Source organism: Nicotiana sylvestris, chromosome 5 (assembly GCF_000393655.2).
Source record: "Nicotiana sylvestris chromosome 5, ASM39365v2, whole genome shotgun sequence".
Classification (NCBI taxonomy): domain Eukaryota; kingdom Viridiplantae; phylum Streptophyta; class Magnoliopsida; order Solanales; family Solanaceae; genus Nicotiana; species Nicotiana sylvestris.
This window is the reverse complement of record NC_091061.1, coordinates 78948861-79020949: the sequence shown is the minus strand read 5'-3', so window position 1 is coordinate 79020949 and position 72089 is coordinate 78948861. Positions and strand designations below refer to the sequence as shown.

Sequence of the window (72089 nt, the reverse complement as noted above, 5' to 3'; positions counted from 1 at the left end):
AATGATATCGGGCCCGTATTTTGGTTCCGGCGCCCGGTACGAGTCTTATATATGTTTTGAATCACTCCTATAAAGTTTGGTCAAAAACGGACGTCGTTTGACGTGATCCGGACCCAAATTGGAAAAATTGATGTTTAAAAGGAAATCTGAGAAATTTCACGGATCTTGAGGCTCAATTCGATGTTCATGATGTTATATTGGTGATGTGATCACACGAATATGTTATATTTGCGCGGTTTGCGGTGGGTGCTGCGCGGCCGCGGTCCGCGCGGGGAATAGATCTGCAGGCCTTCAGGAAGCTTGTACAGCTGCGGTCCTTCTTGAGGAGTCCGCGGTGGGAACTTCAGAGGGGTATAAATACACGTGAATTTCAGTTATTTTACACTTTTCAAAACCCCAAAACATAATAGGCGATTTTCCAAACAACGTTTCTTCTCCGAAACGATTGGTAAGTGATTTCTAACTTATTTTCTTCACTTCTTAACATTCTTTTAACATGATTTCAACTTCAAATCAAAGATTTTCATGGGGAAATTGGGTGATATAGGTAGAACCTATGTTTTTCTAAAATTAGGGATTTGGACCTCAATTTGAGGTCCGATTTCAAAACAAACCATATATTTGAATTTATGGGGGAATGGGTAAACGGGTTTTGGTCCGAACCTCGGGTTGCGACCACGTGGGCCCGGGGGTGAATTTTGACTTTTGGGTAAAACTTTGGAAAACTCATTTTCATGCATTGGGGTTGATTCATTTAGCATTTATTAATGTGAATAAGTAACTTATGACTAGATTCGAGCAGATTGATGGTGGAATCAAGAGGTAAAGCTATAATTGAGACTTGAGTGGTGTTCAAGGCATCGAGGTAAGTGTTTGGTTTAACCCTAGCTTGAGGGATTAGGAGTGTCATATTTGCTACTTGCTTCTTGTTGAGTACGACGTATAGGCATGGTGACGAGTATCTATACGTTGGTGTCAAGCATGACCGTGGGTCTTAACTTGAAAGTTGTTGTGTTTTTGAATGACACCTTGTATACTTTAATTAATGATCCTCTATGATTAAGTATTTCCATTAATTGAACTGAGTACTAGCAAAGTGAGATTGGTTACAGCTGATTCTCCCTTGCCAGAATGACTACTTCGATATCCTTGTTCCCTTGCCGGGAAGTTATTATATTACTTATGTTCCCTTGCCGGGATTTCTTGTGATTGTGTGATGAAATGGGAGCGGGTGGTATGCCTACCACACGATTGATGAAATGGGAGCGGGTGGTACGCCTACCACAAGATTGATGAAATGGGAGCGGGTAGTACGCCTACCACAAGATTTATGAAATAGGAGCGGGTGGTACGCCTACCACAAGATTGATGAAATGGGAGTGTGTGGTACGCCTACCACAAGATATTATGAAATGGGAGGGGGTGGTACACCTACCACAAGATATCATGAAATGGGAGCGGGTGGTACGCCTACCACGAGATATGAGAAATGGGATCGGGTTGCACGCCTGCAACAAGAGGAGACTGAAAGTGAAAGTTGCCTTTATTTTCTTCATTTGTGATAGAAGTTATAGTGCTAGCTTCCTTATTATTCCCTGTTATTTCTTTTAATTGATATCCCCGAAGCATGTTCCCCTTCCCCAGCTTTAAGTGCTTATTACTTGTTTACTTTTCTGCCATATATTAAATAACTGTACAGGTTTATCTAGAGTCTGGTCCTAGCCTCGTCACTACTTGCCGGGGTTAGGCCAGGCACTTACCGGCACATGGGGCCGGTTGTGCTGATACTACGCTCTGTGCTCTTTTGCACAGATCCAAGTTTTGGACAGCAGCAGTAGCACGGGAGCCAACCTTCAGTCCAGTGAGACACTGAGGTAGCCTTGTAGGCGTTCGCAGGCCCGGCGTCTCCTCTATCTTTTATTTCTATCTGTTATCTCATATATTCGAGACAAACAATTTATATTTTCTTTCAAACCGTTGTATTTAGCACTCTTAGAAGTTCGTGAGTAATGTGACACCAGTTCTTGGGTAGAGGCATATGTTGATTCTAGCATTATTATTCAGTTTTCTTTAAACTTAAGTCTTCCGCCTATTTATTTAATTCCGTTGCTTTCATGCTATTGCTGATAATTGTTAAAAGAAGTAATTGTTAATGAAGTAAGCAGTTAAGGACTGTCTTGCCTAGCTCTCATTAGTAGGCGCCATCATGACTCCCGAGGGTGGGAAATTTGGGTCGTGACAAGTTGGTATCAGAGCTCTAGGTTACATAGGTCTCACAACTCACGGACAAGATCAGTAGAGTCTGAGGGATCGGTACGGAGACGTCTGTATTTATCCTCAGAGGCTACCGAGTTAGGAAAACTTCACTTTTGTTCTTTCTTGTCGTGCGGATTTGTTCCTCAAATGCTAATTGAACTTCTACTCTGTTCTTCGCAGATGGCGAGAACACGCGCTTCCTCATCTACTGCTCAGTAGCCCGAGCCCCCTACAACAGCTCCCACTAGGGACAGAGGGCGAGGCCGAGGCCGTGCTAGAGGCCGAGGTAGGGGCAGAGCTCAGCCCCGAGCAGCGGCACCAGTGGCAGAGCCTCAAGTTGATTTTGAGGAGGAGGATCCAGCCCCAACAGTTCCGGTGGGCCTAGATCAGGTCCCAGAGGGATTTATCGCTACCCCAGTTCTTCAAGACGCTCTGGTTCGATTGGAGGGCCTTATGGAGAGTGTCACCCGAGCAGGTTTGCTTCCAGTAGCACCAGCCACTTCTTAGGCTAGAGGAGGGGCTCAGACTCCTGCTACTCGCACTCCGGAGTAGGTAGCTCCCCAGATTCAGGTTCCAGCGGTTCAGCCAGTGGTGGCAGTTTAGCCGGGTGTAGTGGCTCAGAACGGCGATGGAGCGGCTATGTTCGCCAATGCTTTGTGGAGACTGGACAGATTCACCAAGCTATTCACTACTACTTTCAGCGGAGCTCCTTCTGAGGATCCCCAGGAATTCCTATACAGCTACCACGAGGTTCTCAGGAACATGGGCATTGTTGAGACCAATGGGGTTGATTTTGCTGTATTTCGCTTATCTGGATCTGCCAAGACTTGGTGGAGGGATTATTGCTTAGCGAGACTAGTCGGATCGCCATCTTTGACATGGGAGCAGTTTTCAGTGTTGTTTCTGGAGAAGTTTCTCCCCGTGACACAGAGAGAAGCCTATTAGAGGCAGTTTGAGCGCCTTCAGTAGGGTTCCATGATGGTCATTCAGTATGAAACCAGGTTCATCGATCTAGCTCGCCATGCTCTTGTCATACTTCCCACCGAGAGAGAGAGAGAGAGGGTGAGGAGGTTTATTGATGGTCTTATTCAGCCGATTCGTCTTTATATGGCCAAGGAGGCCGGGAGTGAGATTATATTTCAGGAAGCGGACAATGTGGCCCGCTGAGTTGAGATGGTTCTGTCACAGGGAGGTGGTCATGGGTCGGATAAGAGGCCCCGTCATTTAGGTAGATTCAGTGGTACCTCGTCTGGAGGTAGAGATTCATATGGTAGAGGCCATCCTCCTAGGCCCTTTCAGTCAGCTCTTCAGGTCTCCCATGGTACTTCAGGTGGTCGTAGTTCTCAGACGCACTATTCTGATCAGCAGCCTTACAGTACACCATCAGCACCTATCAGTGCACCGCCGCTTCAGAGTTTCCAGGGTCGTCATCCCCAGCAACCGAGGGCTTGTTTTACTTGTGGCGACACGAGGCACATTTCTAGGTATTGCCCTCGAGCTTTGAGTAGTTCTCTGAATCAGGGTTCTCGTGCTATGGTACAGGCACCAGATATTCCACAGCCTACCCAGCCAGCTAGAGGCGGGGGCAGAGGTGTTAAAGGTGGAGGTAGAGGTCCTAGAGGTGGAGCTCAAGCCGCCAGAGGTGGAGGCCAACCAGCAGCAGGCCGTCCTAGAGAGGCAGTTCAGGGTGGTGGGGCCCATCCCCGATGTTATGCACTTCTAGCCAGGCCCGAGGCTGAGTCTTCAGATGCAGTCATTACGGGTACTATACTGGTTTGTGATAGAGTTGCTTCAGTACTATTTGATCCAGGGTCTACGTATTCGTACGTGTCATCTTATTTTGCCCCGTACCTGGTCATGCCTAGTGATTCATTGAGTATTCCTGTTTATGTGTCTACACCGGTGGGTGATTCTATTATGGTCGACTGAGTTCATCATTCTTGTATTGTAGTGTTTGGGGGTCTTGAGACCCGTGTTGATTTGTTGCTTTTAGACATGGTCGACTTCGATGTTATATTGGGAATGGATTGGTTATCCCCGTACCATGCTATCTTGGATTGCCATGCCAAGACTATGACTTTAGCTTTACCGGGTATGCCTCGTTTAGAGTGGAGAGGGACCCCTGGTCATTCTACCTGTAGTGTTATCTCTTATGTGAAGGCTCGGCGTATGGTCGAGAAGGGGTGTTTGGCCTATTTGGCTTATGTTCGTGATTCTAGTGTGGAGGTCCCTTATATTGATTTTGTACCCATTGTTCGGGAGTTTCCTGAGGTTTTTCCTTCAGACCTGCCGGGTATGCCGCCCGACAGGGATATCGACTTTTGCATTGATTTTACTCCGGGCACCCAGCCCATTTCTATCCCGCCGTATCGTATGGCCCCGCCGGAGTTGAAAGAGTTAAAGGAACAGTTGCAGGATTTGCTTGAGAAGGGTTTCATTAGACCCAACGTTTCGCCTTGGGGTGCGCCGGTTTTGTTTGTAAAAAAAAGGATGGGTCGATGAGAATGTGCATTGATTACCAACAATTGAACAAGGTTACGATCAAGAATAAGTATCCACTGCCGAGGATTGATGATTTGTTCGATCAGTTTCAGGGTGCCAAGGTATTTTCAAAGATTGACTTGAGATCTGGCTACCATCAGTTGAGGATTAGGGCATCCGACGTCCCTAAAATAGCTTTCCGCACTCGGTACGGGCATTATGAGTTCTTGGTTATGTCATTCGGGTTGACCAATGCCCCAGCAGTGTTTATGGAGTTGATGAACCGAGTGTTCAGGCCTTATTTGGACTTGTTCGTGATAGTCTTTATTGATGATATTCTGATATATTCCCGCAGCCAAGAGGAGCACAAGCAGCACCTCAAAGTGGTTCTTCAAACTCTGAAGGATAGTCAGTTATATGATAAGTTCTCGAAGTGTGAGTTCTGGTTGAGTTCAGTGGCATTCCTGGGTCACGTTGTATCAGTAGAGGGTATTCAGGTTGATCCAAAGAAGATTGAGGCAGTCAAGAACTGGCCTAGACCAGCATCAGCTACAAGATTCAGAGTTTCTTGGGATTGGCAGGCTACTATCGTCGGTTCATGGAGGGGTTCTCATCTGTTGTAGCCCCAATGACCAGGTTAACCCAGAAGGGTGCCCAGTTCAGATGGTCAGACGAGTGTGAGACGAGCTTTCATAGGCTCAAGACAGCCCTAACTACGGCGCCAATGTTAGTTTTGCCCACAGGTTCAGGGTCTTACACCGTTTATTGTGATGCATATCGCATTGGACTTGGTGCAGTGTTGATGCATGATGGAAAGGTCATTGCCTATGCTTCGAGGCAGTTGAAGGTTCATGAGAAGAACTATCCAGTGCATGATTTGGAGTTGACAGCCATTGTCCACGCATTGAAGATTTGAAGGCACTATCTATATGGAGTGGCATGTGAGGTGTTCACGGATCATATGAGTCTTCAATATTTGTTCAAGCAAAAGGAGTTGAATTTGAGTCAGAGGAGGTGGTTGGAGTTGTTGAAAGATTATGACATCACTATCCTATATCACCCGAGGAAGGCCAACGTGGTGGCCGATGCTTTGAGTAGAAAGTCAGTCAGTATGGGTAGTCTTGCTTATATTCCAATCGGTGAAAGGCCGCTTGCTTTGGATGTTCAGGCTTTGGCCAATCGATCTGTGAGGTTGGATATTTCTGAGCCTAGTCAAGTTTTAGCTTGCACGGTCGCTCGTTCTTCGTTATTGGAGCGTATCCGTGATCGGCAGTTTGATGATCCCCATTTGTGTGTCCTTAGAGACACGGTGTAGTGTGGGGGTGACAAGCAGGTTACCTTAGGTGATGATGGAGTTCTGAGATTGCAGGGTCGAGTTTGTGTGCCTAATGTGGATGGGTTTCGATAGTTTATTTTAGAGGAGGCACATAGTTCCCGATACTTATCCATCTGGGCGCCGCGAAAATGTATCAGGATTTGCGGCAGCATTATTGGTGGCGTAAAATGAAGAAGGATATCGTTGCCTATGTGGCTCAGTGTTTGAATTGTCAGCAGGTTAAGTATGAGCATCAAAGTCCTGGTGGTTTATTTCAGAGGATTGAGCTTCCCGAGTGGAAGTGAGAGAGAATCACTATGGATTTCGTTACCGGACTTCCGTTGACCCGGAAGAAGTTCGATGTAGTTAGGGTCATTATTGATAGGCTGACCAAGTCAGCGCATTTCATTCCTGTGGCAGTCTCCTATTCGTCCGAGAGGTTAGCTGAGATATATATCCGGGAGATTGTTCGTCTTCATGGTGTGCCGATATCTATCATTTCGGACCGAGGTACGCAGTTCACCTCGCGTTTCTGGAGAGCAGTTCAGCGAGGGTTAAGCACCCAAGTTGAGTTGAGTATAGCATTTCATCCTCAGACGGATGGACAGCCCGAGTGGACTATTCAGATATTGGAGGATATGCTCCGAGCTTATGTTATTGACTTTGGAGGTTCGTGGGATCAGTTCTTGCCTTTAGCAAAGTTTGCCTACAACAATAGCTACCAGTCGAGTATCCAGATAGCTCCTTATGAGTCTTTATATGGTAGGCAGTGTCGATCTCCGGTTGGATGGTTTGAGCCGGGATAGGCTCGATTGTTGGGTACAAATTTGGTTCAGTAGGCCTTGGACAAGGTCAGGATCATTCAAGATAGGCTTTGTACAGCTCAGTCCAGGCAAAAGAGCTATGCAGATCGTAAGATTCAAGATGTGACTTTTATGGTTGGTGAGCGGGTATTGCTCCGAGTGTCGCCTATGAAGGGCGTGATGAGATTTGGGAAGAAGGGCAAGCTTAGCCCTTGGTTCATTGGTCCATTTGAGATCCTTGATCGAGTAGGAGAGGTGGCTTATAAACTTGCATTGCCACCTAGATTATCAGCCGTGCATCCAGTGTTTCATGTGTCCATGCTTCGGAAATATCACGGCGATTCATCCCACGTGTTAGATTTCAGCACTGTCCAGTTGGACAAGGATTTGTCGTATGAGGAGGAGCCGGTGACTATTCTAGACCGACAAGTTCTCCAGCTGAGGTCAAAGAGTTTTCCTTCGGTTCGTGTTCAGTTGAGAGGTCAGCCCCCTGAGGCATCGACCTGGGAGTCCGAGTTCGATATGCGGGACCGGTATCCTCATCTTTTCCCCAACTCAGGTACTTCCTTCTTCTGTCCGTTCGAGGACGAATGATTGTTTTAGAGGTGGAGAATGTGATGAACCAAAGGGGGTTATCACCTGTTTCTAATTGAAATCTATCTCCGAGGCCCTGAAAATATCATTTAGAGTCGCCTCGATTTGTGTGCGCAGTCCGGGCGCATAGCCGAAAAGCTTAAACGTGAAATCTTGTGAAAATTTCTAAGTTTTTACCTCGAAATGAATAAGTTTGACTCCGGTCAATATTTTGGATAAACGGAACTGGAACCGTGATTTGACGGTCCCGGAGGGTCCGTAGGAAAATGTGGGACATGGGCGTATGCCCGGAATCGAATTCCGAGGTCCCTAGCCCGAGTTATGAATTTTTAAGTGAAATTGTTCTCTGAAAATGTTTAAAGAAAATGGAAATGAAATCTGATTAGAAAGTAATGGTATCGGGCCCGTATTTTGGTTCCAGCGGCCGGTACGAGTCTTATATATGTTTTGAATCGCTCCTGTAAAGTTTGGTCAAAAAACGGACGTCGTTTGACGTGATCCGGACCCAAATTGGAAAAATTGATGTTTAAAAGGAAATCTGAGAAATTTCACGGATCTTGAGGCTCAATTCGATGTTCATGATGTTATATTGGTGATGTGATCACACGAATATGTTCGTAGGGTGTTTTTGAGGTAGTGTGCATGCTTGGTTTAGAGTTTCGAGGGCTCGGGTGAGTTTCTAGTAGGTTCCGGGATGCCTTAAGCTTTAAAAGATCAGATGTTGCAGGTTCAGGAATTTTGATAGGTCTCTGAACCCTTTTGCGCGGCCCGCGAGGAAACGCGTGCGGCCGCGAAGGGGCCAGCGCGGCCGCGGTCGCCTTTGCGCGGTCCGCGGTGGGTGCTGCGCGGCCGCAGTCGGCTTTGCACGGTCTGCGCGGGGCATAAATCCGCAGGCCTTCAGGAAGCCTGTGCGGACGCCGTCCTTCTTGCGCGGTCCATGGTGGGAACTTCAAAAGGGTATAAATACACGTGAATTTCAGTTATTTTACACTTTTCAAAACACCAAAACATAAGAGGCGATTTTCCAAACAACTTTTCTTCTTCGAAACGATTGGTAAGTGATTTCTAACTTATTTTCTTCACTTCTTAACATTCTTTTAACATGATTTCAACTTCAAATCAAAGATTTTCATAGGGAAATTGGGTGATGTGGGTAGAACCTAGGTTTTTCTAAAATTAGGGATTTGGACTTTAATTTGAGGTCCGATTTCAAAATAAACCATATATTTGAATTTGTGGGGGAATGGGTAATCGGGTTTTGGTCCGAACCTCGGGTTGCGACCACGTGGGCCCGGGGTGAATTTTGACTTTTGGGTAAAACTTTGGAAAACTCATTTTCATGCATTGGAGTTGATTCATTTAGCATTTATTAATGTGAATAAGTAATTTATGACTAGATTCGAGCGGATTGGTGGTGAAATCAAGAGGTAAAGCTATAACTGAGACTTGAGTGGTGTTCAAGGAATCGAGGTAAGTGTTTGGTTTAACCCTAGCTTGAGGGACTAGGAGTTGAGTCATATTTGCTACTTGCTTCTTGTTGAGTACGACGTATAGGCATGGTGACGAGTATCTATACGTTGGTGTCAAGCATGACCGTGGGTCTTAACTTGAAAGTTGTTGTGTTTTTGAATGACACCTTGTATACTTTAATTAATGATCCTCTATGATTAAGTATTTTCATTAATTGAACTGAGTACTAGCAAAGTGAAATTGGTTATAGCTGATTCTCCCTTACCGGGATGACCACTTCGATATCCTTGTTCCCTTGCCGGGAAGTTATTATATTACTTATGTTCCCTTGCCGGGATTTCTTATGATTGTGTGATGAAATGGGAGCGAGTGGTACGCCTACCACAAGATATGATGAAATGAGAGCGGGTGGTACGCCTACCACAAGATATTATGAAATGGGAGCGGGTGGTACGCCTACCACAAGATTGATGAAATGAGAGCGGGTGGTACGCCTACCACAAGATTGATGAAATGAGAGCGGGTGGTACGCCTACCACAAGATTGATGAAATGGGAGCGGGTGGTACGCCTACCACAAGATTGATGAAATGGGAGCGTGTGGTACGCCTACCACAAGATATTATGAAATGGGAGCGGGTGGTACGCCTACCACAAGATATCATGAAATGGGAGAAGGTGGTACGCCTACCACGAGATAGAATGAAATGGGAGCGAGTGGTACGCCTACCACGAGATATGAGAAATGGGATCGGGTTGCATGCCTGCAACAAGAGGAGACTAAAAGTGAAAGTTGCCTTTATTTTCTTCATTTGTGATAGAAGTTATAGTGCTAGCTTCCTTATTATTCCCTGTTATTTCTTTTAACTTCTATCCCCGAAGCATGTTTCCCTTCCCCAGCTTTAACTGCTTATTACTTGTTTACTTTTCCGCCATATATTATATAACTGTACAGGTTTATCTGGAGTCTGGTCCTAGCCTCGTCACTACCTCGCCGGGGTTAGGCCAGACACTTACCAGCACATGGGGCCGGTTGTGCTGATACTACGCTCTGTGCTCTTTTGCACAGATCCAGGTTTTGGATAGCAGCAGTAGCGTGGGAGTCAGCCTTCAGTCCAGTGAGACACGGAGGTAGCCTTGCAGGCGTTCGTAGGCCCGACGTCTCCTCTATCTTTTATTTCCGTCTGTTATCTCATATATTCGAGACAAACAATTTATATTTTCTTTCAAACGGTTGTATTTAGCACTCTTAGAAGTTCGTGAGTAATGTGACACCAGTTCTTGGGTAGAGGCATATGTTGATTCTCGCATTATCGTTCAGTTTTCTTTAAACTTAAGTCTTCCGCCTATTTATTTAATTCCGTTGCTTTCATGCTATTGCTGATAATTGTTAAAAGAAGTAATTGTTAATGAAGTAAGCAGTTAAGGATTGACTTGCCTAGCTCTCATTAGTAGGCTCCATCACGACTCCCGAGGGTGGGAAATCCGGGTCGTGACAGTTATATTAGGAGTCTATTATGTTAATCGATTCACTTCCCGTTTAAAAGCAGTGTAATCCCTTGTTTCACGCTGTGAATACAGTCGAATATAATAATTTGTCCAGCTGTAATCTCATATTTCATGCCATGAATACAGTCGAATATACTCGAATACAACAACTGATTAGCTGGACTTCCCTGATTCACGCCTATTTTTGCTATTGTATTCATGAATACAGTAGCTTAAATACATCTTATAACAACAGAAAACGTATCTACAATCCGTAATATAGCAAAAGATATCTATAGATAGCTAATTGCCACTAAAACATAGTGCTTTATGAAAATTTCTCTATTTTTAACTTATAAGCATGTGGCTTATAAGTACTTTTAACTTTACCAAACACGTAGATAAGTCGAAGAGTGCTTATAAGCTAGTTTGACCGGCTTATAAGCTTAGCCAAACACCCTCTAAGTCACTCTTCTGCTATAAATAGGAGGGTTTTATCCCGTTGTAGTTTTTCTTAAAACCAATAAAATTCTCTCTTTCCTTTTTTTGCAATATTCTTCTTTTCTTTTATCATTTTATTTCAATTTTGGATTAGTTCTAAAATATACAAGATGTTATAGGCTTTACTAGAGTAGAATGTATTATTATATGTATAATAAGGATTGCGTTGAACGGTAACTACTCTTTTTATCTGTAACTAGAGATACCCCTATGCGTTATCGAATATTATGTGAAGAAAAAAAAGGCGTAGTGACATGTAAGGAGGAGTGGAATTTTATGATATTTTGGCAATTCTAATGGGTATCTTACAATTTTCGCCTTTAGTTTTTAAAAGTGACTAGTTTCTCGGCACGTGCGTTGCACTTGTATACCGAGTCATATTGTATACAATTTTATAAAATAATATCAATATTATCAAAATAAAGATTTCAGTACATAATTATATACATGGACAAATAAAGTGCAAGTTTCTGTAAACGATTAATGTTGATCGTTGTATGATGACTTGTTTGTTGTAGTCAAGATGATTGGATATCACATAAATCTATGAAGAAGAAAAATTAAATTTTAATTAAGTACATGTATTTTTCTTACTTATTTTGATTTTATAAGGTACATACATATAATGAAGCGTTTCTCAACTGATATTTCCTTATAGATGATATTCCTGATGTAATTTTTTTCATGTTTAAGATTCTTGTTGGTTGATATTAATATCTCTCTTGAAAGTGCAACGTAAAATTGGGCATGTAAAGAAATATGTAAATCCCCAAGTAAGTCATTTAGAGATTTTAAATTCTTAGATAAGTTACCTAGGAATTATAAATTTATTTGTAAATTACTTGCGAATTTTTTCACAATTTTTTTTAATTAAATAGTGTCAACAAAACAAATTTACCTAAACTTTTTATGGGAAAAAGTCTACAAGTAATTTTCAAAACATCATGTAAATCCTTAGGAAACAATAGGCCAAAGGTTATGGTAATGTGATTTCATATGATAATTCCACAAGAATATGTCGATGAAAATCCACAAGTATATCCACAAGAATACTTTTATGCAGGAAATCCCATGAAAACTTCATTGAAAAATTCTCGTAAAATCTTTGGGCAAAAGTTCTTAGGGAAGTTCCAAATAAATTTCTCGATGAACTTGGAATTTTATTCTAACTCCCCAAAAAATTAAATAATTTTTCCGGAAGCAAAAATAATAATGTCTAGTTTATTTTTGTAGGTAAATTCCCATATAAAAATTGATGACACTCAAGACATTTTTCATGAAAACTCGCGTGTAATTTGTACATTTTTATATGCTAATTTATTTTATTTAATCATAAATTTTATTCCACACAACTTCATTGTCCTAAAGTGTTCATGCTATATTTTTTCTAGATACCATTCCATATAAATATAAAATAAGAATTATAACAGAGAAAAACAATAAAATTTATTACATCAGTATATAATAATGTATAGTTCGTACATGAAAAAATTAAAAATCTCAAATGCGAATCTCAATTAATATAATCAACTGTCTTAAACCTGGTCAAAGTCAGTTTCATTCACATTATCAGAGTCACCATTAGTTTAATTATCAGAAGGTTAATTATCGTTATGGATAAAATTAGTGCATTCACATGTTTCATTAGTTCTTTTAAACCTCCTATTTGTGTTACCAATTTCTTTCTTACGTCACCCAATCTTTTTATTATATCTTTATTTGGGTGTTGTTTTTCTTGTTATTTCAGTATATAGTTCAAAATTTGAAAGCACAACCTTGATCCCATCAACTTTTTTCATTGTTGTCATTGTTGATTGCTCATGTACTTTTAAAAAAATCAATCTAAGGATTCCACGATTTACAACCCTTCCTTTTTTCTTTTGACAAACTTATTGCATACAAATAGAATATAAAGGTCTTCATCGATTTAAGATATATGATATAGTTACCATATCAGTCTAAGAACATTCTATATTATAAAGTAATGGAACCAAAACACAATTTAGCATTTTCTTCACCCTTCTTTGACTTTCCTTTAAGGATTTGTGTCAAGCTTTTATGTGGAATTTATTCAATATCGGTCATATAAAGTGTTCCACATTTAATAAACAAACAAGCGTAAGATCACTTGATATAATACCAAAACACTGATAAGATGTTAAAACTAACCTTGTGGCTTCTCCAACAAAAGTTCATCATCATCATTCATGTTTGAACACCAAATATCTTATATAGGATAAATTACTTTTGCTTTTTCTGCAAACATGGAATTCTCGAATTAGAAATCATGTTCCACACACTTCGAGAATTTAAAATTATTTAAACCACAACTAAGAAAATTGGTCCATGTTTGCCACCTTCTGCAATAGAAACTTGACTCAATAGTGTAACAAAAATCTCCTCAATCTCCCACCTAAAAGAGAGCAAAATAAAAAATTGATACATAAAAAGAGAAAATATCTTCTGATTGGAAACTTTCCTTATACAATAGTTATTAATCCTTTGACTTAGCATCCTAAAAAAGTAAAAAATAAAAAGTATCGAACCAAGATATATTAGCAGTTACCATAATATAACAATGGTACTCCATAGTTTGTATTTTTAATGTAAGTAGTATAATTATTTAAAAAATTAACAAAGCTAATATAAATCTTAGAAAAGTAACAATAATTGTATAAATGCTAATGCCAATAATATTTTATCTTAGTTTTTATTCATGAACTTTAAAGATAAAAAGGCTGAGAAAGTGATCACCACCGTTAACATAGAGTTAATATGCATGTTTAACTTGGGAGATATAAGAACGGATTGCAGGGCCAATTTTGTACATCAAAGATTATGTATACTTTTATGCACTTATACTTGTGGCATTTGTGTTAGAAGAAGAAGTTAGTTACGATTTTGAATGAACACAACTTTTCCGAAAAGGCACATCATATAGTTTTCTTCTCTTCCAACCTATTTAATAAATATTAATTATTAGATAATATTTATAAAATTAAAATTAGGGTATTTAAGTTATTTAAAAAGATATTTTGATAATTTAAATTTTTGGTTCTGGGGTTCTCATTTTTAATAATATATAATATAATAATACATATATGATTTTTAGTTACTAAAGCCAACGGTTGAATAAACTTAAAAAACAAAATTAGTTACTTATTAAAAAGACATACTCCTGACATCTTAAAAATGATACTTCAAATCAAATTAGTTTTCTTCTTGTTAACAAATACTATTGTTAACAAACATATAATTAAATATATTTATTTAAGGATTTTTATAAGTAGGGTATTTATGGTTAAAAAAACATACCTGTTTAGCTCTCAAGACGAAAAGGAAGAATATTGGAGAAAAGTACGGACAAAGGAGGAAAAAAGTGCATAGTCCCTACTGCATTAAAAGGTATTTAAAGATAACCATGTACATAAAATGTAACACTGATAAGTTATAATTAAAAAAAAATATTATTTTTTTATGTACGTTGTCAATACATAGTACAAAAATCTTAGTTAAAATTGGATCGGAAGGAAAGATAAGATTCCAAATGTAAGTTTTCTCATTAAAATTTTTGAAAAGAAAAATGAACCAAAATTTCATCAATTAATGTAATTACCGAGTTTGATGACAATTGACGAAGACCCAATATCAAATAAGGTCCAGGACTTGAGGGGTGTCACATGGAAAGAGAAACAGAGTCAGGCATGTGGGTAGGAAAAGGCCGAGTCTTGTGCTACATGACATGCATACCTAAGCCAACGGTAGCAACGGTTGAAAACTATAGAAAATAGGAACGGTTGGTCACATTAGCAATATACAATCTGAAGGGTAACACCTCTTCAAATAAATTTGTTATTTTTAATTATTTATTTAAATAAGTAAAGAATTTAGATTAATAAGAGGGATAATTTGGTAATTTAACTTTTTAGTTGTGGGCTTAATATATATAGTATAGATAAACATCATACGGATTAGCCACACACATTTTCCATATCAAGCAATCAACCAAGAAATGGCAATTCCTAGCGTCTGCTTGTGTACCAAACTCCCTCCAAATCCAAATAAACTTCAGAGTCCTAACCCGTTCCCACTAACCCATCAATCTTCTTCTTTCTCTCCACAGGTAAATATTCCCAATTGATTCAATGTCCTCACTCCAGTAAAACTTAGCCAATTGTGCTTGAATTTCTTTTAAAAGGTAAAGTAAGTCAATTGTGCTCGAATTTATCACAGGTTTCTCTGAATTCAGTTGAGAGTTCGAGAAATGCTTTGGCCTCTTTTGGTGAATCAATATCAAGAGCAAGCTTTCTAGCTCTTCTCTCTGCTTCACTCTTCTTGGCCTCGGATCCTGCTTTAGCGTTTAAGGTATTCAACCCATTTTATTTGGTTTGTTCCAAGCTCAAAATGAATTGGTGGGTTTTCTTGTTTCTCATATGGGTTTGACGCATAATCAAGGGTGGAGGTCCTTACGGTGCTGGAGTGACAAGGGGCCAAGATCTTTCAGGGAAGAATTTTAGTGGCAAAACTTTGATCAAACAAGACTTTAAAACGGTAATAATGTGGTTTTATTCACACTACTTTCTTTTTGCTCTTGTACCATTTCATATGATTTATTGATTAACGCGTGAATTTTAAAGGTTATCTTGATATTTACTAGTTGCTGTTTGATTGTACGACTAAGAATGCATATGTTGTTTACGTGAGTTTGTCGCAGTCAATACTCAGGCAAGCTAATTTTAAAGGTGCAAATTTAGTTGGAGCTAGCTTCTTTGATGCCGATTTAACAGGCAAGTTCATCATTCTTTACATTCCATTTCCTGGTTTAGTAACGGACAAATATGCAGTTGGTAATGTAAGTAATAATTTGATCTGCGGTTTTTTTGATATTGCTCATCAAAAGAGTAATCCATCTGATGTAATAAGCACTAGTACCCATTTAACACACTGATTCTTCCCACTAACCTCGACGATAGAGAATCAAATGGAAAACGATAACCACCATCGAATGGAACTCCAGCTAAGAAGATTCTGGAAATGGTGAAATGTTAGAAGAAACACAAGGGGGGGGGGGATATAAGAATCCCCTTTAGGGAGAAGCAGAAAGAGTCATAAAAACATATAAATTGAGGTAGCAGAGCAAGACTTGCAGAAACTTTTCCTTAAACGAGAATTCTAGAGGATGATCCTTTTTAAAAAGAAAATCTGCAATTTCTATGCAATTGTGAAATGTATCATTACCATCATCCCATTCATCTTCTTATTTTAAACAACACTTTTTTCAGGACCATATAGGAAATAAAGAAAGTAATCCTTGTACTAATTTGAATCTTTATTATGAAATCCAGGCTTCATTCAGTGCATCCATGTTCCTGATTATATAATTCACTTTATATTCTGTAACAGCATGAATCACTGTCTTAAACAGTGATGCTATATGAAATGAAAGGAAGGATGTTATATAAGTTCAAATTTCTCGTAAAAGGCTGGTCATGACTTGGTGTTGGTGCTTCCTGAAACTTAAGGCTCTTGATTTTTCACCTAAATATCGTTATTTCAGTAAAATGTTATGTTAACGTTATTGTTTATCCATTATGTAATATTCCCTTTATATGGCCAGGGGCTGATCTTTCAGATGCTGATCTTAGAGGGGCTGACTTCTCCTTAGCAAATGTGACAAAGGTGAGCGGCTCATTTATTGATTCCATGATCAATATGTTAGTGTTGTCCCTTTGGCTTTGGTGGAGAGAAAAATAGCTGCATCAACACAGACCTAGGATAGGTGTCCTTGTAACTGCTTGCCACTTTGCAGACTTAGGTAGACGGGGAAATTAATAGATTGTTAGTCCTACTTGATTTGGATGATTTTTATGTTGAAGACTTTAGGTTCCCGGAATGGCAGGCTTAGCACTGCACAGAATGCCCTGTTAGTGAGAAGTGATTCGTCATTTTAAGAAAGTACTTTTGAACTACTGGCACATCTTCTACTTCGACAAGGCGTGCAAAAGGAAAAAAGCAGGAAATTACACCCAATGACTAGGGATGGCATTGGGCAGGGTGGAGTGGGTTTAGACATATGCGGGGCGGTGCGGGGCTGGGCGGGTTGAAATAAACAAATTTAAATTTTGTGCGGGTGCGGGTTAGAGCTTAAATATTTCACAAAATTATAACCTTTAGTGATGTCTTCGGTCTACTTTTGAGATATTAAGTTTCAGTGTTCCTGTCATAGTATGTTTGTTTGCATTAGAAAGGTTTTCTGGATAACATAATAAACAATCCTAAATTTATTAGCCTAATTCGTAATTTTTTTAATAAGTAATTCGTAGCAAAAAATTTACACAGATTATCAGTGCCTTATTACATGATGTGCTGAATCTAATCTATAATGGAGTACGGAAGCCACTCAAGTTTTTATATAGGAATTAGTTTCATGTTTACTTACTACTTTTATATAATTTTACTACAAAATATTTTTTAAATGCATTTAATTTCTAAATAACCTTACTATTATTTTTAGACTTTGTGTACTTTTAATCCTATGCAATATATTGGAGAAACTAAGCAAAGCAGTTACATCCACGTAAATTCTTAATTGACATGAAAACTTTTAGCCAAAAAAATTAAAAGGAAATAAAATTAACCAAAAAATAAAAAGAACTGAAGTGGGGCGGGGCGGATGGATGCGGTTGGAAATGCCATGCGGTGCGGGGCGGGTTGAAATTTTGTGGGTTTATAAAGACCATACCGCACCTCACCGCTTGCCATCCCTACCAATGACCTTGAAAATGGATGGTCTTGATTTTTTGACCACGGTTTGCCCCATGGGCAAACCTTTAAGATCAAAACTTAAAAGTGTTGCCCGTAAGGCAAGCAATGGTCAAAACTTGTTAAACCATGGGGCAAGTGCGGTCAAAAAATCAAGAGTGGCACCGAAGTGTCCTATTTTTGTGGATCACACAAGGAAAAGGAGTAAGGGCTTAGGAAGGTGACGCAACATATCTTTTCAGCCCTTAGACCGGTTCTCTCTCATTCATGCCTTCCTTCAAGGCCTATTTTTTTGGATATCTTTGTTTCCTTCTTTCCCGGAGCATCCTTTTTCCTTTGATTGATGGAACTTCTATCTTAAATCCCTTGACCTAATCTCTCCTTGACTGACCTGACTGACTGCAGCCTGGTGTTCCCAATCTTCTTTGAGGGTGTCAAACCAACAGTAAGCCTTTCTCACCATTCCTAATTTCCAAGGCAAAGGCAAAGGATCTCATTCTTTAACGCTCCACGTGGCTCACAACCCAGCACAAAGAAATCTCTTATATAGGTGGACGAAAATGTGGATCTACCAACAGATTCTGTTCCATTTGTAGTCTTGATCCTACACTCAATGAAAGTCGTAGCCCTGTCTGACCCCTCAATCTTTCTTTCCGGATTGATACAGACAGTTTTGCCACCTAATCCAGATAAAATAAAAGGTTTTGTCAGTCAAAGCCAATGGGAAAACCTGGTCAAGAGAGGGTCTCTTTGCAATTAGTGCATCTGGCACTTTGTACTTTATGCTCCAAATCTGAATTCTGACATGCTTATCTCTGTATTGTAATCTCTGATGAAGACTTATCTCTGATTAGTGGAAAAATCACAATCATGGAATTGTTGAATGCATAGCCTACATGTGTGTTAGATAAATCTTACTGACCACTGGCTTTCTTAATTCATATGATAAAGCCCAGTGCTTAACATCAGATATGTCAATATTTACTGTTAATCTTAGGTGATTAATCAGACCAGGGGTGGAACTAGGGGATGGAACGTTCGCTGAAAAATTACACTGTTTATATATGGTTCAATCTTTTTTTATTTGTATATATTTGATGTTGAATCCCCTTGACTTCTTTGCCTGTTTACTTCTTTTATTTTTTGTCTCCTCTTAGTGAAAATTCCGCCTCCGTCACTGAATTAGACCTCTCTCTAGTTTAGTGAAACTAAATGAACCGCCCTGGTGTCTAATGAAACTGAATTGACATATCCTCTAGTTCAAAAAATAGATAAACCTTGTTCATGTTTGTGCACTGCTGGAATTGCTGCTGTTGTTGTGACTACCTACCTCTATGGTGCAGGTGAATTTAAGCAATGCTAACCTGGAAGGAGCACTTACAACTGGCAATACATCTTTCAAGGGGTCCAATATAGAAGGGGCAGGTAAGAGGAAACAGCAAGACTATTCATTTGGTTTTCTTCTATACTGAAGTACACCAAGATGCCCTGGGTGGTAGTTATTGCACAAGAACGCAGTCAGGCAACTATCTAAAAAACACAAAAAATTATGCATAATAGGAAAGAGTAGAAGAATACACTGGTTTATTAAAATCGGAGAGCTGCTGCTGTATTTTTTGAAATAAATCAATTTGTCAAAATGAATAATATTTGGAACCTAAATGAGTAGCTTAAAGAAGATAAGTGTATTTTTTGAATAATGCATGTAATTACTTAGTAAATGACTAGAGATTTCTTGGTTCCTTCATACATTGAATTGGGTGCTTCGCTGATCTTTTTTGTTGTTTGGATTTACCAATTACCACGTGTTGTTGTCTAAGCCAGTAGTTTTTAACCATTGTAAGAGGAAACAGCAAAAGACTATTCATTTGGTTTTCTTCTATACTGAAGTACACCAAGATGCCCTGGGTGGTAGTTATTGCACAAGAACGCAGTCAGGCAACAATCTAAAAAACACAAAAAATTATGCATAATAGGAAAGAGTAGAAGAATACACTGGTTTATTAAAATCGGAGAGCTGCTGCTGTATTTGGCAAAGTTTGGAGAAATATTTACGGAATTGGACTAGCTAAGAAGATATAGCGGAAAAAAAACTGCACAGTAATGTGTCAGTTTGGGTGTGGCGATTTCTCTCTGTTCCACCTTCAACATGAAAATTTTCTCAGTATCTTATTCATCTTCTGAACTTTAAGTACCCATTCAATGAATTTTTACCGTGAATTTGAACACTGCCATGCAAGCTGAAGAAAGTTGCTGATTCTTATCCTTAGCATTGAGTTGATTCTTTCCCAAAAGAAAGAAAAAGGTAAACTTTGTCTTCTATGGTTGAAGAATATATTCTTCAAATAAAACCAATCTGCCAGCTGTTTTATTTGACGTGCCAATGCGGATGTGTTTAACCTAAAAATGAATTTTAAGGTCAAAGCAATTAAATAAATATTTTGGTTACTAACAATCGATTTAATTCACTTTTCCAAATATGAACGATAAGAAAAAGGAACAGATATAAAAATAGTACAAATTGAAAGACGAAAAGTAATAAAAATCTTATTGATGAATGTAGCCCTTCTGCTGAATGAACACAAAGATGCATTTTTAACAATAGAGCTTTTTGAGCAATATAATTGAGAGAAAGTAATTGAGTATTTCTCGATGATGATACAAGATATGGAAAAGTGGTGTAAATAGTACTTTCTTTCATAACTTTTGGCCTTGTTTAGCTCTTGTCTGTTAATGTCATTTATCACATTAATTGTTTGTTATGTGATTGATTAGTAGCGGTTGAGGTAGTGATGACAAATCCCGTGTAATCAGGGAATGATTGTTTCTTTTCATACTCGTAGCAGTGAACGACCCCTAGGGTATTGCACACATCTTCTCTACACATCATTCTTATTTGTCGTAATAACTTCAATGACATCTGTCATCACATAATAAGTTCACGTGGCACGTCTATTTTCACTAATACAAGTATTCCCCCCCCCCCCCCCCCGTGGTCAACTGAATATTCGGGTAGTTGAGAGCTTATGTATGGTAGGAATGTTTTGCCGCCTCTTCCCGAGATTATCATTATGTGTTGCAGAAGTGAAGAGACGTGCGCTTCTTCCATTTAATGCTCGAGACATGTGTCTTGTTACGATTGGTTCTGAAGTTTGCAGCGGTTTTCTAGGCACATACGGCTCTGTCAATTTGATATGACAGTCCTATGATGACGGTTTATGATGACATATCTTTCCCATATAAATACGGAACCGCAAACCCTCATAATCTTCCATCTACTTTCTTTCGTCTTTGTCTTTTTCTTAAAATCCTTCTTTGCTCTTCATTCTTGCCTTCAACTTCCTTTCTTCATATCTTCCATGGCTTCTAAATCATCTGCTTCTACCGCTCTTATTGCTTCTCCTCGTCGCACTATTATAGTCGACGATCTTCCCTCCACAATAGCTTCGGTTAGGACTAGAATTAAAGCTTCAGTACCGTAAACAAGTGAGAAAGGAGTTTCTACCGTACTTGTTTTTGTCGTGATTTTATATGCTCATAACACTCTCGGTAACACTTATGGCCATTTGCCTTTAGCTGCTTCCAAGCGCTTCTTCAAAGTGTTTATAATTATTTTGTTTGTCGACTCCGTTTGTCCGCTGGCTCCGGAATGATATGGTGATGGAGTTATTCTCTTGATGTTCCAACTTTCAAAAAATTCAGTTGTTTTTTATCCTACAAACCGTGGATCGTTGTCACACGTGATTTCCTTAGGTATTTCAAATCGGTAAATTATTTTGCTCCAAATGAAGTCTATGACCTCTTTTTCTCCTACTTGTTTAAAGGCACATGCGTCCACCCGATTAGAAAATAGTCAGTCAAAATCAACAAGAACCTTACCTTTCCTAGCGCTTGCGCCAATGGACCTACGATATTCATCCTCCATTTCGTAAACGGCCACGGAGCGAGTACAAAATGCAATGGCCCCGCTGGTTGATGTACTTGATTCGCGTATCGTTGGCACTTATCACATCTTTCTACAAAACTTTCCGCCTCTTCCTCCGTTCATGTCCAATAATATTAGACTCTGATCAGTGTTTTTATCATTGATTTAACCCCTACGTGATTACCACGACGTTGTTCGTGCATTTCTCGCATAACACATTCAGTTTGACAAGACCAAGACATTTAGCCAAAGGACCACTAAACATTTTTCGATATCAGTTCCCTTCCACTAAACAATAGCGAGCAGCTTGTGTTCGTAACCTTGGAGATTGTTTCTTATCCCCACGTAATATCCCATGCTGCAAGTAATTTACAAATTTATTTCGCCAATCCTTTGTAAAACTAGTAAAATTTCCTTGCTTTTTGTTTGATCGAGCGTTGAATGGAATATATGCACCACTATTGCATTTTCAGAGTTGGTTATATCTTCTACAGATCCAAGGTTTGTTAATGTATCTGCTTCTGCATTTTCCTCCCTTGGAATTTGAATAGCTTTCCATTCTCAGAAATGATGTAATCACTCCCGTACCTTTTCTAGGTACCGTGCATCCGTGCCTCTTGCGCTACATAATTCCTTTGCATTTGGTTTACCACCAGCTAAGTCACTTTTAATTTCGAGCGGCTCGATTCCCATATCTCTTGCGAGTTCCAAACCTGTAACCACTGCTTCATACTCGGCTCTATTATTAGTAATAAGGTAACATCTTATCGCTTATCTAAGATTTCTCCGGTAGGTGCAAGTAAGACAATACACAAACCTGCTCCCTTTATGTTAGAGGATCCATCCGTGTATAAGATCCAAGTCCCCAGATTGGACTCCGGAAGTGACACTCTTTTTTAGCTTCGGGAATTAGGTTCGAGCTAAAATCTGCTAGTACATGTGACTTTATGGAAGTACGTGGTTGATAAATAGTATCATATTCGCTAAGTTCTATGCCTATTTAGCTAATCTTCCTTATAACTCATGCTTATGTAAAATATTGTGCAATGGAAAAGTCGGTATAACATAGATTGGGTGACATTGAAAATAGGGTCGTAATTGTCCTGATGCCATTATTAATGCCAAGGCTAATTTTTCTAGGTGCAAATATCTTGTCTCAACTTCTAATAATGCTCTATTAACATAATAGATAGGGAATTGCGTGTCTTTTTCTTTTCTAACCAAAATTGCACTCATTGAAACTTCATATACGGCAAGGTAAACAAGCAACTTTTCCCCCTCTTTCGGCTTTGAGAGCGAAGGTGGTTTTGATAGATAAACTTTTAAATCCTTCAATGCTTGTTGACATTCATCTGTCCCCCAAACTTGTTTTGCTTTTTCAGCAATAAGAAAAACCTAAAGTATCTCTTAGAGGACTAGATATAAATCTTCCCAAAGCTGTTATTCTTCATGTTAGACTTTGTACTTCTTTTTTGCTTGTAACTACATCCCGAATTTCTTCAAAAACTTTGATTTGAGCTGGATTTACTTCGAACCCCTATTAGAAACAAGAAAACCTAGAACTTTACCTGATGCGACACCAAATACACATTTCTCTAGGTTCAACTTCATGTTGTATCGTCGAAGAATTGCAAATGCTTCTTTCTAATGCTCGAGATGATATTCTGCTTGTGTTGATTTTACCAGCATGTCATCAATGTATACCTCCATAGTTTTCCTTAAATGTTCTTGGAACATTTTGGTTACCAATCTTTGATATGCAACTCCAGCGTTTTTAATAGTAAGACCCCCTGTCCGAATGAAGGAAGTTTTTTCCTCGTCTTCGAGATACATTTTAATTTGATTATATCCAGAATAAGCATCTAAAAAAACTCAAACCGACAGTAGAGTCAATTAATTGATCAATATATGGCAAAGAAAAGGAATCTTTAGTACATACTTTGTTCAAATCAGTATAATTTACAACCATTTACCATTCTTTTTTTGGTACGACAACAGTATTTGCTAGCCAATCAGGATATTTAACTTCGCATATAGACCCGATTTTTAATAACTTACTTACTACTTCTTTTATCACCTGATTCTTGAAGGCGCCTTGTTTCCTCTTCTTTTGCTTTATCGGATGGTGTAATGGGTTCTCATTAATTTTGTGAGTCATTACTGTTGACAATAAATTGCATCGAGAAAATAAAATCAAGACCAAAAAATATTGCAACAATCGTAGTATTTGATTTCAAGTGATTTGAGTGTTATAATCTATATGATTCCTTTAATTCTACTTTTCCAATATAAATTCAAGGGCCTTTGAGGTTGATCTTGAATTTGAATTTGATTTATCCGTCGCGAACGCTTTGATTGTTGCCACAAATTTTATCACGAACAAGTAATCTTGATCTTGAACGCCTTGTATTTGGTTTGATTTCGTTCTTGATCTTGAATACTTGATTTTTGTTGAAGTGCTTCAATGCTTGAACACTTGCAATTTGCAGAGAATTGTGGCCTTTGATCTACGAGCTCCCTTGTGTCTGCTTGTTATAACTTCTGGTTACTTTTCTGAGTTATGAAGATCCCTATTTATAGTTGTAGGAGGGAAGAGTTGTGATGAGAACAAACTCTTTCCGACCAATCAGATTGAATAGTGACAAGGCCGTATTTGATTGGCAAGAACATGTCACTTGCACATGTGGCGCGGTTTCATTGGCCTTTTAATGTGACTTGACATTCCTTGTCATTTTGACACGTGGCACCAAACTGAGCCTCTGGGAAGATGGCATCTTGGGCTTAACCAGAGGCGGACCCACCTTGTGGGTTAAGGGGTCACGGGACCCCACTAGCCTCGGCAAAAATCCCGTATATATATGTTATATATACGTACATATATATATGGGACCTCTTAAATATTTTGCTTGTGCCCCCAAATACAAAATGTTGTACGGGAGAAGTGGTGTTGTGCGCTAAAGTTCCCTGCTTAGCTTGATGGACGTGCGATCGAAACGAACTTCCGCTTTTCTCCTCCTCTCTATTTTAGTTCTTACCTTTTCTTCTATTTTATATTTTAATTCTTTGAATACAAGGTAATTTATACTTAGCAAATTACTTTATTTTTTACTTTTATATTTTTTTGGAATTTAATTGTAGTTTAGCACTAACACATAATAGTCTACTTAATTAATTTTTCTTTTTCAAATTCCTCCCTTAAAATTAAAACCCTCAAATTGATTATTAACATGCCCTTAATATTGATTTCTTTAGTAAGTTTTTGATAATTTAAAGTTTGAACGCCATTTTGATCACTAAGCCCTTCTTTAATTAAAACTAGAAATTTTAAAGTGTGAGACATGCTTAATCAAATACCTTCCCTTTTTATAGCACCCATTTTGCGAAGAAATCTTTCTGTTAGGTGCTTTCTTTTTCTTTAGAACTTTATTTTGTTTATATTTGGATGATAAGTCATCATAATCATTAAGTTTTAAAAGAGTTTCACGTCGAATTTTATCGTTAGTAATTAGCATACAGTGATGCCCCCACTGTACTCAAATACTGAGTCCGCCTCTAGGCTTAAAGAAGTGTCCTCATCATCTGTAGCCCAACTAAATGAGCTAGCCCAATGGATTAAGAATTATTTATTTAATCCATATATATTGGACTTATATAATTGATCCAATTATATTACCCCATAACTTTTATATAGATCCAAAATGTATTTAATTTAAGATTAAATCCAAATTTCTTATGGATTTACAACAACAACGAACCTAGTATGTTCTCATAAATGGGATCTGGGGAGGCTAATGTGTACGCAGACCTTACCCCTACCTTATAGAGATAGGGAGGTTGTTTCCGATAGACCCTCGGCTCAAGGCACAATGGAGATAAGGCAACGAGTAGCAAACAATAGTAACAACAATACATTAAGGTAACGTGCACGAATGACACAACATGTAATAGTAAAGAATCATGAATAAGATAACACAAAAATAGTCCTAGTACTACCGGTAAACCTAGGATTTCTTATGGATTTAAATCTAATAAAATTGTGATTGCCTAAACCTCCGGTGGGATATCTGTCATATCTGAATGCGACCAAGCAAAGAAATCAGAGTTAGCTCGTAAAAATTCAATTAACTTACGTTTTATCTTCAGGTTGAGATTTGTTCCAATGTAGACTTTTCTCTCGAGGCCAGTGATTGAATAAGATAACAGCTTCGAGCTCCTCCGATGTTATTTTAATTGTGTCATTCTCTTCTGGTTTCTTGATCACATCCATCCTCCTATCTATATCTACTTCACTTCTCGTGTCTGATATCGTGGCTGCTGAGGGCTCAGTTGTCTCCTTAGCTTAGTGCTGTAATTGCTATTTTACCTTGTCAGTATTGGTTAAGCTGCTAGCAATAGCCACCGAATTTGTTTCTCTGGTTGCTCGTTGATCTCCCCTAATCTGTTGACTTCCCCATTGTGATGAAAATTTAATAACTTGATGCAACGTTCAAAGTCCGCATCCATCTCATGAATTCTAAAATTATGTTATAGACCATGTCGGCTTCCACCACTTGAAAACTAGTGTCCTTTACCGCTCTTGTTGCGAAAGTGTTAGAAAATTTGAGAAAGCAAGATAACACAAAAGAACACTCAACACTCACAAAGAAGAAAGCGGAGGAAATGATGATTTCTATTCAACTTGACTTGCTCCAAATGGCTAAGAATACATGACTATTTATAGGAGAAATCTTTCATGTATCTAGCCTACGCTACATGTAAACATAATAGCTAAGTCCATACCTCACATCTTTCAAGGTACATGGATGACGCTACTAGACATTGTATCTTCCAAAGTACATCAATGTATTCATACTCTAATACATGTACTAGATTAATATTCTAGTTCATGAACTAATGTAAACAAATGGAAACAAGTTTATATTGTTCACATTTCAACATCCCCCTTAAACTTGTTTCATCACTCCAAGAGCCATCCTTAGCTTTTGAAAGAGCTCAATCTTCAGCGGCTTGGTGAAAATATCCGCAATTTTCACTACTTTGGTAATTACACTTGAATTGTCGAATGAGGATAGAGATCGGGCCTTTGGTATGATTCGATCCACTACTTGCATTGCTTCGACCACTCATAGCAGGATGGTCTATATTGAGCTACCTGGATCAATCAAAATTCGATTTACATTAGTGTCATGAACAAGTAAGGAAATTACCAATGCATCATTGTGTGGTATGAACAAGCCATCTGCATTCTCGTTGTCAAATGTTATGCTTTCTCCCGTTGGGACTTGCGAAATACATTTCTCAGATCCATGGTTGTGCTCTTGTGTTCGACACCGAGGCTAATAGGTACGGTAAATTTGTGTACCACCCTGAGGTATTGCATACTTCTTCTGTACACGTGATTCTTCTTTGTCGTAATAACTTCAACGACATTTGTCATCATAGAATAGGTCCACGCGGTGAGTCTATTTTCCGGCTAATACAGGATGCTCCCTGTTACTGATAGTCTGATAGTGTATTTTGGATACAGAACCCTTTTGTTGGTTATTCACTTTCTATATATTCTTAAAAGGAATGAATAACAAAGTTGAATGTAGAGCTGATGAAAATGGTCAGTACCGAACCTTTGCTTGCATGCTTGGTGTAGATGAAAATTAATTTGTAGAACGTTTTGAAGGAATACAATGACAAAGATATCGTGTGCACTGTTAAATTTGCTGTAAACATCCTATGGGATTACTATTTATTGGTTATTCATACTGATTCCTTGATCTTCCTCGTATATATTCAGACTTCACGGATGTTCCTTTAAGAGACGATCAACGGGAATACCTTTGCAAGATTGCTGACGGGTAAAGGTTCCTTTCAAAGTCTATATGTTTACAGTATCTCGGTCCAGTTCCATACTTACCATATACACAAAACATTATTCGTCTGCAGGGTGAATCCAGTAACTGGTAATGCAACACGAGACACATTGTTCTGCAAATAGCCTGCAGATTTCAGAATCTAGTAGTGTAAGCTGTTAATCATTCATGGATTAATTACTCCCTATTTATTCCTATATATGATTCTGGCTTTTGAACCTCATGGTTCCACATAAAACATCAAAGTTACCTCTTATCGGGTATTCTCCTCTTCCAGCATTGCCTCGATTATGAATGTGGTAACTGGTATTTACATATCAAATTGTTGCATTAGTAGTTTGACATCTTTAACCACCTAATTTACCTCCGCACTTCTGGTTGTGATTAATAAATAAGTACTTTAACACAGTTGAGATAAAAAAAATTGAAACCTACTTTCAGTTTTCCTCGCCAAATATAGTATGCTGAGTACTAGTTCCAATGGCCTGATATATTACTTTATCCAATTATCTCGGCATCTCATACATTATTAACTCATCAGAACTTCGATTAGCATCATTATGTTTTCATTATTTGACTAATGTAGGATTCCTCCCCATTTCTATCTACAGACTGGTTCTTCCAACTCAAAGGAAATGTCTCTTTTGACTTTTTGCAGAGATTAAAAAATGGTTCGTATTTGTTCATAAGATGATTTTTTTTTGATAAAGAAACAAAATATAACGGGCGAAGTGCACTAGTAGCCACTTCTAAGTACTTTTAAGTCTGCTATTTAAATATATTCACAATTTACAACGTATTTAAAGATTAGTCAATTCACCCAAACTTTAGGACTAAATATCCTTAATTTTGTATTCTAAATTTTTGAACTGCTAATTTAAAATTTAAGACTTAGTATTGTCAAGAGCGAATTGATTAATCTTTAAATACATTGTAAATTGTGGATATATTTAAATAGTATGCGTAGAAGTGGGGAGAAATTCAAAAATAGCCAGATTTACAACTGGCCGTTCAAAAATAGCGCAGTTTCAAAAGTAATCGAAATTTAGCCACTTTTCATGTAAAGATAAATCTGAGCGAAAATACTATTCAAAACCCGAAAAATACGTTAGTATATTATGCTGGAGTTCCAGCATAAGTATACTTGAACTCCAGCATATTATACTGGAGTTCCAGGATAAGTGTGCTGGAACTCCAGCATAATATGATGGAGTTCCAGCATAAGTACACTAGAACTCCAGCATAATATACTGGAGTTCCAGCAAGTATAACGGTCCAGCATAATATACACCGGTGCTCCAGTCTCCAGTATATTATACTGGAGGCAACAAAGTATATACTGGAGTCAGCAAAGTATACCGGTCCAGCATAATATACTGGAGCCAGCAAAGTATACCGGTCCAGCATAATATGCTGGAGTTCATACACATGTGCATCGAACTCCAGTATATTATGCTGAACCGGTCTCTGTTGCAGCAAAATAATGGCTATTTTTCATTGACTTGGTAAACGCTGGCTATTTTGAATGACCAGTCCGAAAATTGGCTATACCGTGCTATTTTTACGTAGAAGTGGTTACCTGGTGTCATTTCTAGAGATATAACGGAGATGATTACAAAGTTCATATGTCCCTGTCCAAGAGACAGTCTGGGCTTTACTAAATTATCTCCTAGGGAGAAGGGTAAAATTCATAAATAGCCGGTTTTAGATACTGTAATTGAAAAATAATCATATGTTCAAAAATCGTCGAAAACTAGCTACCTTTTAACACGAAAACAAAATTTAGATAAAAATGGCCTCAACTTAAAAAAGCATGCCCCAACATAGAAAAGTGCGGAGACTTACAATTCCAGGTAATTATTTTTGGAGTTCAAGCTTCTATAAATTAAATTCTTGGACACTATAGGCGTGTTTGGTACGAAGGAAAACATTTTTCGAAAAATATTTTCTAATTTTCTCATGTTTGGTTGGCTTAAATATTTTAGAAAACATTTTCCTCATCAACTCATTTTCCTCCAATTGGAGGAAAATATTTTCCCTATCAAGAGAAGGGAAAACATTTTCCAAAACTCCTTCTCAACCTTTCCACCCTATTCAGTATTCCCCATTCCTAAAAAAAAATTTTATTCACCAACCAAATAAGGGAAAATAAGTGATAAAACTATTGATTTTCCATGAAAATATTTTCATTCATACCAAACACACCCTATAATGGGGGTCAAGCTTCCCAAAATCAGCACAATATACCGAATATCGGGTGAACTCCAGCAGATTGTGCAGATATTCCGTGAAAAAGTAGCAGAACTGGCACGAGACTTGAATTAAAAATAAGAAAAAAATGAAGGCTAAAATAATTGAAAGGAAATAATGACTATCAGTTAAGTGGTCGGCTAGTTAAGGGGTTGGGTCAATCGGAGTAGCAGGCCAGGCTGAGAAAAATGAATATTGCAAATTACTATTAATGGTGCCCAGGCTCCAGCTTCGACCTCACCACAAATCATGAAATCGAAATCAAAACCAAGTTAGTCTAACCCACTGTGCTCGATCTCGTTGGCTTTAGATCTAGATGGAAACTCAAACACCGGCGACCTTCCATTAAATCCGGTGACTCTTTCTCGTTTTATGTATTGTTTTTGGGGCTTTTGATATTATAAAAATCTAGATTTAAAAGATGGTTTGCTTGCTAATTGAATTCCGGCGACTCTGAATTTTTCGGCCACTACTGCGACCGGTGAAGTTTTCCGGCTAAATCATTTTGGGCCAAAAATCATTTCTCCAATGAACCTGTGATTGTGCTTGTGGGTCAGATGTATAATTCGGTGGCTAGCCAAGAATGGAGGGACTGTTCTCCGAACTAGAAACAGCGTGATTCATCGGCTTCTTTTCAATGCAACCCATATCAAAACAACCCAAATCCATTCTCCAGAAAAACTAAGTTAATGGAAATAGAATCCTTACTATGCTTGTAGAAGTAAAAAGAAAATAATTGATCAAATGGCCTCTAGAATTTGCACTATTATCAAGCGCTGAAATCTGTGGAGCAGAGAAATTAGGGCGTTTCTTGAATATGAATTGATCTGAAGAAAGAGGGAGTGAAGAAATTGTTGGGGTGTGAATTGTGCTTCTGGTAAGATGTATAATTAGGTGGCTAGCCGTTATAATTGATTTTGGGCTATAAAATACATACTGCAATTTGTGGCTAGCAGCTGATATTAGTTTCTAGCTGATGGTCATAAATAAAGTTTGCTCAAAATTACTACTCACTGCTCGCAATTTCACAATATAACTTGTAACAAAATATAATAAATATCCTAACAAATAAAATTAGATCTGCGGCGCGCCCCTCCTTAACCGCCTAGCCTGAAAAATTGCACTCGTTCCTTTTCTTCACCATAACTCCACATTTTCCCTTGTTCATCATTTTTCTTAATCTTTTCCCCATTTATCTCCTACACCACAGTTCTACCTCTTTTATGTCCTCCACTATTTTTTCCAATCCATTTTCACCGTAGCTCCACCACCTTGACTCACCATCTCTACCTTTCTCTTCATCATCACAAAACCAATAGCCTCCTTTATTTCTCATCCTCCACTATTTTTTCCAATCCATTTTCACCGTAGCTCCACCACCTTGACTCACCATCTCTACCTTTCTCTTCATCATCACAAAACCAATAGCCTCCTTTATTTCTCATCCGCTCACAAATTCATCAATCTTCAACAATTAGTGAAACACCACAGTTTATAAACATCTACCAGTAAACCTTCATCCAACCACCATTAAAAACTCCACAATAACCCAAAAAGAAAAATCACTATTCAATATTACATTTTAAACTTACTATATATACTTTATTTCTCCCACCATCATTGTATATACTATGTATATTTATTGTTTATTTAGTGTATGCTCACAAAGTATGCACTAGATGTACCGGAATATACATTTACACTCCAACTGCCTCTCCATTCACCACAAAACACTTGAAGCTCTGACCTCAACGTCTATCAATGAACATCATTAAATCACCAACACCATAATACAATGTATAAGCATTGTATATACACATAAACCGTGCACATACACATATTATACACTATATAATGGTATATATAATATTTATATACTTTATAACATGTATAAACAGTTATACACTATATAACAGTTTAGTGTATATATAATATTTACGTACTTTATAACAATGTATATACAATTCTTATACACAACTAAAACACAAGCACCAACCATCATTAGACCCTTAAATCACCACCAATATCTACTTCAAGTTTTTTTTAACCAGCAAACACTATTAGAAACCCAAAAAAAAGCAACTACATGTAACACAAAAAAGTAGTTGTAATGACCCGACCGGTCGTTTTGAGCATTGGCATTTCGTTCGGTTGTTTGAAGTTTTGACTACCTTCATTTGATGTATTATGATTTGCGTGTATGGTCGGTTTTGGTCTCGAGTTGTTCGCAATTGATTTGGTGGAATGATTCTTAAATAGGAAGCTTTAAGTTGGAAGAGTTGACCAAGTTTGATTTTGTTTATTTAACCTCGGATCGGAGTTTTGATGGTTCCCTTAGGCCCGGAAGGTGATTTTGAACTTGGTATTATGCCCAAATTTGCATTTGGATGTTTCTAGAATATTTTGGCACTAGTTGGCGAAAATTGGCAACTTAAAGGTTTGGAATGTTCATAAGTTTGACTGGGAGTTAACTTTGATGATATCGGGTACAAATTATTGTTTCGATAGTTGTACTAGGTTTATTATGTCATTTGGAACTTGTATACAAAATTTGAGGTCATTTTGAGTTGAATTGATGTGGTTCGGCACGAGTTTTGAAGGTTGAAAGTTCAAAGGTTCATTGAGTTTGATTTGAGGTACGATTCGTGGTTTCGATGTTATTATGTGTGATTTGAGGCCTAGAATAGGTCTGTGTTATATTTTGAGACTTGTTGGTATGTTTGGACGGGGTCCCGAGGGGCTCTGATGTGTTTTGGATGAGTTTCAGAGTATTTTGATCATGATGGGCAGTTCTGGTGCTGGTTCTTCGCACCTGCAAAAGATTTAGCTACAGGTGTGGACTTTCTTATGCGAGGGAGTGATCGTTTATACGAAGAGGAGGCGTCTAGGGGAGTTCCGCTTTTGCGGAGGTTTTGGCGCAGATAAGGGTGCACTTCTGCAAAATATGGGACACACCTACGGAGCTGCAAATGCGGCTATAATTTCGCAGATGCGAGAAATGGTTAGAGTCAGTTTGTTCGCAGATGCGAGAATGGGATCGTATGTGCGACATTTTCTCTGCAGATGCGGATTGCCTGGCAGCTTATATTATATATCGAGGTTTTGGTTCATTTTATCACAACTTGAGATCTGGAGCTCGGATTTGGGCGATTTCAGAGAGAATTTTCACCACATGGTGTGGGGTAAGTTTTTTTTTACTCGGATTTGATTGTATTATATGAGTTCTTCTTTGTTTTGGCATTTGATTGATGAATTAAAAAGAGAAATTAGGGGTCTTTGGATGAACTTTTTCTAAAGTGAATATTTGAGATTTGAACGTCATTTCGGAGACGAATTTGAATGAAATTTGTATGGTGGGACTCGTATTTGAATGGGTTGTCGGAATTATGAGTTTTGTCGGGTTCCGAGGTGCGGGCCCGGGTTGACTTTGAGTATTTCGTTAAAGATTTGACTTTTATCGTTTGGGTTTAATTCCTATGATATTATTTGATGATTTTGAGTTACTTTTGGCTAGTTTTGAGCCGTTCGGAGGTCAATTCGCGCGGGATGACATTTTTATAGTATTGATTTGGCTTGCTTGAGGTAAGTATCTTACCTAAACTTGGTTGAGGCTCTAGTTACCTGGATTATTTGTGATAGCTGCGTGCCATGGGTGGCGCACATGTGCGGGATTGAGCCCATATGCTAGGCTGAGCCTATGTGCATGCACCGGGGTATTTGTTCATTCTCGGGGTAATGCTTAAGTTATGATATGCCTTGAATTGATTGCCAAGCTTCATGTTGTGATGTTTCTCATACCTGTACCTTGTTGTGAGCCATTTGAGACATATTTGAGGTTACATAGAGGTTAATCTCGTGATTAAACCTGATAGTTGCTATTTTGTGATGTATTTACCTGATTTGAGCTATGATATCACACCTGCACATGCACACACCTAGTATGTCACTTATAACAGTCCAAGAGTATGAAATTTGATGTTCTTTGATCATGTACATGTATTCTTGCATTCTGCTTTATGTGTGATATAGATTGGACTGGTAGTCCGTGATCAGGCAGGGCGGATTATTTTATTGAGCCTTTGACCATGGTGGGTAAGTTGCGTGAGTTCTCCGTACAACACATGAGTTGTCCGTGTGGTTGATATTATTAGCACGTGAGTTGTTCGTGCGGATCTAGATATTGATATTATTGGCACGTGAGTTGTCCAAGCGATTGATATTATTAGCATATTAGTTGTCCGTGCAGTGTGTGGATATGGATTCATCCCCCTAGGGTCACCCTCTCATGTGCCTTCTTGATGTGTGTAAGCACGTGATTTTTGCCCAATATGAGAATTACTCCTAAAAAAATTCAAAAATAAAATGATTTTCCTTGGTGTGCAATTTTATGGTATTTTTGTGTAACTATTTGTATGTTTGTATGTGCATGTTTATTTGCTAAATTAATAAAAAATACAAAAATATGTCGCATATTGCATGTAGGATTTAATTCTATAATTTGTTAGTAATTAAGTTTGTTTACAAAAAATAAAAATTACAAAAATAGGCATCGTTTGCATTTTTAGCATTTAATGTCCAAATATACAATTTTATGCTTAATTATTACTTAATTGTGCGTTAATTGTTATTGGGAGTTAATTTGCGCTTTTATAACTTAATTTAGTTCTTAATAATAAGTTAAGTATTTTTATAATTTAGTTTTAGAGAAATAAAAGAAGAAAAGAGAGCGAAAATATAAAGAAAGTCGGAATTGGGCCTCTTCTTCGATTTCAAGCCACAGGCCCAAAAAATGGCCCAATCTTCCCAAACGACCCAGTCCATTTCGAACTGGGTCGACCCAGTCCATAACCCAACATCCTATTATCTTACATTTTACAAAAACAAAACAACAAAAAAGAAGAAAAAACCCTAAAAACTAAGAAGTCATCCGCCCCCCCCCCCTCCTATCTTCTTCTTCTTCCTCAAGCTTCTCCAAGCTCCATCAATGGCTTCCTTCCTTCCCCTCACGCCACACACACTCACTCACAACACACGCGCACAGCTCCTTCACCATCATCTTCATCCTCACGCGAGGTAGATCCCAATAAAAGCCAACGAATAGCTCGTCGTCATTGCCGCTCCATCGCCATCGCCATCGTTGCCATGGCAGCTCCATCGCGACCTGCTTCAGTTGCGTTGCTGCTGCCTTCATCGACCTCGTCCCAAGCTTCATCAACAACTTTATGACGAGCAGCTGCCCCCCCCCCCCCCGACGTTGCTGCAGCTACTATTTCATCGTCCAAACGGACCCAGCTACTTCTTCTTCATGTTCGTCGTCGCTGTGTCGCCGCCGCTGCTGCTCCGTTTTGCTGCTGCTTACGTTTCAGCTTCTGCCCCATAGTCCATCGTCGCGTCCAGCTGCTACGAGCAGCCATGGCTTCTCCAAATAATGTTGATGCATCACGTGTCGCAGTTTGTTTCAGCTTCGTCCAGCTGCTGATTTTGGTTCGTTGTCCGTCGACCTCACCTACTGCTTCATAGAGCTTCTTCTTCCTCACTCGACGCATTGCTGCTGCTGCTCGTCGCAGCAGTTGCTTAGGCTTCACGTTGCTTCATCTTCTTCGAATCGTCAAAGTTCGAAGGTCTTTCGTTGAGTCGAAGCCCGGACACATTTGTTTACAATCGTTGCTCGTCGTTTCATTTCCGGTTAGTTGGGTTTTGAATCTCATTTATCGTCCATATTTTGTTTGGTATTTTTCGGATCCAAAATCGATAAATGATTCAATTCTTGTTTGGTTTGTTCGCCGTTGAAATAATTTTCTAGTTTGTTCATATGTTAATTTTCAGATTTCAAATGAAAATTAATTAATTTGTTTTTCATATTTATTTCATGTTTGTTTTGTTGTTTAGGTAAATATTTGTTAGTTTGATGTTTGTTAGATTCAAATTGAAATTTAATTGATTATTTCTTCAATTTGTTTCATGTTGTTATATATTTTCCAGAAATTATTAATGTTGTTTGAGCCGTTTAATCCGTCATGTTTGTTGTTTTAAAAAATAGATTCATTCATGTTCATACTTTGTTTGGTTGATCTTGAATCCGAAATTTGTATAGTTTGATTTCTTGTTTATCATTTATGATTATTTCTTGAATTTGTCTCATAATCTTGTTTAAGTTTAATATAGGAATTGTTGGTTGTAATGTTGTTAGAGTTAATTTTAAGTTCAATATGATTGAATTTAGAAATCTAAATATACTTGTTTGTTGTTGTTGTTGAATCCAAAAATAGGATTGTTTGTTGCTAAAATATTGTTCAATCAAATTTTAGTTGTTCTTTGTTGTTCAATCATGTTCATGTGATTTGTTGTTGAAATGTTGAAGAAATCATGTTCATGAGATTTGTTGTTTGAATTTATGTAGAAATTGGTCATATTGACTATATTTTGGTTGAGTTTGATTAATTGATTTGTTATAGCTGATGGGGTAATTTGGTAAATCGCAGTACGTTTGGGGGTAAAATAGTAATTGCAATAAGGTCGGAGGGGTATTTTAGGAATTGTATATTTTGTAATTTTTTATGTGAAACATGGGGGACAAAATGAAATGGGGTGGGTTGTGATATAGTTATTTAATATAAAGGGGGGACAAGACAAATTTTAGTGTGGGGGAATCTTGTATTTGTTTATGTTAGGCATGGGGGACAAAATATAATGGGGTGGTGTGATATATTTATTTAATGTAATGGGGATGAGTGGGAAGATAATGGGTTTGGTAGAGAAAATGGGTTGATTTTAATTGATTAAAAGATTTATGGGATGAGATTATATATAGGAAGTCTTGAACACACACAGATAGAGAACACAGATAGAGGAACGAATCTGGAACAAAAAGAAAATAAGAGAGAAAAAAAAGGGCTGAACATTTAAGAGAAAGAAAAATTCCGAAAAAATATTTAAGCTTTCAAATAACAAAAAAAAAATATTCTACTTTCTTTCATTGTTTGAAATCAGCATTAATTGTTGTGGTTTCATAAAAGTTGGAAGCATTTGTTTTGGGATTACTACTCCACCGGTCTGTTACTGGGTTGTTACTGTTGCTGGGCTGTTGTTGCTGTGTTGTACTGTTATTACTGCTGCTGATTCTCATCTTCATTTTCTTTTGCTTCCAATATCAGGTACACATCTGACACGCTGGTTATTGTAATCCGAATATGAAACATGAATACGAAAAAATGAAGAGTTGAAATTCTGAATTATATTTAATTATATTCTGAATTTTATTTGTATGTACAAATTATTTAGCTTGTAAAAATCAGAATCATATAGCTATTTAATACATATAGTGGAACATCCGACGATAGCTTAACAGATGAATTGTCTACATATATTGCCTAAAAATAAATAAATGGTGTAGTAACTCCGTCGAATCAAAAATCAAACGAATAGGCCATCTAGTAGGAACTTGGTAGAAATATTGTTTAAGTTAAATAATATTGGTTAATTTCAGCATGTAAATGGTCTAGGATTAAAATTAGATTGCCATGTTTTTTTTAATTTGACAAACTGAGAACATGCCTAGTATAATGTAACTAGGTAATAACATGTAAATAAATTAAAACATTTTCTCTTTTATTTTGTAGAGACAAATTTAATAGGAAAAAATGTAGGCACTTTAGGATTATCCTTTTAAAATAAACGAGACGAGCCTTGCCAAATAAAACACACAAATTGTGGAGCCCTCGATAAAAATTTAATTGATTACTTAAACTTCGGGATGAGCCGTTTAGCAAATTTCACGGCCTTCCCCAAAGTAATAAAGCGCTAATCGCTTTAGGCGCGATATAATAATAATACATTCTTAAACACGGGTACACATTTATGCGACCCAAATCCAAATCCCAAAACATTGAATAAAAATATGTTCCGGATCGTGGATGCATTTTATGTGACGCAATCCAAAGACATGTTTTTAAACGATGTTCACATTCTTTAAAAATATAATAATAAAAGCGGCCAAAGGATAAAATTTGCATATAAGTTTATAATACGTATTATATCAAATAATCAAGCCAAATATAACAATTGAGCGACCGTGCTAGAACCACGGAATTCGGGAATGCCTAACACCTTCTCCCGGGTTAACAGAATTCCTTATCCGGATTTCTGGTTCGCGGACTGTAATACAGAGTCATTCTTTTCCTCGATTCGGGATTAAAATTGGTGACTTGGGACACCCTAAATCTCCCAAGTGGCGACTCTGAAATAAATAAATAAATCTCATTTCGATTGTCCTTTAATTGGAAAAACTCCTTGTACCCTCGCGGGGGCGGAAAAAGGAGGTGTGACAGCTCTGGCGACTCTGCTGGGGATAAAATAGTCCTGAACCACTGGTTCAGGGTTTAAGAATTCGAGCTTAAAATAATTGTTATAGTTGGCTTTATTTATTATCTGATTTTTACATGTTTATGCTTAATGTGCTAAATGTTTCTTTTTAACGCTTTAATATTATCTGAATTGTGTATATAAAACTGCTACGAAACCCTTCTTCTTTCTGAGTCTTCTGAATATATGGTGTACACGTGCGCGTGACCCACCTTTCTGTTAGAAGTCATACCAAATAAGACGGAGTTGGGACAAGTAACTAGGCCGGGCAGACTTTCGTGCTCCCGGTACGTTGCCCCCATTTCAACTCAAGCTGTCCACTTGGGTAAGCCAGGGCTAGAACAATATGCCTCAGGTTTTTCACTTAGAATAACTCAGCTACATGCCGGATCCCTAGTAGGAACGTTTGTTTGCATCACGTGCATTTGACTTTGGAGGCTCAACATAGGGGTTGGGTCTGTCTAGGACAGGTGTACCAAAAAATGAAAATGACCATCATGATGCATCTTACTGGCTGCTACTTGCGCATTTATTTGATTTGGACTTGTGTGTTGACTGACTTTTGAATATCAGGAATAATATTTTGAAATTGACAAAAAAGAAATAGCGGTTAGGGAATTGATTGTTTATTTTTGAAAAAAAAATCAATGCCCAAATACTGTCAAAACTCTGCCGAAATTTTGAAAAAAAAATGTCTTATTAGTTTGTTTTATTAAAAGCAAGGAAAAATAGCGGAAAAAAAAAGTCGTTGTTCTGTCTTATTTTTTTTAAAAAAAAAATAAAAAAATATAAAAAGGAAAATAGTTTGTCTTCCCCTGAAAATGACAATGAAAAAGAGTCTTATTTTTATAATAGTTTTTTTATTTGTTTCTGAAAATGCCAAAATGAAAAAAAAAGTCGTGCTTTGAAAGTGGTTTTGTTATTTGCTGCTGAAAAGAAAAAAATCCTGTTTTAAAATAGTTCGGTTTATTGGCCCGAACTACGCGGGTTTAATTCTCGCCGGATGTGAGATACGTAGGCAACCCTCATCGAGTCCAACCCCCTTTTTTGCTAAAATAGCCAAAAACCAATAAATAAATAAAAAACGTGTCAAAATTTTAATTTTGTCATAAATAAGTCGGGCAGTGTCCAGCCTCCCCTTTTGCTAAAAAAAATAGCCAAAAAAATATATGTCAAATTTAATAAAGAAGTCGGGTGACGCTGTTTTGTCAAGACACATCCGAATGTTCCCGAAAGGGACGCCGGAAGGCTGACTTTGCATAAACAGCCACTTTTTGGGTCATGTTTAAGATTTGGTCCAGTTGACCCACACAACCTTAAAGATCTTCGTCCCCGAGACGTTGGAAGGCCGTGTTTGCAATGTTGAGTTTTCTATTTTTGAAAAATGATAAAAAGTGTCATAAATAAGTCAGGGTGGTGCTGTTTTTGTCAAAAATAGCCGAATGTTCCCGAAAGGGACGGCGGAAGGCTGGCTTCGCATAAACAACCACTTTTTGGGTCATGTGTAGGATTTTGGTCCAGTCGACTCACACGGCCTTAAAAATCTTCGTCCCCGAGGCGCTGAATGGCCATGTTTGCAACACCCGGGTTTTATTGTAATTTAAAAAAAAAACAAAAAACAAAGAGTCAACGGTCAGGTAAATACCGTTTAGATTTTTGGTCAAAATAAGCCGAGCCAGCTTCGGCCGCGTCTTAAACCGTTCTTGCCGAAATAGCCTTAGAGTATCTTTCAATTGTCGAAAGGTTATTTTCGTAAAAGAATGGACAAGTTCGTAAAGTGTCAAAATAATCCTCCCCGACCTCAAAATTCATGTGAGATTTGGAAGGGGCCACATTTGCAAAAATAGCCATTTGGTTGCCTTTGTCAAACGGGGAAAGAAACTAGCCGTTTGTAAATCTTTTGATTAGAATATGTGGGTCGTTTGATTTTCAAGTTTGTAGGTCATCTTTAGATCTTTGAAATCCAGTTGTTTTATTATGAAAATTGATAATTCCAAAGAAAAAAATGTTTCATTGTTCTTACCCAGTCTATTGTCCGAACTACGCAAGGTCTGATTCATGCGGGGTCATGATACGTAGGCAATCTCCATAAGATTCGACCACAACAAAAAAATCGAAAAACAATCGAAAAAAGAGAAAAATGAAAAAAAATAAAAAAAAATAAAAAAAAAATGTTGTTAATAATGAGGACCGACTGAGTCCATTCTAACCTGTTTTGTTTTGAATCGCAAAGAAAGAAGGTGGTTGGTTTGTGGTAAGCCGGAAATACAAGACCCAGAAGCACACTTTGCGGGGATCAGACATGATAACAGAAGCACTCAAATCCTAGTGGGGACTTGTTGACTAAGGTTGATGATATCGAAGTTGGAAATGGTCTGGACAATACTGATGCAAAGCTCAGTGGCTAAAAATGCCAATTTTAATAAAGTGGGAGGACACTCCGTTCCTTGGTTAGCAAAAGAGAAGCTGGTGGTGGCTTATTTTGTTGTCATTTCTGTTGTCCGGATTATTCTTAGGGTTGTAATCCGAATATGGTCTTGTGTCAAACCTTCTTATCTTTCCATTTTGTCATATCAGTTTGTTTAAGTTTTGTCCAGGCTATTTTAGGATTTTATTCTGGTTTGTTTTGTTTGTTTTATTATTCAAACTATTTCGCCGGTAGTCTAAAACAAAAGCCGGTCTTTATTATCTCCAGTCATCTTTCTGTTTAGTCCTTTATCATTTTTGTTCAACACCGATTCTAGGGACATGACATGCGCACACAGTTTGGGCCTAATCTTAAAAGTTAATCATAAAACCCTGGGAAGGTGATCAAAGCATTTAAAGGAAATAAGAACGGTTTGAGATTATTTGGAGCCCGAGTCATGTGGAACTGGGGCAAGTAAAACATAAAGAAAACCGTTAAATGCAAGATTCGCCAAATTGGCATGAGGGTCGTTTATGAGAGTGAGAGTGTCGCCCAACGGTGCTCTAGAAATGACAAATGAAAAAGCAAATGTTTAACATAATTGTCAAAGTCCAGCACCATCGGAAGAGACTATAAATCTATATTCAATTATGTTGTTTGCACTTGGCATGTTTTGAAGACTGGAATGACGAAGGCATTTTTGTTCTGCTACCTAAACACTTTATCCTTCGTTACCCCTTTTGAGCCTTATTTTATTTTCTTTCATACCCCTCGTTCGGAATCAATAGCAACGATTAGGAAATACGAGCCTGGAAAAAGAAAAGAAAAAAAAACAAAAAAAACAAATGAAAACAGAGGAATTGGGAACTATGTTTGACTTGATTCCTCAAAGAGGATACGTAAGCGCTTCACGGCTCGGTCATAGCGTGCATAGTATGCATAATGTGCATGGTGTAATAAAAATTAAAAAAAATAGTAATAATAATAAATAAATAATCCCCAAGCAAGAAACTGGGGCAAGGGTTGCGCTTGTGGTAAACAAATAAGGTTCCGAAGGTTGTAATTTTAAACCCCAAATTTATTTTGTTTTTGAGCCTTTTATACCCTTTCTTTCTAGCCTATCCAAAACCCACATTACGGTCCAAAGAAAGACCTTCTGATCAGTCTGCAAAAGATGCCAAGTTAGACAAATGAGAGTCTTACCGGTAAACATAACACTCTATTCCAAAACAGAAAGACTCTAATCTCCATCAGAGAGAGTCATACCGGCAACACTCCAAATCCCCAACTGGAAAGTGATACAAATGAGAGAGTCTTATTGGTGAAAATCTTTACGGACACCATAAGGCGATGAAAGCTGAGAGAAAAACCCAAAATAAGAGAGGCTTGATAGTGAAAACCCTTCGGGCACTACAAGTCGAATAAGATTGGGAATCAGATGGGGAATTGCCAATTGAAGGTCTTGAAAGACGATTGACCGCAGAAGATAGGCCACAGGTGCATGTCATGACCATTAGAGTCGGTATTTGCGTTTGATAGGTTTTTATTTATAGTTTCTTTTGTTAAAGAGTCATCTTTTTCCGTTGTCTTTTATTCTGTTTCCTTTTATCTTTTCCTTTCATAGAAATTTCCCCAGTAGAGTCTGTTTGGTCAGAACCAGTGGGAAATGACTTCAAAATAGGCCATCAGCTTTCCAAGATAAGATCTGACTAGTACATACAAATGGTATAGTCAGCAAGGAACAAGCGCGAGGCCAGTGTCAAGAAAGATATCTCTAGCAAAAGGAGATTGACAAAAGGATCAACGAGTGTCAAGAGGGATATCCTTGCCAAAATCAAAGGTTATTAAAACCTCAAGGCCAAGGCCCGTGGACAAACAAGGAGAGCAATAAGCATGATTTGGGAAATTCATGCGAGACTAAAAGGTCGGGAAAATGCAAGTTTCCGAGCCATGCCACAAAAGAAGAGGGATATCCCCAGCAGAAATAGATTATCCCCAGCAAATAATATCATCCCCAACAAGTTGTGGGACGCAGAGCAAGGAAGGAAAAAGGGAAGAACCATCCCAGTGGGAGTATCACAACCAACCACCGGGTTTTAAACTAACAAATTTTGTTTGGTTTGAAACAGGTAAAGGGAATGGCATTAAAGACCATAAGGGAGACTGTCAAACTGGGGCAAAAAATTTTCCTTTCATTTGGAAAATTTTCTGGAAGTCAGGTACACATTCGAGGAAGAATAAAGATAACACCAGTCTCAAGGGAAGTGGTCTTTGAACCAGTGTTGCCCCCGACATAATAAGTTTCCAATGAAGGAAGTTGATCCCCAGCAGACAGAACAAAGGGATGACATTTGTGCTCAGAAAAGCAAAAAGTCATTATCATCCCCAACAGCTTCCAGAAGAATGAAGCATCGATTTGAAGGGATAAAACTCCCCAACAGCGTTATCCTCAACAACGTTATCCCAAGAAGATAACACTTATATCCCCAACAGTGTTGAAAAAACCCCAAAAAGAAAAAAAAGAAAAAAAAAGAAAAAAAAATTGAATTTGAAGGAGGGGAAGAAAGAAGACTCCCGCAGTGGTATTATCCCCAGCAAGCAAGAACAAAGCAGCGCAAAGGAAAAAGAAAAGAAAAGAAGAAATTACGAAGGTAAGTTTCTCAAATCATTGATCATTACATTTTCCTCCTAGGATAAAAGTCCTAATCTGATGAATTTCCTTCCCGATACAATCTTGGTTCGATGAAATTTTTCTCCCAAGATAAGATATCAAATCTTGGTCCGATGAAATTTTTCTCCCAAGATAAGATATCAAATCTTAGTCCGATGAATTTTTCTCCTAAGATATCAAATCTTAGTCCGATGAATCATTCTCCTAAGATAGAAATCTTAGTCCGATGAAATTTTCTCCTAAGATAACAAATCATAGTCCGATGAATATTTCTCCTAAGATCACAACAAAATGGACCTAGTTTGACGATTTATCTCCTAGAGTCACAATCTTGGTCCGATGAAATTTTTCTCCCAAGATAAGATATCAAATCTTAGTCCGATGAATTTTTCTCCTAAGATATCAAATCTTAGTCCGATGAATCTTTCTCCTAAGATAGAAATCTTAGTCCGATGAAATTTTCTCCTAAGATAACAAATCTTAGTCCGATGAATCTTTCTCCTAAGATCACAACAAAATGGACCTAGTTTGACGATTTATCTCCTAGAGTCACAATCTTGGTCCGATGAAATTTTTCTCCCAAGATAAGATATCAAATCTTAGTCTGATGAATTTTTCTCCTAAGATATCAAATCTTAGTCCGATGAATCTTTCTCCTAAGATCACAACAAAATGGGCCTAGTTTGATGATTTATCTCCTAGAGTCACAATCTTGGTCCGATGGAATTTTTCCTCCCAAGATAAGAAATCAAATCTTAGTTCGATGAAATTTTCTCCTAAGATATCAAATCTTAGTCCGATGAATCTTTCTCCTAAGATCACAACAAAATGGCCCTAGTTTGACGATTTATCTCCTAGAGTCAAAATCTTGGTCCGATGGAATTTTTCCTCCCAAGATAAGAAATTAAATCTTAGTCCGATGAAATTTTCTCCTAAGATATCAAATCTTGGTCCGATGGAATCTTTCTCCCAAGATAATATAATAAAATCTTAGTCGGATGAATCTTCTCCTAGGATCAAAACCTAGTCTGATGAATTTTCTCCTAGGATAATTTGAAAAAGAAGAAGAAGTTTGAATTTGAAAAAGAAAAGGTTGTTGAAGTCAGGAGCCCGCCGAAGAATAGAATGGCGATTTATTGGTTGAAGTCAGGAGCCCCCTGAAGAATAGAATGGCGATTTGTTGTTGAAGTCAGGAGCCCCCCTGAAGAATAGAATGGCGATTTATTGGTTGAAGTCAGGAGCCCGCCTGAAGAAAGGAAAGGCGTTTTTTAAAAAAGGGTTGTTGAAATCTCGCCATCCAAAGAAAGGAATGGCATTTTTTGAAAAGTTGTTGAAGTCAGAAGCCCCCTTGAAGAATAGAATGGCGATTTGTTGTTGAAGTCAGGAGCCCCCCTGAAGAATAGAATGGTGATTTATTGGTTGAAGTCAGGAGCCCGCCTGAAGAAAGGAAAGGCGTTTTTTAAAAAAGGGTTGTTGAAATCTTGCCATCCAAAGAAAGGAATGGCATTTTTTGAAAAGTTGTTGAAGTCAGGAGCCCCCTTGAAGAATAGAATGGCGATTTGTTGTTGAAGTCAGGAGCCCCCCTGAAGAATAGAATGGCGATTTATTGGTTGAAGTCAGGAGCCCGCCTGAAGAAAGGAAAGGCGTTTTTAAAAAAGGGTTGTTGAAATCTCGCCATCCAAAGAAAGGAATGACATTTTTTGAAAAGTTGTTGAAGTCAGGAGCCCCCCTGAAGAATAGAATGGTGATTTATTGGTTGAAGTCAGGAGCCCCCCTGAAGAATAGAATGGCGATTTATTGGTTGAAGTCAGGAGCCCCCTGAAGAATAGAATGGCGATTTATTGGTTGAAGTCAGGAGCCCCCTGAAGAACAGAATGACGATGTATTGGTTGAAGTCAGGAGCCCCCTGAAGAACAGAATGACGATTTATTGGTTGAAGTCAGGAGCCCGCCTGAAGAAAGGAAAGGCGTTTTTAAAAAAGGGTTATTGAAATCTTGCCATCCAAAGAAAGGAATGGCATTTTTTGAAAAGTTGTTGAAGTCAGGAGCCCCCATGAAGAATAAAATGGCGATTTGTTGTTGAAGTCAGGAGCCCCCCTGATGAATAGAATGGCGATTTTTTGGTTGAAGTCAGGAGTCCCCCTAAAGAACAGAATGGCGATTTATTGGTTGAAGTCAGGAGCCCCACTGAAGAACAGAATGGCGATGTATTGGTTGAAGTCAGGAGCCCCCCTGAAGAATAGAATGACGATTTATTGGTTGAAGTCAGGAGCCCGCCTGAAGAGAGGAAAGACGTTTTTTAAAAGTTGTTGAAATCTCGCCAACCTAAAGAAAGGAATGGCGATGTATTGGTTGAAGTCAGGAGCCCCCCTGAAGAATAGAATGGCGATTTATTGGTTGAAGTCAGGAGCCCGCCTGAAGAGAGGAATGGCGATTTATTTTCAAAGTTGTTGTTAAAGTCAGGAGCCCGCCTGAAGAGAGGAATGTCGTTTATTTTTAAAGTTGTTGTTGATGTTGGGAGCCCGCCCAGATAACAGAGGCATACATTTCAGTCTTTACATTTCAGTTGTTGAAGTTGGGAGCCCGCCCATAGAACAGAGGCATACATTTCAGTCTTTACATTTCAGTTGTTGAAGTTGGGAGCCCGCCCATAGAACAGAGGCATACATTCAGTCTTTACATTTAAAGCATTGAAGTTGGGAGCCCGCCCAGATAACAGAGGCATACATTTCAGTCTTTACATTTCAAGCATTGAAGTTGGGAGCCCGCCCAGATAACAGAGGCAAACATTTTAGTCTTTACATTTCAAGCGTTGAAGTTGGGAGCCCGCCCAGATAACAGAGGCATACATTTCAGTCTTTAATTTTCAAGTATTGAAGTTGGGAGCCCGCCCATACAACAGAGGCATACATTTCAAGATCAAGTCAGAGGACAATAAAACAGAGGGTTACAATAGGAATCCCCAGCAGGAAACAATAAAAATCCCCAGCACCGGGAAGCAGAAGGTTGCAACAAGAGGTCCCAGCACAAACTCAAGTGCATGTGTCAAAAAAGAAGAAAAGCACCGGAAAAAATGCAAGCAGACAAGAAAGCAAGGCAACAAGAACAAATTGCAGTCTAGCCTAGCTTCTTGTTTTCTTTTAAGCACGGTGTAACAAGGAGATCGGTAAGCAGTAGTAATAGCATGCAACAACAGTAACATTGCAGTCCCACGGTAGTCCCAGCTACCAAAACTTCCCGAACTACATTGACCTGATTCCTGTTTAGCCCAGGATATGTAGGAAACCTTTGAAGCAAAGGTTCGGTCAAATTTTTTTCAAAAAAAAATGCTTCATACGGAGTACTCGGATGGGCAAAAATCGCTTGCTTTATTTTTGCACGAAAACCCTTCGTGTCTTCGCGAAAAGAGGGGCAGCTGTAAGCATGTGATTTTTGCCCAATATGAGAATTACTCCTAAAAAAATTCAAAAATAAAATGATTTTCCTTGGTGTGTAATTTTGTGGTATTTTTGTGTAACTATTTGTGTATTTGTCTGTGCATGTTTATTTGCTAAATTAATAAAAAATACAAAAATATGTCGCATTTTGCATGTAGGATTTAATTCTACAATTGTTAGTAATTAAATTTGTTTTACAAAAATTAAAAATTACAAAAATAGGCATCGTTTGCATTTTTAGCATTTAATGTCCAAATATACAATTTTATGCTTAATTATTACTTAATTGTGCGTTAATTGTTATTGGGAGTTAATTTGCGCTTTTATAACTTAATTTAGTTCTTAATAATAAGTTAAGTATTTTTATAATTTAGTTTTAGAGAAATAAAAGAAGAAAAGAGAGCGAAAATATAAAGAAAGTCGGAATTGGGCCTCTTCTTCGATTTCAAGCCACAGGCCCAAAAAATGGCCCAATCTTCCCAAACGACCCAGTCCATTTCGAACTGGGTCGACCCAGTCCATAACCCAACATCCTATTATCTTACATTTTACAAAAACAAAACAACAAAAAAGAAGAAAAAACCCTAAAAACTAAGAAGTCATCCCCCCCTCCTATCTTCTTCTTCTTCCTCAAGCTTCTCCAAGCTCCATCAATGGCTTCCTTCCTTCCCCTCATGCCACACACACTCACTCACAACACACGCGCACAACTCCTTTACCATCATCTTCATCCTCACGCGAGGTAGATCCCAATAAAAGCCAACGAATAGCTCGTCATCATTGCCGCTCCATCGCCATCGCCATCCTTGCCATGGCAGCTCCATCGCGACCTGCTTCAGTTGCGTTGCTGCTGCCTTCATCGACCTCGTCCCAAGCTTCATCAACAACTTTATGACGAGCAGCTGCCCCCCCGACGTTGCTGCAGCTACTATTTCATCGTCCAAACGGACCCAGCTACTTCTTCTTCATGTTCGTCGTCGCTGTGTCGCCGCTGCTGCTGCCGCTGCGTCGGCGCTGCTGCTGCTCCGTTTTGCTGCTGCTCACGTTTCAGCTTCTGCCCCATAGTCCATCGTCGCGTCCAGCTGCTACGAGCAGCCATGGCTTCTCCAAATAATGTTGATGCATCACGTGTCGCAGTTTGTTTCAGCTGCGTCCAGCTGCTGATTTTGGTTCGTTGTCCGTCGACCTCACCTACTGCTTCATGGAGCTTCTTCTTCCTCACTCGACGCACTGCTGCTGCTGCTCGTCGCAGCAGTTGCTTAGGCTTCACGTTGCTTCATCTTCTTCGAATCGTCAAAGTTCGAAGGTCTTTCGTTGAGTCGAAGCCCGAACACATTTGTTTACAATCGTTGCTCGTCGTTTCATTTCCGGTTAGTTGGGTTTTGAATCTCATTTATCGTCCATATTTTGTTTGGTATTTTTCGGATCCAAAATCGATAAATGATTCAATTCTTGTTTGGTTTGTTCGTCGTTGAAATAATTTTCTAGTTTGTTCATATGTTAATTTTCAGATTTCAAATGGAAATTAATTAATTTGTTTTTCATATTTATTTCATGTTTGTTTTGTTTTTTAGGTAAATATTTGTTAGTTTGATGTTTGTTAGATTCAAATTGAAATTTAATTGATTATTTCTTCAATTTGTTTCATGTTGTTATATATTTTTCAGAAATTATTAATGTTGTTTGAGCCGTTTAATCCGTCATGTTTGTTGTTTTAAAAAATAGATTCATTCATGTTCATACTTTGTTTGGTTGATCTTGAATCCGAAATTTGTATAGTTTGATTTCTTGTTTATCATTTATGATTATTTCTTGAATTTGTCTCATAATCTTGTTTAAGTTTAATATAGGAATTGTTGGTTGTAATATTGTAAGAGTTAATTTTAAGTTCAATATGATTGAATTTAGAAATCTAAATATACTTGTTTGTTGTTGTTGTTGAATCCAAAAATAGGATTGTTTGTTGCTAAAATATTGTTCAATCAAATTTTAGTTGTTCTTTGTTGTTCAATCATGTTCATGTGATTTGTTGTTGAAATGTTGAAGAAATCATGTTCATGAGATTTGTTGTTTGAATTTATGTAGAAATTGGTCATATTAACTATATTTTGGTTGAGTTTGATTAATTGATTTGTTATAGCTGATGGGGTAATTTGGTAAATCGCAGTACGTTTGGGGGTAAAATAGTAATTGCAATAAGGTCGGAGGGGTATTTTAGGAATTGTACATTTTGTAATTTTTTATGTGAAGCATGGGGGACAAAATGTAATGCGGTGGGTTTTGATATTATTGTTTAATTGAAAGGGGGGACAAGACAAATTTTAGTGTGGGGGAATCTTGTATTTGTTTATGTTAGGCATGAGAGACAAAATATAATGGGGTGGTGTGATATATTTATTTAATGTAATGAGGATGAGTGGGAAGATAATGGGTTTGGTAGAGAAAATGGGTTGATTTTAATTGATTAAAAGATTTATGGGATGAGATTATATATAGGAAGTCTTGAACACACACAGATAGAGAACACAGATAGAGGAACGAATCTGGAACAAAAAGAAAATAAGAAAGAAAAAAAAAGGGCTGAACATTTAAGAGAAAGAAAAATTCCGAAAAAATATTTAAGCTTTCAAATTACAAAAAAAAAAATATTCTGCTTTCTTTCATTGTTTGAAATCAACATTAATTGTTGTGGTTTCATAAAAGTTGGAAGCATTTGTTTTGGGATTACTACTCCACCGGTCTGTTACTGGGTTGTTACTGTTGCTGGGCTGTTGTTGCTGTGTTGTACTGTTATTACTGCTGCTGATTCTCATCTTCATTTTCTTTTGCTTCCGATATCAGGTACACAACTGACACGCTGGTTATTGTAATCCGAATATGAAGCATGAATACGAAAAAATGAAGAGTTGAAATTCTGAATTATATTTAATTATATTCTGAATTTTATTTGTATGTACAAATTATTTAGCTTGTAAAAATCAGAATCATATAGCTATTTAATACATATAGTGGAACATCCGACGATAGCTTAACAGATGAATTGTCTACATATATTGCCTAAAAATAAATAAATGGTGTAGTAACTCCGTCGAATCAAAAATCAAACGAATAGGCCATCTAGTAGGAACTTGGCAGAAATATTGTTTAAGTTAAATAATATTGGTTAATTTCAGCATGTAAATGGTCTAGGATTAAAATTAGATTGCCATGTTTTTTTTTTAATTTGACAAACTGAGAACATGCCTAGTATAATGTAACTAGGTAATAACATGTAAATAAATTAAAGCATTTTCTCTTTTATTTTGTAGAGACAAATTTAATAGGAAAAAATGTAGGCACTTTAGGATTATCCTTTTAAAATAAATGAGACGAGCCTTGCCAAATAAAACACACAAATTGCGGGGCCCTCGATAAAAATTTAATTGATTACTTAAACTTCGGGATGGGCCGTTTAGCAAATTTCACGGCCTTCCCCAAAGTAATAAAGCGCTAATCGCTTTAGGCGCGATATAATAATAATACATTCTTAAACACGGGTACGCATTTATGCGACCCAAATCCAAATCCCAAAACATTGAATAAAAATATGTTCCGGATCGTGGATGCATTTTATGTAACGCAATCCAAAGACATGTTTTTAAACGATGTTCACATTCTTTAAAAATATAATAATAAAAGCGGCCAAAGGATAAAATTTGCATATAAGTTTATAATACGTATTATATCAAATAATCAAGCCAAATATAACAGTTGAGCGACCGTGCTAGAACCACGGAATTCGGGAATGCCTAACACCTTCTCCCGGGTTAACAGAATTCCTTATCCGGATTTCTGGTTCGCGGACTGTAATACAGAGTCATTCTTTTCCTCGATTCGGGATTAAAATTGGTGACTTGGGACACCCTAAATCTCCCAAGTGGCGACTCTGAAATAAGTAAATAAATCCCGTTTCGATTGTCCTTTAATTGGAAAAACTCTCTGTACCCCCGCGGGGGCGGAAAAAGGAGGCGTGACAATATGTACACTCGGATTGTGAGAAACCGATGGGTTTCTGGTTGATGTGAGCTCTGGGAGAGCTGGTTATTGGTTTGATTCAGTTACTGAGATTCTGATGTGGGCCTGAGAGCCGTTATGTCATTTCTATTTGGATCGAGTTATGCGCCGCAACAAATTGATATTTGATTATTGCATTTCATCTTGATTTCGATTTTCTTAGTTGTTACCTGATTTATGTGCATATATTCCTTATATGCCGTAATGTTGATTGACCAGAATAAGTTAAGAAAACTATCACGACTCCAGTTCGCCCTCTATGAACTGTCGTGATGGCACCTAGTCTCTACGACTAGGTAAGCCTAACAAATGCGGAACATAAACAAAACTTGCGGAAGAAAATAACCAAAAACCAAAAGTAACTGAATGGAACAATAGTTATAATGCCGCTCGGCATATACAACACAACATTCTCAAAATCAACTGCACTATCCCAAAACCCGAAAACTCACGGAAACACAAGCCTTTGGAATATCTAATAGTCTAACTCCAGAATATCTAACAAGAAAGAAAAATACAGAAGGACAATGTTTAACAGCTAGAATAGAGAGGGAGTTCTCGGTTTGCGGGCGCGACAGATGTAACTCGAAGTCTCTAGAGCAGTCGCCTCCCTCAAGGATGGTAGGCCTGAGTAGCGGTACCTGGATCTACACATGAAAAACATGCACAGAAGGGGCATGAGTACACCACAACGGTACTCAGTAAGTGCCAAGCCTAACCTCGGGTAGGTAGTGACGAGGAAGGTCAGGGCCCTACTGAGGTTAAATAAAATATAAAGATCAACAGTATAGGACAGAACAATATAAATAAGTATGGTAATAAAATAACACAGGATGTACAGAACAACAACAACTATACAAAACAAGGTAAACATGGAAAGGAAATACAACTCAGCACCAATAGTAACAATCGGGGATCTCTCAGGATACCGTCCTATAGTCCCATCTTTACATATCCAGTGGATCTCCCGGGATCTCGTCCCGTAGTCCAACTCATAGTGCGTGGTGATCTACCAAAATTCTGTTCCGTAGTCCCAAATATAAATACCCAGTACCGGGGGAATCTACCGGGTGAATTCCCGTAGTTCCATATAACTGTACAGGGGGATCTACCGGAATCCCACATTCGTAGTCCCAAAATAAATAGGCAAGGGGGAGCTACCGGAATCCCACATCCGTAGTCCCAAGATAAATAGACAAGGAGGAGTTACCGGAATCCCACATCGGTAGTCCCAAAATAAATAAACAACAACAACAGGAAAATATACAGAAATGGCAATATTTCATATGAAGGCAACAAGTGATTCTATCCTAGCATGTTGCAAAGAATTCAAGTAAGGCAGATTGAAAAAATAAAGCAATTAAGTTACTTATACATGCTTTCCTAAGCTAACAACAGGCTTAATAGTGCAAGTAATAGAAACATGAAAGGAAACATGTTAATAATTACTTAAAGAAAATCGAATTTCCAACAATTAGCACAAGTACACACTCGTCACCTCACGTACAAGGCATTTCAATTACCATATATATATATCAATCCTAAGGTGAAGGTCCCCCACACAAGGTTAGACAAGCCACTTACCTCGAACCGGCTCAAAATCAACCCGAAACCACGTTCTTGCCACGAGTACTCGACTCCAAATGGCCCAAATCTATCCAATTCCATTGCATAATGTAAATAAAACTTCAGTAACTTATTCTACAATTAAACTCTAAGCTAATACGCGAAATTTAGGTAAAAATGACCAAAATGCCTCTTGGGCCCACGTCTCGGAATCGTGTGAAATTTACATTTTCAGAAACCTCGTACTCTCACGAGTCTATACATAATAAGAATACTGAAATCAGAGTCCAAACGACCCCTCAAATCCTCATTCAAAAGTCTCTTAAACTCAAGCTCTAATTACCCATTTTTCCCAAATGTTTCACCACTAATTAGGTCTTTAATCACATAAAAATGTGTTATGAAGTCAAGGATGTTACCTCCAAGTGATTCTCCTTTGTTTTTCTCAAAAATCTCTCTTAAAAGCTTCAAACCCAGATAAAAATTGTGAAAGAATAGCTCAAATTCGCGAAGGCAACTATTTATATGTTCTGGCCAGCGATTTTCGCATCTGCGGCTCTGGGACCGCATCTACTGTCCCGATTTTGTGGACCAAAGATTGCACCTGCGACTTTCACTTAAAAACCAGAAACCGCATCTGCGATTACCCTTTCGCAGATGCGCCACCGCTTCTGCGGTACTCCTTCCGCATTTGCGGAACCTGAAGACCCTCCCCAGATCCGCTTCTTCGATGGCTCCGCTGCTTCTGCGGCTCCGCACCTGCGGAGCCCAAACCGCAGGTGCGGTTATGATAGAAGACCAACTGAACCTGCAACCTCTTAACTTCAAAATCCTTCCGTCAACTATCCGAAATCATCCCGAGGCCCCTGGGACCTCAACCAAAGGTACCAACAAGTCGCAAATCACTATCCAAACTTGTACCAATCCTTAAAACACCTAAAACAACATCGAAACCTCGAATTAACCAAGGATTTAAGCCTAAGAACTCCAAATTTCTCAAAAAACGCTTTCGATCAAAAAATCTATCAAACCTCGTCCGAATGACCTGAAATTTTGCACACACGCCACATTCAACCCTACAGAGCTACTCCAACTTGGGGAATTCCATTCTGACCGTCGGATCAAAATCTCACTATTAGACCGGAAACTCCAAAAATTTAACCTTCGACATTTCAAGCCTAAATTAGCTACGGACCTCCAAAACACAATCCGAACACGCCCCTAAGCCCAAAATCACCTAGCGGAGCTAACAGAACAATCGAATTTCCATTCTGAGGCCATCTTCACACTGTTCCGACTACAATAACACTTAAGCTCTTATTTAAGGATTAAGTATCCTAGAACTCTCCGAAACTCAAAATCGAACATCCCGGCAAATCACAATAGCATAATTAAACTTGGAGAAATCAGTTAATAGGGGATCGGGGCGTTAACCTTCTCTAAAGCATCCTAAACCAAGTATGTGCCCAATAGTCTAGCCTCACCCGGCTCAAACCAACCCACCGGAGATCTACACCGCCTACCATATAAAGCCTCATACGGTGCCATCTGAATGCTGGACTGATAACTGTTGTTGTAAGCAAACTCCGCCAATGGCAAGAACTGATCCCAAGACCCTCCAAACTCAATCACACACGCACGGAGCATATCCTTAAGAATCTGAATAGTGCGCTTGGACTGTCCGTCCGTCTGAGGGTGAAATGCTGTACTCAACTCTCCCGAGTACCCAACTCATGCTGAACGGACCTCTAGAACCGTGATGTAAACTGAGTACCTCTATCTAAAATAATAGACACTGGAATACCATGCAGACGAACAATCTCCCGGATATAGATCTCCGCCAACCGCTCCGAGGAATAAGTAGTACACACATGAATAAAATGAGCGGACTTGGTCTGCCGATCCACAATCACCCAAATAGCATCGAAGTTTCTCAAAGTCCATGGGAGCCCAACTACAAAATCCATGGTGATCCGCTCCCACTTCCATTCCGGAATCTCTATCTGCTGAAGCAACCCACCCGGTCTCTGGTGCTCATACTTCACCTACTGACAGTTGAGGCACCGAGCTACGAATCCAACTATATCCTTCTTCATCCGCCTTCACCAATAGTGCTGCCTCAAATCCTGATACATCTTTGCGGCACCCGGATGAATGGAATACCGCGAGCTATGGGCCTCCTCTAGAATCAACTCTCGAAGCCCATAAATATTGGGTACACAAATCCGACCCTGTATCCTTAATACCCTATCATCACCAATAGTCACATCCCTAGCATCACCGTGCTGAACCTTGTCCTTGAGAACAAGCAAATGAGGGTCATCATATTGTCGTTCCCTGATACGATCAAATAAGAAAGACCGAGAAACCACGCAAGCTAGAACCCGACTAGGCTATGAAAGGTCCAATCTCACAAACTGGCTAGCTAAGGCCTGAATATCCATCGTCATAGGCCTCTCCGATGCTGGTAAATAGGCTAAACTCCTCAAACTCTCTGCCCGACGACTCAAAGCATTGGCCACCACATTGGCCTTGCCCAGGTGGTACAAAATAGTGATGTCATAGTCCTTTAGCAACTCTAACGACCTACTCTGGCGCAAATTTAGATCCTTTTGTTTGAACAGGTGCTGCAGGCTCCGATGGTCAGTATAAATCTCACAAGGCATGCCGTATAAGTAATGGCACCAAATCTTCAGGGCGTGAACAATGGCAGCTAACTCAAGGTTGTGAACAGGGTAGTTCTTCTCATGTATCTTCAATTGTATGGACGCGTAGGCAATCACCCTACCGTCCTGCATCAACACCGCTCCGAGGCCAACCCTCGAGGCATCACAATTGACCGTATAAGACCCCGAACCTGTAGGCAGTATCAAAATTGGGGCTGTGGTCAAAGCTGTCTTGAGCTTCTGAAAGCTCGCCTCACACTCCTCCGTCCACTGGAACGGAGCACCCTTCTGGGTCAACCTGGTCATAGGGGCTGCAATCGATGAAAACCCCTCCACAAAACGACGGTAGTAGCCCGCCAAACCAAGGAAACTACGGATCTCGGTAGCTAAGGATGGTCTGGGCCAACTCTGCACGACCTCTATCTTCTTCGGATCCACCTGAATACCCTCACTCGATACCACATGGCCTAAGAATGCCACTGAATCCAACCAAAACTCACATTTCGAGAACTTAGCATATATCTTCTTCTCTTTTAGAGTCTGAAGCACAGTCCTCAGTGCTACTCATGATCTTCCCTACTCCGGGAATACACCAGAATATCATCAATAAAGACAATGATGAACGAGTCAAGATACGGCCGGAACATACTGTGCATCAAATGCATAAAGGCTGCTAGGGTATTGGTCAGCCCAAATGACATAACAAGGAACTCGTAATGACTCTACCGAGTCCTTAAAGCAGCCTTCGCGATATCTGGCTCCCGAATCTTTAACTGATGGTAACCTGAGCACAAGTCAATCTTAGAAAACACCCGTGCGCCCTGATGTCGGTCAAATAGATCATCAATAGGAGGCAAAAGATAATGATTCTTAATTGTAACTTTGTTCAACTGGCGATAATCAATACACATACGTATAGAACCATCCTTTTTCTTCACAAACAAGATAGGGGCACCCCAAGGTGATACACTAGGCCTAATAAAACCCTTATCAAGCAATTCCTGTAACTAATCCTTCAACTCCTTCAACTCAAGAGGAGTCATACGATACAGAGGAATAGAAATGGGCTGAGTGCCCAGCAACAGATCAATGCCAAAATCAATATCTCTATCAGGCGGCATGCCCGGAAGGTCAGCTGGAAACACATCGGGAAAATCCCGTACTACTGGGACTGAATCAGCTGAAGGAGTATCAATACTGACATCTCTCACATAAGCTAAATACGCGTCACACCCCTTCTCAACCATACGCTAAGCTTTAAGAAAAGAAATGACTCTACTGAGAGTGTGATCTAAAGTACCCCTCCAGTCAACATGCGGTATACCTAGCATAGCCAGCATCACGGTTTTGGCAGGACAATCAAGAATAGTATAATGGGGCGACAACCAGTCCATGCCCAAGTCAACCATATTGAGTAACAATAAACCAGCTCTGGTCTCAAAACCACTAAGAGCAACCAAACACGACCGATAAACGCGGTCCACAACAAGAGAATCTCCCACAGGAGTAGAAACATAAACAGGGGAACTCAAAGAATCCGAGTTACACCAAAATGCGAAGCAAAATAAGAAGGCACATAAGAGTAAGTGGATCCTGGATCAAATAGAACCGATGCATCTCTGTGACAAACCAATATAATATATGTGATGACAGAATCGGAGGCAACAACCTCGGTACGGGCAGGAAGGACATAGTATCTGGCCTGGCCTCCCCCTCTAGGGTGACCTCTACCTTCTCGACCTCCACCTCTAGCTGGCTGAGCAGGTGGGGTAGCAACTGGAGCTGTAACCATAGCTTGAGAACTCTATGGGGCACGCTGTGGCTGAGAAGTTTGTGGAGGTGCACCCCTCCCAAGTCTGGGGAAATCCCTCACTATATGACGTGTGTCACCACACTCAAAACAAGCTCTGGGAGGATGTGGTGGCTGTGACTGACTTGGACCAGGTCTGCTGGACTGACCTCTGAAAGCACCCCGCGTAGGAGGCGCACTAGAAACTGGAGGTGTATAATAAGGCTCTTGAGGCCTAGGAGGAGCTGGAGCACTACTGGCCGCTGGAAGAGCTGAATGAACAGGACGACCCATATAACCCCTACCATGATGACCTGCAGTTAGGGTACAGGCACTAGAATAATGGCCCGACTCTCGAGACCTCTTGGCCTCCCTCTCCTCTCTCTCCCTAGCATGCATACCCTCAATCCTTCTAGCAATGATCACCACCTGCTGATAAGAAATATCCATCTCCAACTCATGAGCCATGCTAGACCTGATGTTGGGAATAAGGCCCTCAATAAACCGTCGAACCGTCTCGCGAATAGTAGAAACCAAGGCTGGTGCATGCCTAGGCAAACTGGTGTAACAGACAGCATACTCTGAGACAGTCATAGTACCCTGGCGCAATTGCTCAAACTCTGTGCGCCATGCGTCCTTGAGGATCTGAGGAACATAATCTCTCATGAACAGATCTAAAAACTGAGTCCAAGTCGGTGAAGCAGCCTCGTCCGGACTGTCTAACTCATAGGTGTGCCACCACTCATAGGCGGCTCCTCGAAGTTGGAAAGTAGTGAAGGAAACCCCGCTCGATCCTGATATACCCAAGGTATGAAGAATGTGGCAACACTCATCTAGAAATCCTAGAGCATCGTCCGATGCTAGACCATTGAATAGAGGGGGATTGTACTTCTTGAACCTCTCAAGCCTCAAATACTCATCCTCGGAAGTCGCTGCCCTATCCTCGGGCTGAACTGGCACTGCAGGCGGTACAGGAATAATCTCAGGGACCTGCTCAACATGCACTCGCTACTCAGGAGTGCAGGCGGCGGGAGTCTGTGCTCCTCCCCCAGCCTGAGACGTAGCTGCAGCAAGGGGAAGCAACCCTGCCTGAGCCAAAGTGGTGTATATGCTCATGAACTGTGCCAAAGTCTCCTGAAGAGCTGGAGTAGTAGTAGCAGTAGGCATGTCAGATGCCCAGACTCCGGCTGGAACTGCTAGTGGTACCTCGGCGGCAGCTCGCGCAGGTGCTCTGGCTACACCACGTGCGCGTCCTTGGCCTCTACCCCGGCCCCGGCCTATGACGGTTGCAGTAAGGGGTGCGGGAGCCTGATCATCTCGGGTAGCACATGTCCTCACCATCTGTGAGAGAATAGAAGACAAAAGTTTAGAATTGTGATGTCAAAATATCGCACGACAAGGAAATCAAAGGAAGTGGAATTTTCCTAACAGTTACATAGCCTTTCGTAGATAAGTACATACGTCTCCGTACCGATCAGCGAGACTCTAATAAACCAGTTTGTGATCCATGACTCCTATGAACCTAGAACTCTGATACTAACTTGTCACGACCCCAGTTCGCCCTCCGTAAACTGTCGTGACAGCACCTAGTCTCTATGACTAGGTAAGCCTAACAAATGCGGAACATAAACAAAACTTGTGGAAGAAAATAACCAAAAACCAAAAGCAACTGAATGGAACAATAGTTATAATGTCGCTCGGCATATACAACACAACATTCTCAAAACCAAATACACTATCCTAAAACCCGGAAACTCACGGAAACATAAGCCTTTGGAATATCTAACAGTCTAACTCCAGAATATCTAACAAGAAATAAAAATATAGAAGGGCAATGTTTAACAGCCAGAATAGAGAGGGAGTTCTCGGTCTGCGGACGCGGTAGATGTACCTCGAATTCTCTAGAGCAGTCGCCTTCCTCAAGGATGGTAATCCTGAGTAGTGGTACCTAGATCTGCACATGAAACACATGCGCAGAAGGGGCATGAGTACACCATAGTGGTACTCAGTAAGTGCCAAGCCTAACCTCGGTTGGATAGTGATGAGGAAGGTCAGGGCCCTACTAAGGTTAAATAAAATATAAAGATCAACAGTATAGGACATAACAGTATAAATAAGTATGGTAGTAAAATAACACAGGATGTATAGAACAACAACAACTATACAGAAACAAAGTAAACATGGAAAGGAAATACAACTCAGCACCAATAGTAACAATCGGGGATCTCCTAGGATACCGTCCTATAGTCCCATCTTTACATATCCAGTGTATCTCCCGGGATCCCGTCCCGTAGTCCAACTCATAGTGTATGGGGATCTACCGAAATCCCATTCCGTAGTCCCAAATGTAAATACCCAGTACTGGGGGAATCTACTGGGTGCATTCCCGTAGTTCCATATAACTGTGCAGGGGGATCTACCGGAATCCCACATCCGTAGTCCCAAAATAAACAGGCAAGGGGGAGCTACCGAAATCCCACATCATAGTCCCAAGATAAACAGACAAGGGGGAGCTACCGAAATCCCACATCCGTAGTCCCAAAATAAATACACAGTAGCAACAGGAAAATATACAGAAATGGCAATATTTCATATGAAGGCAACAAGTAATTCTAGCCTAGCATGCTGCACAGAATTCAAGTAAGGCAGGTTTAACAAATAAAGCAATTAAGTCACTTAGACATGCTTTCTTAAGCTAACAACAGGCTTAATAGTGCAAGTAATAGAAATAGGAACGGAAAATGCTAATAATTACTTAAAGAAAATCGAATTTCCAACAATTAGCACAAGTACACACTCATCACCTCACGTACAAGGCATTTCAATTACCAAATATATCAATCATAAGGGGAAGGTCCCTCACACAAGGTTAGACAAGCCACTTACCTCGAACCGGCTCAAAATCAACCCGAGACCACGTTCTTGCCACGGGTACTCGACTACAAATGACCCAAATCTATCCAATTCAATTGCATAATGTAAATAACACTTCAGTAACTTATTCTACAATTAAACTCTAAGCTAATACGCGAAATTTAGGTGAAAATAACCAAAATGCCCCTCGGGCCCATGTCTCGAAATCGGGTGAAATTTACATTTTCAGAAACCTCGTACTCTTATGAGTCTATACATAACAAGAATACTAAAATCGGAGTCAGAATGACCCCTCAAATCCTCATTCAAAGGTCTCTTAAAATCAAGCCCTAATTACCCATTTTTTCCAAATTTTCACCACTAATTAGGTCTTTAATCACATAAAAATGAGTTATGAAGTCAAGGATGTTACCTCTAAGTGATTCCCCTTTGTTTTCCTAAAAAATCTCTCTCAAAAGCTTCAAACCCAGATGAAAATGTTAAAAGAATAGCTCAAATTCGCGAAGGCAACTATTTATATGTTCTGGCCAGCGATTTCCACATCTGCGTCCCTGGGACTGCATCTGCGGTCCCGCTTTTTCAGACCAAAGGTCACACCTGTGACTTTCACTTAAAGACCAGAAATCACATCTGCGATTACCCTTTTGCAGATGCGCCACCGCTTCTGCGGTACTCCTTCCGCATCTGCGGAACCTGAAGACCCTCCCCAGATTTGCTTCTGCGATGGCTCCGCCGCTTCTGCAGCTCCGTACCTGCGGAACCCAAACCACAGGTGCGGTTATGACAGAAGACCAGCTGAACTTGCAACCTCTTAACTTCAAAAATCCTTCCGCCAACTTGCCGAAATCATCCCGAGGCCCCCGGGACCTCAACCAAATGTACCAACAAGTCACAAACCATTATCCAAACTTGTACCAATCCTTAAACACCTAAAACAACATTGAAACCTCGAATTAACCAAAGATTTAAGCCTAAGAACTCCAAATTTCTCAAAATACTCTTTCGATCAAAAAGTCTATCAAACCTCGTCCGAATGACCTGAAATTTTTGTACACACGCCACACTAAACCCTACGGAGCTACTCCAACTTTCAAAATTCCATTCTGACCCTCGAATCAAAATCTCACTATCGGACCGGAAACTCCAAAAATTTAACCTTTGGCATTTCAAGCCTAAATTAGCTACGGGCCTTCAAAACACAATATGAACACGCCCCTAAGCCCAAAATCACCTAGCAGAGCTAACAGAACCATCAGATTTTTATTCCGAGTCCGTCTTCACACTGTTCCGACTACAGTAACACTTAAGCTCTCATTTAGGGACTAAGTGTCCCAGAACTCTCCGAAACTCAAAATCGAACATCCCGACAAATAAAAATAGCATAATTAAACTTGGGGAAAGAAGTTAATAGGGGATGGGGGCGTTAATTCTTAAGACGACCGGCCGGTTCGTCACAACAACTGAGAGATTCGAGGTGGTTTTATCTGTGATTTCATGATTTGATCATATTTTCTATTCTATACTCTTTGGAAGTTATAAACTTGTACAGGTTATTGGCGAGTATCATTTATAATTATTGCTTTTATTACCTCACCGATGTTAGTTATGATAATTGCTAAGTATCTGGGGTCGGTTGTAGTCATACTACACTTCTGCACCTTATGTGCATATTTTGGAGCTGAGATGCTGTGGATGGAGGGAGTTAGGACTGAAGATGTACCTACCTTTGTTTATAGCTACCACTTATCCTTGGTAGTCTTAGATTCGAATCCTGTTATGTACATTTCAAATAGATGTTGTATTTATTTTGTAACAGATTTATAGATCTAGTCTTAGTAGCTCATGACTTGTACTACCAATCGTTGGGTTATTGTCTAAAATTTAGTTATTCCACTTCTTGACTCTTATCATTATTATGAATTATATTGGTTGTTATTTTGCTTACCTAGCGAGTTGGGTTTGGTGTCATCACGGCTAGCCGATTTTTGGGTCGTGACAAGTTGGTATCAAAGCTCTAGGTTCATAGGTTCTACGAGTCATAAGAAAGTGTCTACTAGAGTTGTAGATCGGTATGATGATGTCCATACCTATCTTTGAGAGACTGTAGGGCATGTAGGAAAATTTCCCATCTTTCTTTCCTTGTCGTGTGGCATGGATTCAGCTTGAGACGTATCTCTTGAATTCTTTCCACCCACTCGTATATTATGTTGAGCACTCGATATCAGGTGTGCATCGACATCTTGTGATATCATGAATGAGGTGCAAGATGTGATCTCTGTGTTATGGAGTTAGGCCAGTCTAGAGGGCTTGAGGCCAGGTTCATACCGCAGCTTGGGCTCGGTGGTTTCTGTTATGTGAGTGTGTGCTTCTAGACTTATATGTTTGGTAGTGTCACTAGGAGTGGGGTTGATGGTTCAGTGAGTGGTTATATAGCTATATGATGAGTAAGATGTGTTAGAGACCTATGCTTAGATGATTTGGATGTGTGAGAAGAGTTTGCTTTGGATGTTAAAAGTACTATGAGCGCTTGATTTCTGTCTTGATGTGTTATACGATCTCGAATTATTGGTGTGTTGAGGGATCTTTCATGTTGTTCATGTGTGGGATGAAGTAGATTCTTACGTCTTGTTGATGAGTTCAGACTCTTGGTAGGATTAAGTGATTGCATTGTGGTTGTGGCAAGGATGGAGTCATAGAGATGCCAGTTGAGGCTGAGGAGGTGAGTTATCTCCTGTGGGGTGTTCTATAGATATGTGATTCTCATGATGTTTCTATGGAGAGTTTTCCTTCTACTAATGGGTTATATATGTTGCAATATGAGTTTGGATCACTTGATGAAGTTAGATTGATTGTCATGAGGATAGATATGCGTTTGGCAGGTGATTTGAGGTATTTTATGATTAGAGCTACATAAGTGCATGAATGAATTTTGTTGAATTACATTGCGAGATTATAACAGTTATTAAATAAGGGTATTGTGGATTATGCAATATTATATTCTATGGCTTTGAGCCAAGTGGGGGAGCATGCTATCGATGATTAGATTGCATGATCACGTGTTATCATTAGTTTCGGTCTGAGGCATATTTAAGGATCAGTTGTAACTTAAGAGGTTGGTTTTAAGGATGACTTGAGCAAGGGAATTTTTGGATGCTTGATATATTACACCTTATGGCTATATGTGAATCTAGGAACGATTCAGGTTGTTTATTCGTAGTGGAGGTAGTGTGAATGGAGTAGGGATTCACTCAGTTGCTTAGAGATATGTGTTACTTCTTAAGGTATTTGTGTGCTAATGGAGTACAAGTTAGTCGACTCCTATTGGCAGTGCATTTGAGAATAAAATTGGGTGGATGACTCTCGAGAAGGTTCTAATAGGCTCAAGATTCATATGTGGTATTTGAGGAATTTTCATATTTGTAAATGACTAAGATCTGAGATTTGCATTAGATTTGTGTCAGGACTCGCGGTATTTCTGTATCATTATGGATTTTACATTTTAGTATAAGAGAGGTTAAGGAAACAACATCAGATTCACATGAGGCCTCTTCGGAGTGGGTATCTTAGATAAGGTATTTTTGGGTACTTAAGAGGGAATACAATGGCTTATGGGCTTTTGTACGATGAAGTTTCATGCTAGGATCTCTTGTAGTAAGCTTTGGGTTAAGGATCATAGTGTACTGGCAAGGAGAAGTGTTAACTTGAAGACAAGTCGAAAGGGGTTTGAAGAAACAGGTCAGTTTGGTAGTGGTTTGGATAAGCATGGTAATAGAAATAATCGGTTCTTTTGGTGTGGCGAGGCTTTATTGGTATGTTGTGGCAATGCTCTTGGGTTTGGAGATCTGTGTAACTTGGTTGAGTTATTGGGATTCAATTCTGATGGCTTGGTTATGTGCAGATGGGTTCCGAAGAATTCTGATGGTGTCGACCACAACTTGGGATGGATATTTTTTACAAGCATGTAGAGTTTGTTGCGTATTGTGATTTTCTCCTGGTTGGGTTCAAGTGGAAGGTTTTTGGCTGATTGAGTAGTTGATAAGGAGATTCCCGTGCTTTCATATGATGGTATGATAGAGGCGATGCATCGTGTGTGATTGAGATATGCATGTACAAGTTTGTGGTTCAGTTTAGGGAAGGTCATGAGTCCTTTACAGTATGGACGGTCCCAGATGTTTAAAATAATGATGGCACTATTTGGTATCACCTGAGAATGATGTGCATTGAAGAAGGCACACTATGTTTTGACTTGCGGATACTTGACTGGTATTACGATAATCACCTCGTGATCGACTGTTGATGTTCAGATTTTTCTATGTGGTATGGAAGAATTATGGAAGTATTTCTTGTGAGAGATTGTGCATGAGAGATGCATTAGTCATTTGAGTGGTGGAGTTGGGATCAAACATGGAGATTCTAGTATTCTAGGGATTTGAAAACTAAGAGGGTTCTCAAAGGAAGATTGTTCCTTGGTTGTAGAGAATGTAGATATGTTAAGAGGTTGACAACTGAGTGTATGTATTGTGGACTTTTCGGAGGTTATCTATCTATTTTGGGAGGATCGAACTTGATTTGGAGGCCATTAGTAGGCCTATTAAGGATATGTATTCTACATCGGATCAGATTTATTTACTAATCACATCTATTATTATGGGGTGTGTCATCGGCTATAGTTGATCTTATTCGTGTTTTGATGCGTCCTATGTATTGCTCTTGTATGATGCAATGGGTTGTGAGACTATTGACTATTTACACATATGACGTTGTTATGTTTGGGCCTTGTGGAAAAATTCGAGCAAGATGGTTCTTGGGATGTTGAAGGATTAGTTGTGCTTTGGTTATGGCCATGCATTTTGTGTAATTGTTGTCGATATGAATATGGTTATTGATTTTGAACATCATGGCTTGAGGTATTCCATGTGGGCCGGTGTTCGGATTTGGCCACGCATCGCAGTAGAGTTATGTTGGGATATGATCATTTGTGCTCATTTCGTGTGCTCTGTTTCTCTTTTGTGAGATGGTTTCATAGCATAGCATTTGTGGTGGTATCTTTTGAGCTTGCAGAATAGATCTCTCATTTGATTCTCTTTCCATTTTCGATACATTAGAGTTGTTACTTATTTGGTGCACAGATTGTACAATATGTGGCTCGAGGTGGTGATGGTGTGGCGTATTGGCCGAACAGCTTGTACTGGATGAGATGAGGTTATTGGACCTGGAATAAGTGTTATTAGATTTGATTAAGATATGTTTTGAAGAATAATGTCTCTAGTTAGTATGGGTCTTATTGGGCGAGAGAGCTCCACGACTTGTTGATCTGATAAGTGGTTATGAGTTTCTGCGTTCTTCATTCATCATTGGAAGTGTATAAAGGTTCAAAACAATGATTTTCTTGATACCAGGTTTGTTACCGGTACCCGATTTGTTATTAAGTATTTATTGTGGTCGAAATTTATTGCTATGAGTACCTGAGTTACGCGGTATATCTTGTGATTATATTTTGGGTTATGATTATGGTTTGATACAGCTTGTTAGCTTGTTCAAAATTGCACAGTGTATAGATGTGAGAATCAGGTCTTATAATGAGTTTCGGATGTTGAGGATTTGGGTTCTATGATTTATGGACTAAGGTTGAAGCAATTGTCTTCAATTACGTTGTGTTGTCAGACTTATATGGATTAGGGTGATGTGGGTTCACCCATAGGTATGTGTATGGTGAGTTGATTTAGTGATTTGATGGCTTTGTTACTACTCTTGGCACATTTGAGGACGAACATATGTTTAAGTATGAGAGAATGTAACGACCCGATTAGTAGTTTTGAGCATTGGCATTTCGTTTGGTGGATTGAGGTCTTGAGTAGCTTCATATGATGTATTAAGACTAGTGTGTATGGTCGGTTTTGGTCTTCAAGTAGTTCGAAATTGATTTGGGAGAATGATTCTTAAATAGGAAGCTTTAAGTTGGAAGAGTTGACTAAGTTTGACTTTTATGTATTTGACCTCGGTCGGAGTTTTGATGGTTCCGTTAGGTCTGGATGGTGATTTTGGACTTACGCGCATGCCCGTATTTGCACTTGGATATTTCTAGAAGGTTTTGGTACTAGTGGGCGAAAGTTTGCAATTTGAAGGTTTGGAATGTTCATAAGTTTTACCGAGAATTGACTTTGATAATATCAGGTTCAAATTATTGTTTTGGGAGTTGGAATAGATTCACTATGTTATTTGGAACTTGTGTGCAAAATTTGAGGTCATTCCGATTTGAATTGATGTGGTTCGGTATGACTTTTGGAAGTTGAAAGCTTAAAGGCTCATTGAGTTTGATTTGAGGTACGATTCGTGGTTTTGGTGTTATTATGTGTGATTTGAGGCATCAAATAGGTCCGTGTTTTATATTGGGACTTGTTGGTATGTTCGAACGGGGTCCCGAGGGGCTTAGATGTATTTTGGATGAGTTTCGGATATTTTGATCTTGATGGGCAATTCTGGTGGTGGTTCTTCGTACCTGCGCAGATTTGGCCACAGGTGAGGACTCTCTTATGCAAGGGAGTGATCGCTTCTATGAAAAGGATGCATCTAGGGGAGGTTTTGGCGCAGACGCGAGCGTGCTTCTGAAAAATATGGGACGCACCTGTGGAGCCGCAAATGCGGTTATGGATCCACAGATGCGCGAAATAGTCAGAGTCAGCTTGTTCGTAGATGCGAGAATAGGGTCACAGGTGCGACGTTTTGTTCGCCGATGCGGATTCCCTGGCAACTTATATTATATATCGAGGTTTTGGTTAGTTTTATCACAACTTGAGATTTGGATTTCGGATTTGGGCGATTTTGGAGAGAATTTTTACCACATGTATTGGGGTAAGTATTTTTGACTCGGGTTTGATTATATAACATGATTCAATCTTTGATTCTGGCAATTGATTGATGAATTTAAAAGAGAAATTGGGTTTTTTTGTATAAACCTTTCTAAAGTGAATATTTAACATTTGAACATCGATTTGGAGTCAGATTTGAGTGAAATTAGTATGGTTGGACTCATATTTGAATGAGTTTTTAGGAATTATAAGTTTGTCAGGTTCCGAGGTGTGGGTCCGAGTTGACGTTTTGGTTAACTTAGAGTATTTGGTTAAAGATTTGACCTTTATAGTTTGGGTTTTATCCCTATGGCATTGTTTGATGATTTTGAGTTGCTTTTGACTATTTTTGAGCCATTCAGAGGTCGATTCGTGCGGGATGGTATTTCTAGCGTATTGATTTGGCTTGCTTGAGGTGAGTATCTGGCCTAAACTTGGTTGATGCGCTAGCTGCTTGGATTATTTGTGATAGTTGCGTACTATGAGTGGCGTACATGTGTGGGATTGAGTCCATGCGCATGCATTAAGGTTTATATTCATGTGGTAGTGCTTAGGCTATGATATGCCTTGAATTGATTGCCAAGCTTCATTCTATGATATTTCTCATACTTGCCCGTTGTGAGATATTTGAGCCATGTTTGAGGTTACATAGAGGTTAATCTCCTGATTAAACCTGATGTATTTACCTAGAGCTATGATATCACACTTGCACATGCATACACCTTAGCATGTCACTTATACCTCTCCAAGAGTATAAAATTTGATGTTCTTTGATCATGTACATGTATTCTTGCATATCTACTTTATGTGTGATGTGAATTGGACTAGTAGCCCGTTGCCATGCCCCAAACTTGGGGAGGCATAGCCGGCACCCGATGCCATATCTTGCCTGCACGTACTACTCTGTAACTGTGAACTCTGGAGGGATAACCCTCAACTTAGGTCGATGAGGCCTTCCTGCGAGCTGACAATAACAATCAAGGCCGACGAGACCACCATGAATGTCTACAACTAGCAATACCAAACTAACATGTACACAGTGCTGGGAAGGCCACAATATTGATATATAAAATATATAGGACTTGTCTACAAGCCTCTTGAGATAAATGATCTGTATCATGGTTAGGACAAGGCCTCGACCTACCCATCAAACCTGTATATAAAATGGACTCCAAGGTCTAGACCTGGTAACTTTGAGAAATTGAAGCTTACCTACCAAACTGAAGTTTGACTCTGTCTACTGGGACAATATATCCAGTTGTCTATCACAACCTGTAGGAATGAAATGCAGAGTCCCCGACAAAAGGGATGTCAGTACGAATAATTTACCGAGTATGTAAGGCATAAAAATTAGTATATAAAATATATGAAAGAAACATGGAGTAAAGGAGTCAACATGTAAGTCTGAATAGCTCTGTGAATCATGAAACATTTATAATGTCATGCATATGCATATAAATGTCATATCATGCATAGGTATATGCGTAAATAACATCATCAAGCCTCTGAGGGAATCTCATCATATCATCTCGACTTCAGTGGGCGAAATCATTAACGTATGCTAGATGATTAGGTGGTGGTGCGTATATAACGCCATCTGGTCATGGGTCAATATACATATAAATGAATGCAATGCATAATGAAGTAAGTCAATAAGATCTCTCGAAATGTCATAAGATCAATATACCTTCAGTTAATATCACAAATAAACTTTATCAACATACATATTTTCTGAGACGCATGAACAGACAATATGATAATAATACATATAGGGAATCAAGAACATATGCAACCCTAGTACTTCTAAGAATAGGGTAATTTGTGAAAGTTGCGTGTTTGCTCACTTTGTTGTATCATATGGATCATGACACAAGGAAATAAGGGATAGCCTTAACATACCTTTCTGGGACCGGCCCGGGACCGCATGCCAAACGGGCCGGTATCTAGCGGTCCAAAAACCCCACAGTGGGTCGGTCCTTACCAAAAAGCCTGCGAGCCTGGGAACGACAGGCGGGCCTGGGCCGGTTCAACCGGGCCCAACGGGCCCAACGGGCCCAACGACTATTTTTAATTTTTTTTAAAAGGGCCAACGGTCAGAAATTTAAAATGTAGCCGATGGCCTGCAATTTTAGCCGTTTGGCACTTTCAAAAATAGCCATTTGGCCCCCAAACTTTATTTTAACCCCAAACTTTTTATATTTATACTTTTTCCCTATTCTCAACTATAAATACCCCCTCATTCTTTCATTTTTACTCACAAATTCATCAATCTCTCTCAATCTCTCTCTAATTTTCTTCTATTTGCTTACTTTATTATTGCAATTTCGTGAAAAAATGTGAAGTTGGTGAATTGAAGTATTCAAGTCTTCAACGATATTCAATTTTCAAGAAGTTGTTCGCCAATTCGGTAAACTTGTTCCAACTCTTAAGTTTTAATATTATAGTTTTGTTTGTTTTAGTTAGTATAATTATAATTAATATGGACTTTTCTTTGAAAAAAATATTTGGTGGTAAGGGTAAGGGAAAATCTAAAATTGGTGAATCTAGTCTCTAAGCTACTACTCTTCCCCCGGCTCCCCGACCCAGACCTGTTACCCGTCCTCCTCCACCTGTTATTCTTGGTAGTGATAACCCTTGTTTTCAATTTTTCGATAGTCAATTTGGCCATGATGTTGCACCAGGTCAACAATTAAATGAAGAAGTTATGAATGCTCTTTATCCTAATCAAACTATCTTTGAAAATGATGAGGAAAATGATGATTTAGATGAAACGCAACCGGATTTAGATGATACACCTACTAGTCATGTTAATAACCCAACTGATGCCCTGCCTGACCCTCCTGTAGTAACTCCTACTTTTAATAGACAACCTTCTAAACGGCCCGAAACATCTCTTGTTTGGCACTTTTTTACTCAACTAAGAGAACAAATAAGGCTAAGTGTAAAACTTGTGGGTCTTTGATGGCTCATAAATATACTAGAGACCGTAGCGATACGGGTATTTTGACTAGACACATATTGAAACACCCTAGAGATAAAGCTAGATATTTACAAATGAAAGTTGTGCAATAGGGGACAAGTGTAGATACTACGATTAACCCTAGTACAGAGTCAAATCTAGTTCAACCGGGAATTAACACTGTTACCGGTGGCATTTTATATTATGATCCACATAAAGATCGTGAAGAATTGGCAAAAATAATTATTGTTATGTGCTTACCCTATAATTCTTCTTTCTAACCCTCATTTTATGCATTATATTAGAAGAGTTTTTAATCCTACTTATAAAGGATGGCCTCTTGCAACCGTAAAGAGCGATATTTATAAATATAAACATGAATATGAACAATATTTCCGCTATTTATTTACTCATATAGATTGTCGCATTGCTATTACTACTGATATTGGTAGAAGTGGTAATGACTGTGATTATCTAACTGTTACAAGTCATTGGATAGATGAGGACTGGATAATGCAAAAGCGCATTATTGCTTATAGAATAATTAATTCACGCCACACAGGTAAGTTTATTGCTAACACAGTTGCAGATATTTGTAGATATTTTTGCATTAGAGATAAAATAACGTCGGTTTCAATGGATAATGCTTCTAGTAACACTAATGCTATAGGCTTGCTTACAACTACACTAAATCCTGCATTTAGTAATATTTTTCATGTTAGTTGTATTTGTCATATTTACCATTTAATCGTCGGTGATGGTATGAAAGTTTTAAATATAGAAATTGAAAAGGTTAAAAGAGCTCTTAATTGGCTTTTTTATTCAAACCGTAGAAGTAGACTTAGAGACTATTAAAAAATGTGATGAATTTGGCCTTAAAGAAAGAAAGGTTCCTAAACCTTGTCCGACTAGATGGAATTACATGTATAAAAGTTTAGTTGTTGCATATGAATATAGAAACCCAATAAGCGCAACGTATAATGCTCGTGTAGGTGATGATGATGATGATGATGATGAGTACCTTACAAATCAAGATTGGACTAATGTTAAAATGCTTGTAGACTTTTTAGAACAATTTCATGTTGCTACAAATGAATTATCTTGGCAATATTATCCTACTATTTCTAACTGTTTAGTTTCTATTGCAGCACTTGCAGATTTATTTACTCAATTTTCAGAGGGTGGGGTAATTTATCAACAAGCTATTAATTCTATGAAAGCTAAGTTTAAAAAATATTTTTTCCCTATCCCCTCTATTTTTGGTGTTGCTGTAGTGTTAAATCCTACAATGAAATTAGGAGGTCCTTACTTTTGGTACTCAAAATTTATAACGCTTTATCACTTTCAGCTGAGGAATTTGCTACACTTGGAGATGCAAAAGCCTCAATTAAAATAAATGCTCAAATAATTTATAATGCTTATCAACTTGCCTTAGATCATGCTAGACCAAATGTTCCAACTCCTACTTCGTCTAGTTCGAATCATCTAAAAGAACTGCGGGCCTAAAAGCCCTTAGTTCTTGGACGGAGTTCAGGGGTTCTCAAGGTGATAATATTGGTGATAGTTCACAACTAAATGAGCTTCAAGTTAATTTGTCGCAGGGACTTGAATCAGAGAATCCCGACGGCTCCTTCGATGTTTTGGAATGGTGGAAGGACAAACAAAAACACTATCCGGTTCTTTCAAGGATGGCTCGAGATATTTTAAGTGTTCAAGCTTCAATAGTGGCATCGGAGAGCGCTTTCAGTCAAGCGAGACTTCAAATCAGTGATCATAGAGTGTCTATGAGGGAGATCTTGGAAAAATCACTACTCTTCAGAGATTGGATTCGTTCGGAAAGAAGAAATTTGGACTTGCAGAATCACAACCGGAGATAGACGAAGCTTATGAAGAAATGCTAGCGGAACTTGCACAGGATGTTGCATCGCCCGGAAGCGGTGATGAACAAGCTTCTTTTCCACCACCACCAATGGAAATTCCTCCGAACCTTGAAGGATTTATGAGATTTGTTAGAGATAATGCGTAGACTAATATGTAACTTGTATTTTGGCACATCTTCCTTAGTTTTTCTTCCTTTTAATGGTGGTATTAGTACCTTGTTGTGCTCATTCCATTGAGGGGAGGAAGACTAAGAAAGATATTGCCACTTTTTGTTAATGTCGTAATAATAAAAATTATAAGACATTCCCTTGAATATTTCTTTACGATTTATTTTGTTTAAATTTGATATAGTATATATATATATATTATATATCTAATACATATAAACTATATATATAAACTATATATATATATATATATATATATATATATATATATATATATATATATATATATATATATATATTTGTATTTAACTATATATTTGTAGATATATATATATTATAGATATAGATATAGTATATATAATATATATAAGCTATATATTATATAAGGCAATATATAATTATATATACGTACTATACATACTATATATATATATATATAGCTATATATAAGCAATTTATATTAGTATATACATATATAGTTTACAAGAAATTGCCTTAAATAAAAAAAAATTCAAAAAAATAGCCCGGAATGAAAAAGCCCGTTTAGGCCCGTGGGCCCGACCCATTTAGCCCGGGACCATGTGGGATTAGTACCATAGTGGGCCGGTCCACCCATTTGGACCATTAGGCCCGAGACCGACAAAGCTCGGCCCGCCAAAGCCCGAGACCGTTTGGCCCATTTAGGCCCGAGCCCGGACCACAA

The 72089-nt window shown here is 38.9% G+C and overlaps 2 protein-coding genes across 4 annotated transcripts; one reads left to right on the top strand and one right to left on the bottom strand.

Moving 5' to 3' along the window:
• Window positions 1-14886: 14886 nt before the first annotated feature.
• Window positions 14887-49611, top strand: LOC104245014 (thylakoid lumenal 15 kDa protein 1, chloroplastic). Of its 3 annotated transcripts, none has more exons than XM_070174489.1 (9): window positions 14887-15030; window positions 15141-15272; window positions 15363-15458; window positions 15622-15694; window positions 16525-16586; window positions 19013-19094; window positions 27383-27443; window positions 27532-27608; window positions 49425-49611. In XM_070174489.1, exons 1-8 carry the CDS (start codon window positions 14920-14922, stop codon window positions 27581-27583), a joined length of 669 nt encoding a protein of 222 aa, XP_070030590.1. In that variant the 5' UTR covers window positions 14887-14919; the 3' UTR covers window positions 27584-27608; window positions 49425-49611. The 3 variants fall into 3 exon arrangements, with proteins under 3 accessions (XP_070030590.1, XP_070030591.1, XP_009798861.1); XM_070174490.1 differs by lacking the exon at window positions 49425-49611 and adding an exon at window positions 28070-28257; XM_009800559.2 differs by lacking the exon at window positions 49425-49611 and having other exon boundaries at window positions 27532-27734.
• Window positions 47512-57323, bottom strand: LOC138868883 (uncharacterized). The gene is made up of 2 exons (XM_070146460.1): window positions 56915-57323; window positions 47512-47822 (listed from the first exon to the last, which is right to left on the bottom strand). Exons 1-2 carry the CDS (start codon window positions 57321-57323, stop codon window positions 47512-47514), a joined length of 720 nt encoding a protein of 239 aa, XP_070002561.1.
• Window positions 57324-72089: the final 14766 nt, after the last annotated feature.

What these genes read in the sequence shown, in the direction of transcription:
- LOC104245014 (XM_070174489.1), top strand. Translation starts at nt 14,920, where the DNA reads ATGGCAATTCCTAGCGTCTGCTTGTGTACCAAACTCCCTCCAAATCCA. An exon ending in TCAAACAAGACTTTAAAACG is followed by an intron (nt 15,459 to 15,621) that starts GTAATAATGTGG and finishes AGTTTGTCGCAG; the next exon opens with TCAATACTCAGGCAAGCTAA. An exon ending in CCTTAGCAAATGTGACAAAG is followed by an intron (nt 16,587 to 19,012) that starts GTGAGCGGCTCA and finishes TCTATGGTGCAG; the next exon opens with GTGAATTTAAGCAATGCTAA.
- LOC138868883 (XM_070146460.1), bottom strand. Translation starts at nt 57,323, where the DNA reads ATGAGAGATTATGTTCCTCAGATCCTCAAGGACGCATGGCGCACAGAG. An exon ending in TTCAGCTCTTCCAGCGGCCA is followed by an intron (nt 47,823 to 56,914) that starts GTAGTGCTCCAG and finishes TGCGACGAGCAG; the next exon opens with CAGCAGCAGTGCGTCGAGTG.